This window comes from Dermacentor variabilis, chromosome 2 (assembly GCF_050947875.1).
Source record: "Dermacentor variabilis isolate Ectoservices chromosome 2, ASM5094787v1, whole genome shotgun sequence".
Classification (NCBI taxonomy): Eukaryota; Metazoa; Arthropoda; class Arachnida; order Ixodida; family Ixodidae; genus Dermacentor; species Dermacentor variabilis.
In genome coordinates, this window is record NC_134569.1 from 181780187 (window position 1) to 181852275 (window position 72089).

The 72089-nt window shown below is 47.4% G+C and overlaps 2 protein-coding genes across 6 annotated transcripts; both read right to left on the reverse strand.

Annotated features, from left to right (window-relative positions):
• Positions 1 to 9658: 9658 nt before the first annotated feature.
• On the reverse strand, positions 9659 to 43067 carry LOC142572983 (kelch-like protein 32). Of its 5 annotated transcripts, none has more exons than XM_075682467.1 (9): positions 42752 to 42825; positions 39912 to 40018; positions 36610 to 36808; positions 32007 to 32206; positions 26204 to 26314; positions 23789 to 23980; positions 19589 to 19711; positions 18877 to 19020; positions 9659 to 11138 (listed from the first exon to the last, which is right to left on the reverse strand). In XM_075682467.1, the coding sequence occupies exons 3-9, from the start codon at positions 36723 to 36725 to the stop codon at positions 11119 to 11121; spliced, it is 906 nt and encodes a 301-aa protein (XP_075538582.1). In that variant the 5' UTR covers positions 36726 to 36808; positions 39912 to 40018; positions 42752 to 42825; the 3' UTR covers positions 9659 to 11118. The 5 variants fall into 5 exon arrangements, with proteins under 5 accessions (XP_075538582.1, XP_075538581.1, XP_075538579.1 ...); XM_075682466.1 differs by having other exon boundaries at positions 39897 to 40018; XM_075682464.1 differs by lacking the exon at positions 39912 to 40018 and having other exon boundaries at positions 36610 to 36805; positions 42752 to 43067.
• Positions 43068 to 51424: 8357 nt separating this feature from the next.
• LOC142570579 (kelch-like protein 21) lies at positions 51425 to 54200 on the reverse strand. The gene is made up of 3 exons (XM_075678950.1): positions 53985 to 54200; positions 51634 to 51840; positions 51425 to 51442 (listed from the first exon to the last, which is right to left on the reverse strand). The coding sequence occupies exons 1-3, from the start codon at positions 54198 to 54200 to the stop codon at positions 51425 to 51427; spliced, it is 441 nt and encodes a 146-aa protein (XP_075535065.1).
• Between the last annotated feature and the right edge of the window lie 17889 nt (positions 54201 to 72089).

Genomic DNA, 72089 nt, shown 5'->3' on the forward strand with positions numbered 1-72089 from the left:
TACTGTCAGAAATGCTATGTCATGCTGATAAATGCGCATGCCGTTTATTACCTGCAAGTAGTGAGCTCGCAGTGTGTGGTAGTTGACTAGCTATCAATTAACATTAATACCAATTAACAGTGCTACACAAATTGACGTTGTGTTCATGGATTTTTCAAAAGCGTCTGACAAAGTTCCTCACAAAACACTACTCTATAAATTGCATAATGTTTTCAAAAATAATCTGCTAACTGAATGGACCACTGCGTGCCTAACCCACAGAAAACAGTTTGTTTCCTTTCGTAACAGCCTATCTGCATCGGTAACGGTGGATTCTGGAGTATCCCGCGGCACGGTGTTGTAAGCCGTGGGATATTGTAAGCCAAGCGAGCTGGCGATCGCTGGGAAACGGTATATAGGCCTAGCTGGCAGGCCGTCGGATCCGAAGCCGACGGCCCCTGCGACCCGTCCGCAGCTGGTAATAAAGCATCTATATTCGTCAACACAACCAACGTCTGCATATTTGTGTTGCTCATAATTGACAATACAATTAGTCTTCCCGATGCCGTTGGTAACGATGAGAAAACTCGTTAGCCATGTGAGCCACTTCGCAGAGACGATTTCAGCGGCGGCTGGGCTGACCGCTTGTGAGTCAAAATCACGCCAACGATTTACTATATCGCGCAACGTTTTATAACATGCGCACTTTTAAGGTCACTTTATGAGTTATTTCGTGTCAGAAACAAGTTTTAGCCGATTCTTGTGTCGCCGTCAGCGGCGAAAAGGTCAGTGTCACGAGCTGGGAGAAAAACAAAGACACCTGGACGATCGGAGCGGCGAGAAACTAGCTCACAGGTCCCGCACCGATGGCAGTGCAACCTCGTGACGTAGCGTTATCTCGGTGGTTTAAATTCCTTTCTTCACGTCGATGTCGCCAGGTGCTGCGTTTAGCGGTTGGCTGCGCGGACATACTTTAAAATTTATTTTAAATATGTTCTAAGCTGTATTCGCCGTTAATATATTGCAGAACGTGTGTGTGTGCCCACATAAATCGATCTCACACGTTAACTCGACTTCGAAATTTTGTGCCAGTAATCCTTTAAAATCGCGGAAACGGGTAACTGCTCGGCGCGGATTCCGGGCAGCAAACACGAGCGCTGAATTCGAAGTGCGTTGAGTTCCTGGACTTTATGACGCGAACGGGGGAACACGAAAGTTTCTGCTGAAAAGAAAGGCAATAAAACATGAAACAAACTGAGGCTCTGCGGATGGAGAATGTGCGCTAGGATTCAATGCCCAAATTAACAGCGGGGTACACGCACAGTTGCACATACCCGTCGACCCAAAGTGAAATCCAAGAGGGTCATGGAAGTGTGGCAGGTGCCTAGTTTCACGTACCCAGTAATCTAAGTTGGTATGAAGGAGGCTCATTGAACGGTGGCACGTAAGTTGTAGCACACGCTAAATAACGTAAGTTGGCGGAAATACGGCACATATGCAATGTCCGATTACTGTGATCCAAGTTGGCCCGACGATCGCTTTCGAATCTGGTTCCCTGATATTACACAGCAGCGGTATGCTGTGAACCACTGGACCATAGACTATCCAGTGATCCAAGTTGGCGGGAAAACGGTAGACACAGACAGAAAAACAGGCAGCCATACATACAGACAGCACGTGGAAAGTGCTTGAAGGGCCTTAAAAATGCTAATCACTGTCAGGCGCAAGTGTACAGGACGCCTTGCAAAGCTCGGATTATTTCTACTACTGCATTCGTGTTGTCAAAATCTACGACGCAATGACGCCAACGACAGGCACATATACCTCCACGGACTATGATGTGATAACCAGCTTCGTGACAAGATGCGATGAACGCTTCTTCTTTCGAATATGGGAGGTGGCGGGTTCAAACACCTTGCGGTGTATATTGTGAGCCCACTACCGGTGAAACCGTGATAACGTGCAGCTGTACTTCGCGTCTCTGAGTGGAGCGCGCAATTAGCCGCACGGCGAACTAGCCCTAGAGGTAGTTGGTTATAGTGGAGGCTGTTCGACACGGTGTCACTTTGATTCCGGCTGCGGAGTCGAATCTCGGCAGATCAACGTGCGTGGCTTTAATATGGGCAGGAGAGACTTGGGGTGGGAAAAGGTGTTAAGGGTTTGGTGCCGCGCAAACGAAAAGCGTCTCTGTTGAGGAAAAACACGCAACAACAAAATAATTTGGCTCGCTGGTTCTCCCAAGCCCCGCCAGCGACACACAGGCCAAGTTTGTACGCTAACATTTCAAACGCAGCCTGTTGTGGTGGTTCAGCAAATGAAGAACTGCACCCTGTTCTTTTAATGCGGTAACATTCTTATAGGGTGCTTACAGGTGCTATGTGTGCATGCGTGCACGCTTGTTACTTTTTTGTTTATTGCACTTCGGAGGCCACGGGCCGGTTTGACTGCGGCACAAAGGCTGGCCCCGCCAAACCGGCCCGTGACCTCCGAAGTGCACAAAACTAAAAAGTTGCAGTACGCGCCTCATTCATAACTTGTTCCAACGATGGCAATGCGTGTTGTCGCTAAAGTAATTCGATATAAACGCATTACCATCAACCGTCATATCACACAGCAGCGGGACGCGGTGAACCACTACACGATAGACTACCCAGTGATCCAAGTTGGCGGGAAGAGGACACATATGCAATGTCAGATACCTGTGATCCAAGTGGGCCAGACGATTGCTTTTGAATCCCATTCCCTCATATCACACAGCAGCGGGATCCTGTGGACCAATAGACCACAGACTTCCCAGTGATCCAAACTTGCAAGCATACCGCTGTACGCCTCATGCGACTACTGGTGTCGCACCCGCTGTTCTTCTTCATGGACGCCTACCTCGAACCAGACTTGACATTGTGCGATTTCCTGACAAATGTTTCAGCGCGGACCCTATATAGGCACTACAGCAGTTGCGAGAGCGCATCAATGACAAAGAAATGAAGTCGATGAGCAACATCGATGCAGAACGCGGTGCCAAGGAACCCAACTTCGTCGTTGGTGATTACTTGCGGGATAAATTACCTGCAGTTCATGGGATCTATCTGCGCAGTTTTCTGCGCCCAAGAAAATTATTGAAAAGCGCGGACCTGCTTTTAACCTCTTGGAAGATGGGCCTCTGTGGAATGCTTCCAAACTAGCGGCCGTTCACCGTGAAGCTATCAGCAAAATGAAATTCCGTACCTTGGCAGTCATGAACTGGTCACCGACATCCGATTATTCAGCTATTGCGGCTGTAAATCATCCGTCACAACCTGACACATCGAGCGTAGATAAATATGAAAATGCACCTGTGAACCCTCAACCAGCTGCTGCAGGGCCCACGCAGTAGGCTTCATTTAATTTGCCAGGATGTGAAGCGCGCGTGAAAAGAAGCGCCCGTAAGAAGAGAACACCGAAGAAGCTGCAGGAATATGTTAGGCAGTAATGGACAACCGTGCCTTTTTTTCCAAGAGGGGATATGCTATATAAGGCGTCGCTGCCTACTGCAACGCCATTAGAAGGCGCGTGTTTAGAGCCGCCTGGAAAGAAGAAAGAGATGATGGAATAAATTATCGGGAGAGCGCTCCATTGATATCGTACTGAGTACTATGCACAGATATAACAAGAACCACACTTAAATCACACGACACTTAAATAACACGAGGTTTCGGTTTGTCCCGGCAAATCTCCCTATGATTAAAGAGCGCTAAGCCGATGCTAAAGGTTTGGAGAGGCTGGACGCCCGTGCGAGAGGAGACGTCTCGACACCAGGCGCCTTTTTCACTAATGGGCATTCGCGTTTTTTAACCGAAGCCCTGCTTCATTTTATTGTGTCCGCGCCTGCCAATTACTGACAAAAAAATCGGGTTCTGGTTCCTTCACATTGCGGCGGCTTGATGGCCTGCGGCCCTCCGCTACTGCGCGATAGCACAAAGTGCTGAACTACTGGCGATTCAGGCGCCCCTTCGTCCCGACCGTCGGCAGCAGAGCAGCCGAACGCGGCACTAGAAATTTATCAAGTATGACAAGTACCAGCGCGAGAGCGAGGGTGCAGAGAAGGTTGACGTCACTAGGGCTGCTCTCGTCGTGTGCGAGCGAAGCGCGATAGCAGCGCCGTGGTGCGGCCCCGCAGTCGCTCCGGCCGCCTTAGCCGTGGTCCATTTTAACGCGACAGCGTTAAGGAGCTCGTGTCGCAAAAAAAAAACCGGTGTCGTCGGCGTAGGTGCCGGCGTTGGCAGTGAGCGAGAAATCCCGGCAGGCACTTCATGAATAAAAAGCAACTTGCAAGATGGGCTGGGTGGGAATCGAACCAGGGTCTCCGGAGCGTGAGACGGACACGCTGCCACGAGTTCGACGCTTCAAAGCGGTACAAAAGCGCCTCTAGTGAATGCGGTGTTGCCTTAGAAACGAGCCGTAGAAAGTTATACTGCGGTGTATATCAGTAATTATGAACATGTAACTTACAGAAGTCGCAGTTACACGAGTAGCGAAGTGCGTTTCCGCTACATTTCTTCTGCGCTTTCCGCACACGCAGAGCCATCTTGCGGCAAGCGCAGAAGACCCCCTCCTCTCGATGTACGGCACTGCCCCGACAGGTCGCGCGCCACGCGCGCATTGGGGCTGTGCGGGGACCGGTGCGAGGCGCGTCGCGGCCCGGACTCCCTCTCCCCTGACGACGCTTCGCCTTGCTCCCTCACGGGTTGCAGAATCAAGCGTCCTTCCTTTCTTTAGATCACTATCTGTCTATCTCTCTGCCCGTGCCGATCACGACGTTTGGCTGGCGTGCATTGTTTACCCCTCCGAGACACCGAGTTCTTTGGTTCGTTCCGCTTGCTCAGGCGCACGTTTCGTTGCCGCGCCGAACGCTGCGTTGCTCGACGCTCACCGCGTCCGATGCGGGGCACCTCGTAAGTGATCGCTGTGCCGTAGCCCATTGTCTTACACCCCTTGGCGGGTCGACGGGAACGCTGTCGCGTTTCACTCTTGAAGGCGAAGCTTAAGCGTCCTCCAATTTTTAATCTTCCCGCGACTGCAAAGGAACATGGCCCTGTCCATGTGTGTGCTCCAGGAGTATCCGCACGTCGTTGCGCCTTGATTGCGCCATGCTTCTCTCTGTAGAGAAAGCTGACAAAGATATGTTACTCCTAATTGTCAACTGTCTGTCTGTTTTTCTGTGCCAAGTCTCACTCTGCAACTTCAGTAACTTTCCCAGCTTTCCAGTCCGCCCTCAGTGCTTTTTCTGAGTGTCACGTTCTACAAACGTCCTAACAGCTGAAAAATTGCCGTTCGTGTTTGTGTATTATCGCAGAAATCGCCCACGGGAAAACCACACGAACAACCTTCATGTGTAGGCATGACACGCTTTTTTTTTCATCTGACGTAAGTGACGTAAGTTTACTGCTAAGCATTGCATTCGGGGTGACCGAAAAGTCGTGTTGTTGGCTTATTTTACCTGGTCTTTGATTGAGGAATAGGCCTTTCCGCGAATGTTGTCCATGTGCTGCTGCAAAAGCTGACTATCTTCTTTTCTCCCTTGCCACCGTTACTCTAGTTGTGGCCAAATGCAAAATAATGTGATAATGTATTTCACTTTTTAGTACAATTTTATTTTTTTCTGCCATGTCTTTTTCATTTTGTTCAGTAGTAATGAACATGTCACGCATTTCATATACTTTTGTGCAAGTTTGTAGGTAAGCTCTTGCTTTTTTTCGGTATAGCTGTCAATCACACAAGCTTAGCATTTTATTCTATTCTTTACGTATTTTGCGTGTCATTGTTTTTGCCATTACCAGTGAATTTTCCCTTTCTTTAGTTGTCATGACTATGTCATACACGTCGTCCAGTTATATTCAATATCTCAGTGAGTATCAGAAGCTCTTCTAATTTTGTCTTTAGGGCATTGTATAAATATCTTTTATATGTTTGTACATAAAACGGCCTTGCGTTTTCTTGGGCTTTATATCTTTTTTGTTATTTCACTGTCTGTGAACTTATGTGTTGTTTGGTAATCATGTACATGTCATGTATTTTTCACCTGTGTTTACTTTCTGAGCGTGTACCATACCAAGTTATGCGAAAATATTTGTTTTCGGAAACGGAAGTCAACAAAACGAGGCCAAAGAACTGTTTTATTGGAAGTAGAATTTATGTATGCTCTAGCATATGCTGGCATACTCAAATTATGGACAAGACTGCGTGCGTGCGTGCGTGTGTGCGTGCGTGCGTGCGTGCGTGCTAACGCATAAAGAACCCACGGCGCACCACGCGCCAGTTCACAAACAATGCCTGGGGTAGCGCACGCACGCGATAAAAAATACGTGCCGCCGACAGGCAAGAAGAAAGCAAAAGTGAAGGCGCACGGGGCATGGGGAAGGGTGGAGAGGGAGCGGGTCGTCATAATAAAAAAGAAAAAAACAAACCGCTAGGCTGAGCAGGTGCCATGCGCCTGCTGTTTCTGTTGCCATGACAACGTAAACAATCGTGTGCGCCGCCATTTTGCCAAAGTATCGCTCTCATGCTAGGGCCATAACTGAAGGGGACCTTAGCGCTAGCGTCGAAAGAGCGTCTGCTCAAAAACAGCCAATGGAAGCCATGAGGAGATTCACCCCTGGGGCTCAGTCTCGCTTTGGATGGCGCGCCGGCTGGGCCATCAGTGCGTCCGCTTCAGCGCAAGCCTCAGATGCTACACGGCAGACTTCGAAACCTCAAGCAAATGCAAAGTTGTCTGCGGAAACACCGGAGCAAAGAGGCCAGATAAGCACCTTATAGAGAATCTTACCAAGCGAGGAAGCACGCCAAGATCGAAGCTACTGCAACCGCCGCCGTCGTTCAGCGACTCGAACAACAAGGACATGAAACCATAGATTCAAGCAACGGCATCCACAACGAACATTTGACGAACCATAACCTTCGGCTCGCGGTAAGCTCGACTGCGACGGCGAGGCTTCATCGCGACTTCACGAACAACCCGTTAGGCAGCGTAACGTGTGTGAAAGACTGGTCTAACCTTAAAGAAGTACTGTGTATAGTTATTGCAAAACCAAGCCAAACAGACCTTTCACTCGTGATAACTAGGTTTACAAGAGTTAAACCTCAGCCATTTTTTTTTCACCTATTAAAGCTAGTCTTCTCAAAAGGTGGTTAAGCTATTCCAAGCCTACAACCTTTTCCTTGGGAAAATGAAACGCATTCGTGACAAAGGATTGTGTCGCTGTCGTATGATAACCACGGGAATTTTTCAAACCAATCCTGCTGGCAGCACCTGTTACTTTTGTTTCTAGGAAATGTGTAGCTTTGAGAAGGAAGCAAGCGAAGGCCGGATGGAACCGACTCGTCCTCATTCGGTTTGCTCCGCGGTGGACTCTCGCCCACAAGCATGTGGGTGCTGCCTGCCTTGCTGAAGTCCACTCTTCCGATTTGGTCAAGTGACCCCGACGTCGAAGGAGTCTCTACGATGAGGCAAAATTAAGCTTTTTTACTTTGGCCTGTGTGTTCATCCCGGCAGATCTGTAATGGCTCGATGCGCATACTGAGAGGCTACCTTTCTTTTAAAGTTGGGAGGCGCACATTATAGACTCAAAACTGAACACAATTGGCCCGCGGAACATTCTGTGGACAATGGCGATGACTGGTTGCAATCGGACTGTAGTTATTACAAGGTCAATGTACATATGGCAGCGAAATCGCCATAGAAGCCCTTACATCCTGCAATGGCGGTTTGTGGAGGCACGCCAGCGACATTTGCATTTCGCGTGGCCAACTGCTCGGTGTCAAAAAATCAACGCTTGCCGTTCGAGGCTCGTTGCGCCAAGTCATCTACTGCGCCAGCTTACATCACATCGCACATACAAAGCACACATCGGTACAAATGAAGGGTAAGTTAGAATATTAGCCACAACATTGCGTAACAATGTAACCTGAATAAGCCAATCTGTATGTATAGGCCTCATTCTATAAAAGCATGCATTACACTGGTGAGCCTTGAGAGCACGAATTCATAGCAATGGGTTCACCCAGATTTTGAACGAAGCTCCATATGCACAAAGCTTTAGTACCAGCACACATCTGTTATTTCGATGTTAAGATAAAATCAACATTACACTGAGATAATTCACAAAAACCACACTTTCATTTTAACACAGCACGCGTGCCACCTGCAGCTTGTTTTCTAGTGCTGAACACATAGCTAAGGCATACTTAGTGAAAAGGTAGTTAAAAATGAAGTTACTGATCATAGCTTATAAGGTTAGCGCCATATATACTGTCAGTATTTTTTATGGTTGCGCATAAGAGTTTTGACAAGATTGCGGCGTTAAATACGGTCATACAGTCTCGGCATCTCCCAGTGCACGTCGCTACGCGCATAGTTCAGAAAGCCTGCACAGTTTAGTACTTATAATTGTACGTGGATGGAAGAAACCAGCCTGTGACCTCAGATTATTCTATTTTAATGGCATTGTCCATACCTTTTCAAGTGTTTCCATTGGTGACGTATCGGATGTATAATTTTCGTCAACTGGTGTTTTGCATTTAGTCGCGCTTCAATCGCACCACCATAATTGATGTCGCTACTCTTTGGTTTAGAACTGCATTTCAGCCTCGCCTTCGCGACCATGTGACCTTGGTCCTTGTCCGTCGGCGATATCTATTGCAGTCGCAAGCTCAGCCAGAGTTGCTGCGAAAGTCAGGAGACAAGTTGCTTCCAATGGCTGTTATTGTAACACAGTTTTATTCGTACGTCCCTCCTCCCTCACCAGCGACCTTCAGTCCTCCCTTTTAATAATAAAGAATTCATTGAGTCATTCGACAAGCCCTAGCGTCACAGCATGTTTCTTGCGTAATATGGCTGTTTTGCTCGGACTGAGACTGAGGAGAAACGCATAAGCGTTTCACATACGGTTCTTTCACATAAGCGTTTTGGTTCTGGCAGAAAAAAACTTCCTATCTTGTGTTGAGAAGCCGGCATCGTGCCGCACATACGACTCGCGTGTGCCACGATCCCTTCGAATCTGAGGCGAAGCAGCGCGGATTCATGGGCTATAAAGCCTGACAGGGCTTTACATAATTTACTGGCAGCCTCAACCGTGTAAAGTCCTTTCAGGTTTTCTAGCCCCTTCTCTCAGATAATGCTGGTGGGTGAAATGGTTAAAAGCTATGACCGGTCTTCCCTCAGGCATGTCGGGGACCAAATTTGACGAGGACGGAATTCGGCGCCGCCAGCCCGGCCAAATCGTCTTCGCACACACCGCGTCGTGCTAGCTATGCTGCCATAAAGATATAACGCGCAAAAGAAAAAAATTGTCTGGTGTTAATACGAAGGCAATTAATTTTTGTAAACCAATCATCGTTAATTTACAAGCAGCCTCAACCATGTAAATATGATCGGTTAACAAAAGTTCATAGTCTTCATGAGCGTTTGCCTAATATTACCACCGAACAACTTTGTCCTGTTGCGCGTTATTTTTTATCAAAGTAAAAATAGCACGATGCGGAGTGTGCGAAGGTGACATGTCCGAGAAGACGGCGCCGAATTTCGTCGGTGCCAAATTTGGTCCCCGACATGCCTGAGGGAAGACCAACCATCCCTATTCGGCCAGTACACCCACCAGCATCATCTGAAACAAGGAGCACATAACGCAAAAGACACGGGGAGGGATGAACTGATGGCCAACATTTTGTTTATTCGACATGCCGGCAACAAACAGTAGGCAGCGCCATGCCAGGCAAGGAGGAGCACTGATGAATAACAGAGGGAGGTCGGGAGCTGAAGCCCCGTAAAAGAAAAAACTCCGGAGGGGCTCGAGCCCCCTTGAACCCCTCCCCCTCCCGGTTCCAGAGTCCCTGCTAACAATTGCTATCATATCAGACGGCGTGGGGCCAGTGTATGTCCTACAGCTCCCACTTTAAACTTATTTTGAAAAGCCAATGAGAAGATGACCGACACGGCCGGTATCATCAAGTACGATACATATAGTGTTACTTATCTCCAAAGAAAAAAATTTACGGCGGCTTAGCTCAGCTAACCCTCGCTATGCAAAGCGAAAGCTTGTTTTAGCCTGGTTAAGTCTTAGTTTTACTTGGTTAACCTTTGACTTAGCTGTAACTATTATACTTAGATATACAATCATCGTCAAGTCAGGTATGAAGGCTGTGCCAAGGCCGGTGGCGAGAGAGACGGGTAGACACGCATCGTTCGACGGTGTGACGCCAGTTGCGCCACAGGGAAAGCGCGAGTGCTAGGCATGCAAAGAGACACCCCCAACGTGCGCAGCGTTAAAGCACAAGCGGACAGGGCGCGAACGCGGTCGATACACTGATCTCGACGGTGCGACGGCTGTTGCACTCCGGACCCTCTCCAATGTAGCAGTTCGCCGGGCGATATCCGCGGGGTGGTCAGACGCCGCGTGACAACGACGGCTCAAAGCTTCCCTCTCCCGCGCAACGCTCAGAGAAGACGGCCCGGCCTCGCTCTCATTCATGGCAAAGCTCGCACTGACTAGGCGAGCGCGGCGCTCCTTTTAGCCAGGCGCGCGGCAAGTCACGTGGTCAGGCGGCGACCCAGCTGCGGATAGCGCAAGCGCCAAGCCAGTGACGGCGGCGGAGCTCGGCGCGGCGAGTCACGTGATGCGTTGCCAAGGCGACGGCGCAGCTGCGGTCAAATGAAGGCTAAATTGCTGGCGACGTCGAAACTTGGCTCGCCATGGTTAGTAAAGTTTAAAAATAAAAATACGCGAATATGCAAGGCTGCACATATGCATTGAAATGCCTCTTCGCGAGCGCGTCTTCAACTCGCTTTCATGCCGTTATCGAAGTCAGTGATTTTAGGAATTTAGAGGAAGGCAGGAATAACAGCGTGTGTGATAATAACGCCTGACATTTGTACGTTTTCACCACAGAGATCGCTTTTTGTGAAAAAAAACACATATTGGAATTGGTCGCCTTGTATTTACAACTGCGTCACCACAATTTCAGCCAAGCCCTTTCTTCACAATATATCTGTTGTGACTGGCCGCAAAAAATGTTTCAAATGGTAAATTACGTAAGCTTCAAAAGCTTCCCCGCACTCAACTGACAGGTGGGTGATGAAGCGCGCCTGTCCACTCTGTGTTGCTTGTGTCATGAAACCTCGAGAGTTCCTGCAAAGAAACGCAAACGAGAACCAAATCAGAACTTACATGGGAAAAACAACCATTCTGTTGGAACTCCAAGTGATTAATACTACGCCTTGTCATTCAGCATACTGCTAAACCTAGTTGGGCTGGCGCAATTCTCGGTTACGCTAAAATTAGTTTGCAGAGTAAAAGAAGTCGCAGTTTCGCCCCGAAGGTGAAGCATCGATTGCGGTAGCAATTAACTAGGCAGCTATACGAAGTAAGAATAGTAGTTTTATCGGTCGTATAAACTTGGAAACATTTGCTGACGAAGTGAGTTAACAAGCATGGTGTCAGCGCGCACAAGCAAACATGAACACGACATTCGACGAGCGTGGACACTCGCTCTCAAAACACTGGTGTAAGCAAGCGCGGCAGCAGCGCGGGCGAAGTGACCTTCGTGCGGTCTATCGCTTCAACGCGAGAGGCGAGAACACAGCGCGCACAGATGTATGAGCCATCTGGAGATCCCATTAAATGTACGGCGGCGCGAAGGCTGCGCAAAGGCTGCGCAAAGTACGCACTTGGCGGAATCGAAGCCGCTCTCTCCCGCGCTGCCTCCCCGCTTTCCTCCGTATATGGCGCGCGAGATTGAGCCGCGATCGTTGGTTCCCCTTGCGCCCGCTCGCATCCAGGCAGTTGCCCACCAGGAATTCGCAAACATGGGTCTTGCACCATCTGCTCGGCCCATCGCCCTGATACCCACCCGGCTTCTTCGACTCCGCCCCGTCCCGCATCTTATTACCCACCATATTATATGACCCATCTGAATGGCGCACTGCTGACGACAAGCCCATTCGTTCTCACTGCCGTCGAATCGGGCACATTTCTCGGCATATCGCAGTAGCTGGAGTTCCCCGACCCAGTCTACTTATACTGCTTACTCTCGCCCCTCAGGTGGCCCTTCTCGTCCCTATGCCGCACGCTCCGATAATGCCGCCACTGATTCTCCTGCGCCGAACTTCACCTATTCTCGTTCACCTTCACCCCAACGACGACAATCTCGCTCTCCCCAGCCCCGTCACTCCTTTTCGCCGACTCCCTTAGGATGCCGCTCCCAACCAGAAAACTAGACGATGCAGCACCTAGAGTTGACGCTGCATTGCTCCCTACGCCGCCAAATCCTCTACTGACGTTGCCCACTCATCTGAACCTTCTTGACGTGCGAGTCGACGGTGTTTCAGTATCTGCTCTTATAGACATTGGGGTGCATTTGTCGGTAATGAGCGCTGGCCTTCGTAACCGCCTGAAGAAAATCATCACGCCCGCCGCGACGCCTGTTGTCCGTGTCGCCGATGGCGGAACAGCCCCCGTAATTGGTATGTGTGCCGCCCGCGTCTCCTCCGCCGATCTCTCCACTACCGTACTGTTCACAGTCATCGCCCACTGTCCCCACGACATCATCCTCGGCTAAGAATTCCTCTCCGCACATTCTGCTCTCATCGATTGTTCCGCCAGTACTCTCCGCCTTGACCTGCCTGTTCTGTAGCCCGCTGAACCACACCCCAGTCGCCTTAGTTCCGTCGACTTCGTTCGCTTGCCACCTTCGGCACTGACTTACGTTGACTTAGTGTCATCCCCACCAGTGCCCGACGGTCACTACATCGCGGCTCCTATGCCAGACGTACTACTTACACACGGGATCACAGTACCTCATACCGTTTTATCTATTACGGCTAATTGCGTCTGCCTGCCAGTGGTCAATTTTGGCTTGACGACACAAGTGCTGCCACGCGGGATGTATCTGGCCCAGCTTTCTTCATTCAAGGATCACTCAGTAGCATCTACTGCAGTAGACGACAATTCAGCCGATCCTCCTCTACCATCGCAGTCGGAACTTGTACCATCGCCGAATTACAGAAAATGATTGCGCCCGACATGCCGTCCGAGCACTCTCGTGAGCTCTACCGCATTCTGTTTTCGTACCACCATATTTTTGACTTTAACGATCTTCCTTTGGCCCAAACTACAGCTATCAAACATCGCATTAATACCGGCGATGCCCCTCCTATTCATCACCGCCCGTATCGAGTGTGTCACCGGCTGAGCGTCAAGTTACTCACGCAGAAGTGCGCAAAATGCTTGCCAAGAACATTATGGAACCGTCATGTAGTCCATGGGCGTCACCTGTTGTACTGGTAAAAAAGAAGGATCGCGCATGGCGCTTTTGCGTGGAATATCGGCACCTTAACAGGTGCCAAAAAGGATGTGTATCCCGTACTTCGGATTGATGACGCCCTTGACTGCCTCCACGGTGCTCGCTACTTCTCCTCTATTGACCTTTGCTCCGGCTACTTGCAGATTGCCGTGGACGATCTCGACCGTGAGAAGACTGCTTTTGTAACACCCGATGGTCTTTATCAATTTAAAGTGATGCCGTTCAGTCTATGTAACGCTTCTGCCACTTTTGAACGCATGATGTACTCCCTTCTTCACGGTTTCAAATGGTCCACATGCCTGTGCTGCTTGAACGACGTTATCGTATTCTCCCCAACGTTCGCTACGCCCCTCGTGCGCCTCTCGGCAGTCCTGGACATTTTTCGTCGAGCCAGTCTGCAACACAACGCATGGAAGTGCCAATTCGGCCTTCGCCAGATTACCGTCCTTGGGCATCTCGTTGAGGCTAACAGAGTACAACCAGACCCAGGCAAGATCCATGCTGTTACGCACTTCCCTGTTCCGAAGTGTGTCAAGGATGTGCGCAGCTTCATCGGCCTTTGTTCGTACTTCCACCGTGTCGTGAAAGATTTCGCGGCCATAGCACGACCCCTAACCGAGCTTCTGAAAAAAGGCGCCCCTTTCTAGTGGGGCGATAACGAGGCCTCTGCATTGTCGCATCTAATCGACCTTCTCACAACGCCTCCCGTTCTGGCCCATTTCGATCCTTCTGCGCCTACCGAAGTCCGTACTGATGCCAGCGGTCACGGAATTGGCGCAGTACTGGCACAACGCCAGCGCGGCAACGACCGTGTTATCGCTTGCGCCAGCAGGCTCCTCTCACCCTCGGAGCTCAGCTATTCCATCACTGAGCGTGAGTTTCTGGCCTAGTTTGGGCGGTTGCGAAGTTCCGCCAATTTTTATATGGCCGACCCTTTTCCTTTGTCACAGACCATCACGCGCTTTGTTGATTATGCTCACTGAAAGATCCTACGGGAAGTCTTGATCGCTGGGCCTTACGCCTCCAAGACTATTCGTGTACTGTCACCTAGAAATGTGGCCGACTACACAAGGACGCTGACTGCCTGTCTAACTACCCGGTAGACGAGCCTGACGACGCCCACAGTAGTACCGCGAACGGCATTTTCTCTGTGTCTGCCTTCGCTAACATCGCCGATGAGCAGTAACGAGACCTATCGCTGAGAGCACTCATCGAGCGCCTGCGCTTTACACCTACTGACGCATCCGTTCGCCGATATATCCTCCGGGGCGGCATTCTGTACCGAAGGAACTTCCTCCCTGACAGATCTGATCTTCTTCTAGTCGTGCCAAAACATCTACGACAGACTGTGCTCTTTGAGATGCATGACACACCCACTGCAGGACATCTTGGGGTAACCCGCACGTGCGACTACGTCCGCCGCCGCTTCTATTGGCCTGGTCTCGCTCGCTCCGTCTGACGCTATGTTGCTGCCTGTGATCCCTGACAGCGTCAGAAAACACCTCAGGTGCTACCTGCCGGTCATCTCCAGCCGATCACCGCCCCTCTGGAACCGTTCTTTCGTGTTGGATTGGACCTCCTTGGTCCCTTTCCCACGTCATCCTCTGGGAACAAATGGGTAGCCGTCGCAACTGATTAAGCCACCCGATACGCTATCACGCGGGCTCTCCCTACCAGTTGCGCCACTGACGTCGCGGACTTTCTCTTGCGTGACATTGTCTTACTTCATGGCGCTCCGCGACAGCTGCTTACTGACCATGGTCGTAACTTCCTCTCGAAAGTTACTGCCGACATTCTGTGTTCCTGCTCCACTCAACACAAGCTGACTACCTCATACCATCCTCAAAACAATGGCCTGACAGAGCGGTTAAACTGTACTTTTACCGATATGCTGTCCAAGTACGTTTCCAAGGGCCACCAGAACTGGGACATTGCCCTTCCTTACGTCACATTTGCGTATAATTCTTCCCGGCACGACACCACCGGATTTTCTTCATTTTATCTACTGTACGGTCGCGAAGCGACCTTGCGCCTAGACACGGCACTTCCTCCTGCTGCGACCTCAACAAGCGATTATGCGCGCGACGCCATCGCCCTCGCCGACCATGCACGCCCGCTTGCCCGTGCTCGGCTGACGGCCTCGCAAACCACTCAGCAGCGTCAGTACAACGCCCGCCACCGTGACGTACACTTTTCGCCTGGTGCGCTCGTGCTCCTGCGGTCGCCCTCTCGTCACGTCGGGCTTTTAGAAAAGCTTCTTCCGCGATACACAGGACCCTACCACGTGCTGTGCCAAGTGACTCCTGTGACGTACGAAATTGCTCCTGTGAGTTCAACCTTGTCCTCTACGCTAGCACCTAGTGATCTCGTGCACGTCAGTAGGCTAAAAGCCTACTGCTGCACTGCTTCCGAGTCGGGCCTTTAGTCGCTCCGGGACGGCGCTTTTGTCGCCGGGCCTAGTGCTACGGGGAACAGTATTTCCAATTACGAAGAGGCGAGCAGTGAGAACACGACGACGACGATTGAAGGTACGCGAGGGCTGTTGCCCCTCGGCCAAGTGCGGCGTATTCCCTTGTAACTATACTTGTATATAGCTTTTTGTCTGCGTCTTCCTACGTAACACTGTATGTATATATATATATATATATATATATATCTATATATATATATATATATATATATATATATATATATATATATATATATATATATATATATATATATAGATATATATATCCATGCTAAATGACCTCATAGGACCAAATCCTACGATCATTTGCCGCTGGTGCATGCGCACCAGTGGAAAATTACACTGCAGGCGATGGGCCTGATCACTGGCGTTCCCATTAAAGAAACAAAGCTTTCGGTATATTAATGCTTATGCACTGTAGCTGATTAGATCTCGAGAAGGTGAGGTTGACACATACGGTACAATTTGTAAGAAGCGAACGTAATTTTATTTTAGATTGGTAGGTATTTCAAGATAGGAACCAAGTTGAAGCCGGACAGCATGGACAGCCTGCTTTTTTGCACAAGAAGGTGTAAATTTTAGCCTTTCGCTGCCATTCGCACAGTCCTATTTTTGTGGCATCGTTTCCGGGCGCAGTATTCTTATGTCACTGCGTGTTATTATTATTTTATTTAACAATACTCTAGGCCTTTGCACAGGCCCAAACAGGAAGTGGATTGTAATATATACACATGAGCATGGGAAAAACAGGAAAAAAAAACATAATATATAAAGCAAAAGAAAAACTGCCATACAACAGCACTGGTATTCAACACAAGACACTTTTTTTGTTTCACATGAATCAGGGAAAAAAACAATTGCAATATTAGTCGTATAATATTCTTGTAGTTATCGTGGATCTATAAAACACCACTATTCAGCACATTGCAATATTTACATTTGAAATCATAAGGCAGCATGCAAACGCACGTGCACTAGTATCCAATCACTCAACCAATGCATTACCTTTGAACTACGCACTCAAATACTTTCATGAACAGCCAAAATATGGCTCCAATTTTGCGACAAAGCCATCCACAGAATCTGATTCTATAATTTCCTGTGGCAACGAATTCCAGATTTCAATTGCCCATGGGAAATATGAATATCTAAACGTGTCGCACTGTGTCGGATACTGCCTGATGTGTTTGTTATGGCAGGTTCTATTAGAGTGTCGGTGTGGTGGTTGCGCGTAATCTCGCTTATCTATATTAATGTTGTCATTACATAGCATAAAAAGAAATTTCATGACAGCCACACGACGCCGACAAACAAGGGTAGGCAGTGCTGCCTGGCTTCTAAGAGCACTTACGCTTTCGTGTCGAGACTATTTATGGTATATAAATCGCAACGCTTTATTTTGAATACTTTCTAATTTCTGTGAGAGTCCTTTCTGGTGTGGGTTCCACACTATGCTACCATACTCAAGAATTGGCCTTACTAAAGTTTTATATGCTGTTAGTTTCACATAGGATGGTGCTGCAGTTAATTTTCTTCGCAAGAAACCGAGTGTTCGGAAGGCCTTCGTGCATGTATTATCCATATGGGTATTCCATTTTAACGCGCTTGTAAAGGTTATGCCTAAATATTTTACTGTGTCAGTTTGTATTAAATCGTTGCCCATTAATGTATTATTGAACCTAAAGATCGACTTTCTATGAGTTATGGTCATATACTGTGTTTTCTTAAGATTAATTTCCATTCCATTTAGAGCATATTTTCCATCTTTTTTTCATAAAAAAGGGAGGAACCTTTTATCTGGGATAGCCTGAAATATGGAGCGTGACCGCTTGATTATATAATTTATTTCGTACGCTGTGATTGCATTTCGTGTCAAAGTCAGAATATCAACTATTTACATTTCATCAGCTTTTGCTTGCTGCTCACAATACATTACTTTAGGCTTTTTTTATCTTCTGTAAGAAATTATTAACCAAGAGCGTGTTTTAAGAATTTGTAACCAATATTGTCTCCAACGTCAAGTGTAGACAAGACCATTAAAGATAATGCCCTGGGTTTGATTCTATCCGCTTCTTCATGTTACCTGTAGGCTTCGTTTTAGAAAGTGTTTGCTATATTTTATTGTCGCAATATTTTTATTGTAATGAGTTTTCATGTACCACATAAGCAACATTTCATTTATATTCTGGCGCATTGAGTGCTAAAACCGCCATATGATTCGAGGCACGCCATATTGGGGACCGGATTAATTTCCGCCACCAGGAGTTCTTTAACGTCCACCTAAATCTAAGTACATGGGTGTTTTTGCATTTGGCCCCCATTGAAATGTGGCCGTTGTGGCTGGTGATCGAACCCGCGTCTTAGAGCTTAGTAGCGCAGCAGCTTAACCGCTGAACTACCCGCATGGGTAAAGCAACATTTCAGTGCAAGTACATACCATATTTCCCGCCTGATCGCCCGCTATAAAGCGCGAGGCACCAATAATATTATTCATCATCAACAAATTCTCTCCAGCGTGCCCGGGCTGGGTCTGATCATGCGCACGCGTGCTTTGGCTAAAGTTAGCAATGTACAACCGGGCCCAGGCCGGGCCCGGGCTTGGCATCATGGACCTGGGCTGCGGCCCCATAAAGCGAGCCCGGGCCGAAAAACCAGCCCATGCAGTGCTCTAATTTTTTAGTGCTCTATATGCTTTACAATTTACAGCTGATCTCAAGGAATGAACCATTGAGAAAACGGGCTAGGTTTACAAACTTCCCAACCAAATCAGCAACAGCAGTAAACGAGTGGCCAATCGACGTGTTTTTTCGTACAGATTCAGTTCATTTGATTACTGTTACAGATTTCAGACCAAGGAAGATTAACTGTATGCCCTGCCATATGGTTCGTACGCTCCCACACGACACGCGTGAAACGGCTAAAATGGCGCTAACCAGTAGGAAAGCACATGACAAAGCACTCACAAGGAGAGTTGCGAACAGAATACTGCGTGTGAAATGTCACCATGCGACGTGGAATGCCACGGGACGGAAAGTATCATTGCAAAGAGCCTCGACAGCTTCAAGACTCCCCCCCCCCCCTCAGCAAAAGCTTACCCCTCACAGAAAGCTTCTTGCAGATGGCCCCACCCGACACGAGGCAAGCAGCCATGGCGCTCACGGGCTCACTCAGTGACGGCGCTGAGCTCCAGCTGCCGTCGCGCGGTGAATACCGCTCCACGTTGGATACAATAGTCTTGCCTGCGATATGAATACCCCCATTCTTAGAGAAGGTGGATGTGCACGTAAACCTTATTCGCGCATTAATTTAAAGAACCCAATGCACCACGGCACGGACTACCTTTAACATCACAATTCCTTCGCTTGGGTCAACCTATTATTTGACGTGCCGTGAAATAGCGCTCATCTATGGCGTTCTAGACTTTATTGCTCTTTCTAGTTTGTTTGTACGTTTGTTTGTGCAAGCTTCTCCGCTGCCAATCTCCGTGTCCTAATGAAAGCATGACTTCAGACTTCTGAAGTTATTTTCGGTCATGTTGCGCTCGTTACTAATACATCCTCATTGTACTGCTATCAAGACTCCTCAAATCGCAAGACGTACTGAAATCGCAGCTCAATACTACTGGATGTGGTGCCCGTGTCGCATCAACAATTCAACCAGGCACCGTTCAGTCCTAAAGGCAGCGCAGGCGCCACAAACGCAAAGCTAGACAAATACACGCAGTTCGTAGATCAGAAGTAAAACATCGTGTAGCCCCTTAGCAGTCAGTCGAACCACAGAAAATGTAAAGGTCATGCGTATACGCACCATCGTGGCCACCGATGACGTACAGCTCATCGTCGAGCTGTGCAAGGGCGAAGGTGCTCCGGGGTTTCTTCAGGTGAGCGATGCTGTACCACTTCAGTGGAAGCAGGGTCAGGCTGCGCACCACTGTGACAACAGTATAAGAACATGGCATGCGAGTTAACTGAGTCATGGGCATGGTCATCCAACTATCTTCAGTTTATTGCCACCCGAGAAGAGTGGCAGATATGGTAAAAAGAAATACTAAACTGGGCTCTCGGCACGCTTTCCAAAATAAAATTTAGATCCGAAAATCCAGGTGGTTTTTGTTCTTTATACTTTGTAGGCCGAAGAGCATTACAGAAAAGCTATACAGAGATTTTGCTTGTACAGCTTTTGCTGCCTGTGCCTTCCGCTTCCTAAAGTGTAAATAAAGTGAGTTCTCCATCGAAATTGATGCACCTAAGCCCGCGCCACCGGCATCTTCGAATGGGCTGTGTGATGTCAAGAAGTGGGCTGATGTTGATGCTCTTGAGTCGGTGCCCTTTTCAACCAGTTTACAAGAGATGTAGCCCGAAGCAAAGTCAAAAACTGAAAAAGAAATCAACAATTTATTTTCCTACTGTATTACAAGAAAGTAAGATAAACAATTATTTCTATTTTTCACTTCTCTTTTTTTTTCAGACCTGACTCCGTCGTAGCGCTCTGTATCCACGAGTGTTCAAAGCGGCGCTTCCTCACGTCGACTATTGAGCCGACTTCGCCTCAGGCTTACCATGCCTGCGCGTTAGCAGCATCCGTGTTACCTTCGTCCAGAAATCCTAGTGCCATCGGCAAGGAGGTGGTCTCAGTGGGAGTGCGTATGCTTGGACTTTCCGTGAGGATGTGTGCTATGGGCTCTTCCTCTGGTGCGCTGCACATGTGCTGCAAAGCGGGCATTGCGTCGAGACACCTGCCATGTAATGACGATGAGCAAAACGAGAACAAGGTGAACGCAGGAGCCAACGTTTCGGCAAGTGGATTTGTCTTCTTCAAGACGACATGTCCACTTGTCGAAACGTTGGCTCCTGCTTCCACCTTGTTCTCGTTTTGCTCATCGTCTTGAATTTCCATATCCCGCCTTCCCCGTGCCCGCCATGTAATGAGTCACTCAAAGCCGAGTGCGTAGTGCCCCACAGCGTGCCTCGCCGATAGGTGGCTGCATGTGGAATTGTCGTAGAATTCTTTGCCGATTTCATTTTGTTTTATGTACACTGCCAGCAAATGCTTCCTTCTCACCGCCTCCATTCATTCTGCCCACTCCCCTCGCGAGACCTGTTTGCCCAGCTCCGTCGCTGTCATTGCGCTTCGAGCGCCAGTCTGCACACCGTCTGCGCAAATAGTGGGGAGGTTGCAACGGCTGCCGAGAGGGCGTGTGTGCTTTGCCCATTTGGCGGGTGTGCTGGAAAACACGATGTGCCCCTCACATACATGACAAGGTTTTTCTCTTCCAGCCCCGCGACCCTCAATTCGTACAGTGTCTTTGCTGGTGCCTCCGGCGCTACGAATGTAAACCATCCCACGTCTTCCTCCATGCCTTCTGTTGTTTTGTACTTATGCACACCCAGAGACATGCCGTTTGCACCTCGTTGGGGCCGTTTCACGAAATCTGTCTTTTCTGAGGAGAAGCAAAGCTCTACATTTCCGAACGTCACGTCCGGCACAACCACCATCTACTAGAGGCCTCTTGCCACCTCGTATCAATTGAAGGCCCACTGGGCATGTCTGCAGAGAACATCTCCGTACAGCGCTGTATTCTTCCTGAGCGCCGCTATGGTCCGGTGTATCTAGGTACAAAATATTCAGATGCAAGTGCTTTTCATGCTGCACCGAATGCGCTCAAATTTTGCTAGCTCGCTGTGAGACGTGTACGATTTACCGTGCAATGCAAAAATTTAATATTGAAAAGCTGGTGTCATGGATTTTTTAAGAGTAATGCGTGCGGGAACTGGTGTGGCTTCCTTCATAAACAGAGCGGCGAACGCCCCCCCCCCCCCGCCCATTTTCTCTGTTATACCGTTCCACAAAAGTAATTTAACTTTCATTTAATCATGAAGATCTTCCCTTTAAGGCTAAAATATATTGCAGCGTCGTTTATTATTATAACGTACGCACGATAGTGTATACCTACGCCTGTATAGTGAAAGATTGATCTCACCATCAAGGCGCTAATGGCGTAGTTTTGTGACACTGCGTTGTGTGATATTGCGCTAGAAATGCTCGCCTCTCACAAATTTAATCATTAGAAAGAAAAGCTAGTTTCTTTTGTCATGACTCCCTCAGTGTCCCATACGTCTCATACGATTGCTCATTGCGATTAGAGTTCTGTGATGAGAGTGCAAGCTTACACGTGCAAGCGAACAAATGAACTGTTTTACATGAAAGCGATCATGAAATGAGTATGAGGCTAGAGTTCTCCTTGGAGGGGGGAAAACATTCCCTAAGTGAAAAATGTTTGCCTCGCTTTCTTTTCTTGGCTTTAACAGTAGCTGTCGAATACGTAATAACGCCATGCGGCCTCAGTTAATCGAATTCACCGGTTCACATTTGCGACCAATTTCATATGAAAAATTCAAAACACTCGCTCTATGACACGCGACATCGGGCGTATTGAGCATGGCTCATTTCCACGTCACGAAAATTTGACGTGTTATCACTGTGGCACACATTCGTGAGCCCAGCCAGCCCAAGCCACATCGTTAATTTGTCCTCTTTTATTTAAATGACGGGATAACGGGAACTACAATGACGCCCTGTGCTTCCCCGCAATATTATTGGCACTTGAGCTTCGGTAGAGCAGTTCACAAACCTAAACTGAATTTTGAACTTCCTTGTTCTTTAGTGTCCTGTTAAGATGGTTTCATTCGGCGGAGATATGCGCTCATTCATTCTCGGAACTCGAATGTAAACGATAAAGCTTGTCCGATCTCGTAAATAACTGACAATGGAGTGAACATTACCCAAGATAAGATGACACCCCAGCTGTCGGAGTGAGTCTGGCTCTATTTCAGGAGTGAGAGTATGCACAGGTGCTTACAAAGGTTTTATGTTCGCCCATATAAGAATAAGTGCTGCAGAGAGCGCCTGAAATGAAAATGATGCCAAGCAAGTGTGACATCTATTACGCACACTGTGTAATGAAACTCGTGTGTAAAGAGATTTTCGTAATTATGGCCCGTTCTGAGCGGAAATTATATCGTATACAATAAAGGTGTGCTGTATCTGCATCATTACGGTCACACCTTCCACATCTTGCATTCGTTTAATTGCTTTCTCACGACAAGGACAAGAAAGATGCCTTAATCAAGCGATCTCCTCGATATTGTGCTAACCACTGCGGCAGACATAAAAGTGATTACGGGTAGCAATTAGACAAGTAGTCATACAAAATAAAATAATGAATCTTCGAATCGAAACACTCGGACAATAGCTTCTAGTACGAGACCTGAAGACCGTCGTGTGAAGTCGTAAAATTTTTCAGCAGTGCAAGAAGCTCGCGCTGTCAACATTATGCCTTTGTATCGAGTGCACCCGTAAATCCGGAAATGTCGCGAGGAACGCAGCTGTAACAACTTTATAGACGTCTATGAGGCACGCTAATTTTGCCACCCATGATGTGGTGAGGGTTAGGCTACTGAGATCTCAGGTTACTAAAGACGCGAACATTTTTGTCCCATCCTGAAGACACCACATCGAGCAGCCACTTTTTCAGTACATAATAACGAGCTATCCGTCAGTTCTATTAGATTTGGCTTGACAGAAAGGCAATTGGACTTCGACCGAACATGTCTAGACCTCCAGCCGTTCATGTTCAGTAATAAAGGCACAAATCAGTAACATTTATCGTCTTCATTTGCCCAAGTAGCATGTTTCACATCTTCATGTTTCATGTATCGTGTTCCATTTTTCATATCAGTTTCATATACTATCGCGGCAGCCAACTCTCGCTATTTTCAGCAACTGCAAGACTTAATTGTTGTATCCGAGCATAAATTTCTTATTTCCGGATTATGTTGCAGTTATAAAACGGTGAGTGTTGCAGGGCTGTGTTTAGGTCTTCCAAACTCAATAAACGCATCCTTGCTGTTGCTATAACACTGGCTGCAGGATTACGCTGCCAGAGCTATGGTCGGTGGCAGCGGCACTTGATTCTGCCGAGTCCGGCGCTATTCGTGGACCCGTCACCTGATGTGAGGCGTCGGCGGCCGTCGAAACCACCTATGACGTAGACATACGCCCCCAGCACGATCATTCGGTGGCTACAGCGAGGGAATGGCAGTGAGTGAACGAGTGACCAGCTGTCCGTCTGCGGCGTGTACACCTCGATGCTCTCAAGGTAGCGGAGGCCGTTGAAGCCACCACTCACGAGAAGGCGACCTGCGTGTGGTGAGTGGAGGGCTTCATAAGAGAGCGCGGAGAACCTCAGAACAGAAACAGTTTTAAAGCGACTGTTTCTAGGTCCTGTCCGGTGCTCTCCAACTAACAAATAAACCCCTATTGGGGACCTAATGGCACACATGTGTAGCGGGGAATTTCGCCCATGTGTTTTGTTGGTCGGGTACCTGTAGTGCACATGCATTTATGCAGTGCTATTCACGCTGCGTTGCATTGTCCGAGTACTAGTGGAACTGCTTTGTTCAATTCTCTATATGTTTTCTATGTCATTGGCCAATAACATTATTTAGGAATGGCATAATGATGTTCCTCGTTCATGGCATCTTTGTTCCTGGATTTGTCACTCGGTCCAGCAATTGAGTTCCTCATGCTGCTATTTGATTTTTTAATCTCCCTTACTCATTGCTTCACCTAGGGGCCTGTAAGGAGCGTTAAATAAGTGAATAAATAAATGAACCAAATCAAACAAATAATTAACTTCATTAAATACGTAACGCGCAGACGTGGGCTGTGCCACAGGCTGTGAATAATGTTTTCCTGACATCTTTGGTGTTCATCCTTTTAGTCGCGACTGTGCATATCGTTGTCGTCTGGCCACGATAACGATTCGTACACGACAATGGCAGTATGAATCGTGCCGTAATGATAAGCTTCATTTAGCCAGGGGCAATTAAGTCTCACAAATTGCGTGACTGTGTTTGCATTGCACTGCCAGTGGTTTAATGGATCGGAAGCGATCCCAATTCCAATATTGTAGTGTTCCCCTATATTTCAAACGAGATATCTCATACAACGCAGTAACTTTTCAAGCGCATTCTTGCCGATAAATATTCGCAGGCGCTCACTTCCCACCGCTGTAAGTCCCTGCATCCTAGGTCACACAATGTTCTCATTGTAATAGGACACGCTATTAGCACAAGTGAAAATGAGCAGTGTGTGTAAATAAATCCTAGCAGACCATATATTTGTCGTTACCACCTGATTCTGCAAGAGCGACCATTTGGGTTCCTTTTATGACACTGAGTTTTCAGCGTACATTGTATTTAGACGCCATATTTCTTTTTTCGAATGATCACGTACAAGAACTGCTGTAACATCTCTATTGCTCTTTTCAGTCTTCGTTCGTTCCCGCTACCTAGTGAATGCTAACTTTACTCAGTGCGTGGGTGCCTGAAGCTACTCGTGTTATTGATTGAGCGAATGTGAAGGCCAAGTGTGAACTGTGTGCGGTGCACATTAAACCACGAGAGCAAATATGTAGTTCTCGGAAATAGCCAAAGTAGAATCACGGTGTTAAGGATGTTATCACACAGTGCATGTCAACAAGTGGTATTCCACATTCCATAGAGAGTGAAAGATTCCATGTAAAAATAAAACGTAATAAAAAGCGCAATGTAGTTTGCTTACGGCAGCGTCATTGGATACTGCTTGCAAAGGAAAACTAACAACCTTACATTTCCTTACGCGGATGTCGTTAAGTAGAATGGTTTGATCAACTAGCCCAACACAATATACTTCGACAGCACTAATACTTCGCGGCGTCATCCTTAGTGCAATTTCAGAGCCTTTCCTATTACTAAACGAACTCGTTCCAACTGGGATTTTTGGGCACATTCTTTATTTATTTATGGCACATTTATTTAGGAGTGGGCGAATACTGAAATTTGGAATACGGATTTACAAGTCACTGCTATAACTTCGCATTCAATTCTTGAAATGATTATTTCAAGTTATGGAATATTCGTTTCTGGATAGCTACACTTATGGCGAGTGTCGAGGGAAGAAACAGAATGCTTGTAGAAATTGATCTAAATTGTTCTGCTGCGCGAAAGCAACAGTTATCGCGGACAGGCACCGCTTTGTAAGTGAACGCGGGGTACAGATAAATTCGATCAAAAAAAAATTTAGCCTTTAGGCAGTCTATATGCACGACTTTGCTATTTCTATTTAAGCAAAACGATATATTACGCGGCCACTATTTATTTATTTACAGAATACCTACATCGCCATAAAGGCATTACGTAGGGGGGAACAAAATATAGGTGGTAAAAACAAAAAAAGTTATCTGCACAAATGTACTCAGACATTCAGAGAAAGGCATATAAGTGAAAACAAGCAGGTTTTTTAGGGGACAGAACCCGTACAATTGTTTTAGAGAAGTGATATCAGAGCATATAATAGAAGAATTGAGAGCGCGCTTATTACCTTTGATGACGCAGGCGGCGGCATCGCTACGCCTCCTGTGCATGCGAGACACCACGGTCCACTGCCTGGTCCGCGGACAGTAGCGCTCTACACTAGGCGTTCGCTCCACACCTGCGTATGCCATTGCGAACCACCGTACGTAAGCGCATCGGCTAAGCATAAAACAGCGTAATGGCAGCTTCCAAAGATTACCGATACTCGCTTTCCTTTCCGCGTATGCAAATTAGGCAGGGTGAATAAATTAGAAAATTTGCAAGCATAAGTTGGAGTCAGCTAACGCAACACAGGTGTAATTGGAGATTTCTGGGAGAGGCGTTCGTTTTGCTGTGGATATCAAAACAGGCGGCGGCGGCTGCTACTGCTGCTGATGCTGCTGCTGCGGCTCCTGCTGTTACTGCTGCTGATGATGATGATGGTTGCAAAAGTGCGTCGAAATTTCTCTTTCCACATACTTTCTTCAACTAGTCTGTTGCGCCATTGGTATAGCTTTAACCTGGAAGGAAACATAATGAAGTTACGTCCGCTCTAGAGCATTCTATAGAAGTCAACCTAGCAAAACTAAGAGTCCCAATTTCTTTTTTTTTTTTTGTCACGTCCGGGATCATGAAGTTTTGTATTAGCGGCACGTATGCGTAGTTTTACGATGGTCGAAAGTACGAAGACGCAAGACGTTGCTGTAGTTCAACGCACCTCCAGCAAAATGAAACAGCGGAACTCAGTGAAGATGCACTTACTCACGGGTGCTGTCTTTTTCCAATATCGAAAGTTCGAACGCATGGTTATACAAGATTTAGTCAAATGTGCCTAAGCCGCGGAAGCTAACATGCTTGGCCAACCAATATAGGCTTACTATACAACATTTGTTTAACGACGCAGAAAGTATAGCACCACACAGCGAACACGAGACACACAACCGCCCTTCCCAACTACTTAATGGTAAGGTGTCAAAAGAACGAATATCTTTCCGCGCATTCTCATACATTGAAATTCCAGACATCATGACGAGCTTTATTGCGACAGTGTCACGATATAAATATTTTCACCATAGTCAGTTCTTGAACGCGGTCAATGCTGACCGATTTAGGAAAGAAAATACGAAGTGCACACTCTCTGTCGCACACACACAAACAATGCTTTATATCGATCCAACTACATATAACTGGTAAAAAATTCTTATGAACCAATGCTAAGTAAGGAGTCTCTAAGTAGTCTGCAAACTACAGAATTAAGGCATGAAGTTCACACATCACAAAATGATTCGCTGTGGGGGCGCGGCCGGAATGGTGCAGACGACGAGTGGGCTGTTGCGGAGGTACCCTAGCTGGGTTTGGGAGGCGAGACTATGTGGAACGACGGGCATGAACGCAAGCCAGGAGGGACGGCCGGGCTGCGAGATGACGTGACACGCCGGGGAAGCCAGGAGAGAAGCTCGGGAGCATAGAAGCTGTGATCGGGGCTCCCCTGGACGCATCGCAGATGAACAGCAGCTTTAGACGTTGAGCCATAGGCTTAGGAACACCAGGCATAGACAAGAGCCCGGACCCATCGTCCCATGGGCTGCTTCTTCGGCCGCTGCTGCTGCCTTCTTCCCTCCGCTTCCTCCCTCACAATGGTGCCGCTCCCGCGTTCCACGCTCGCGCCACGAGGGTCACCGGCAACGCTTTTTAACGCGATAGCGTTAGGAACCTTGTGTCGCAGAAAACCCGGTGTCGTCGGCGTTGGCGGCGTTGGCCGTGCGCGATAAATCCCGGAAGGCACTTCACATATAAAAAACAACTTGCAAGATGGGCTGGGTGTAAATCGAACCAGGGTCTCCGGATTGTGAGACGGAGGCGCCACCACTGAGCCTCGAGTTCGATGATTCAAAGCGGGACAAAAGCGCCTCTAGTGAATGCGGTGTTGCCTTAGAAACGTGCCGTAGAAAATTATACTGCAGCGTATATCGGTAATTATGAGCATGTAAATTACAGAAGTCGCAGTTATACGAGTAGTGAAGTGCGTTTTCGCTACATTTCTTCTGCGCTCTGCGCACACGTACAGCCATCTTGCGACAAACACAGAAGACCCCCTCCTCGCAATGTGCGGCGCTGCCCCGACACGTGGCGCGCCACTCGCCCGCTTCTCCCCTTCGGGCCGTGCGGAGACCGGTGCGAGGATGCCCCAATACCCTTGCGTTTTATGCGTTTTCCCGCTCTCACCCCTTCCAACTTCCAGCGTGCGTCACTCGAACCCTCGCGTTTAGGCGACGCGGCACCTCTTTCCGCTCACAGCGCGATTCCTAGGTGCAGCGTTCGATGCGGGACGCCTCTGACGTGTTCGCTGCGCCGTAGCGCGTCTGATGGGAAAGCGTCCCCTGCGATGTGTGCCGAGCTGCTTCCGAGGAGTCACGCGTCTGCGTGGTGCTCCCAAGCGAGATAGAGGACGATCCCATCGAGGCGTCAGCCCCATAATCGCGTCCGCTTTCATGGCGCGTCGCGGCCCGGCTGTCCGTGCCGATCACGACGTTTGGCTCGCGTAGATCGTTTCTCCCTCCGAGACACAGAGTTCTTTGGTTCGTTCCGCTTGCTCAGGCACACGTTTCGTTGCCGCGCCGAACGCTGCGTTGCTCGGCGCTCACCGCGTGATTGGTGGTGCAAAGACCGATGCGGGGTGCCTCATAAGTAATCGCTGCGCCGACGCGCATTGTCTTACACCCCTTGGCGGGTCGATGGGTGTTACACCCCTTGGCGGTGCGAACGGGGTGCGATAACGCTATCGCGTTCCGCTCTTGAAGGCGAAGTTTAAGCGTCCTCCAATTTTCCATTTCCTTTTTATATCGCTATTGCACGGTCATGCTCGCGCCTTCATCGTCGTCATCGTCGACTTCGCCTTTTGCAACACAGCGCGTGCACCTCATGACAGTGTGATGTTATTGGGTACAGGACCACTCCAGAAACAGACAGAGGCAGCGTGCACGCAGAAGCACAAACACACCTCAGACTTTTATTGGACGTATTGGCCGACAGTTCCCCAATATACATTCTAGAAGACATGCGGCTATATATATATATATATATATATATATATATATATATATATATATATATATATATATATATATATATATATATATATATATATATATATATAGATGAGTCAAACGTAATCTGCCTACAGTTCATGCTGAAGCAGTTGTCGCCATGTCGGAGACGTGGAACCGGCGTCCGACAGCGGTGTCGGACAGCAGTGTCGGACTGCAGTGTCGGACAACAGGGTCGGACGACAGGGTCGGACAGCAGGGTCGGACGGCAGGGTCAGACCGCCTCGTGGAGCTCAGGTGGACCTGCGCCACAGACAATGCACCGGAGCCTCCACGTGCCTGGTTTCCCGCCGGTGGGGTTTGCGCTCGGGAGCACACAGCAGCAGCCACCGGGTCACGTTCACAGCTGGCGGAGTAGCCCTGTGGCAGCTCGCCCGAACGCTCGTTCAGCCAGGCTCAGGACCGCCAGCCCTCCTGGACCAGTTCTCCAGCGGAACAACTGAGCGAGGTAGCCTCTCAGCTGGTGACAGCGTTGATTCGGGTGCAGACATATTGACGCGGGCGGTGATGCTCCTATGGGCCGTACGCCCAGCGAGGAAGCTCTTTGCCCTCGAACGCCGAACCTCGCGCACTGCTCACGCCACGGGCCACACTATCTCGGGCCAGGCTTTTCGAGGTGCCACTGTCGACGCTCAGAAATTGGTGTCGATGATGATGATGAGGGCCCTTTTGCACATACCCGCTCACAGGTATTTGCCAAGAGTCGGTGTCCTCTTCCCCACCACCACGGTGCACTGTCTTCATATGTTTATTTCCCACTTCCGCGTACCATATATTATCACAGACAGATAGCAATCATATGGACACTCCAGGCGAAATTTCACCGTCATCGTGGTATTCCATATGAAGTCGCTGAGCGACAAGATAGCGCTCCCCACGCTGTATGCTGCGGGTGCGAGGGAAAGTGTGAGAGGGTGTGCCAAAGATAATGGCGCCCACTGTTGAAGGTCACGTGATGAACCGCGCGCTAGCTGAGGTATGGCGGCTAGAGGGGGCAGTACAAGCATCGGAGCGCCGGAGAGGCAACATTTGTTTAGGACAAGAATGAACACTACATGACGAGACCTAACGAATTACATATTACTTACTTGTAATCATTTACAATCCTGCCTGATTTTGTAATTTAACGCTCACTTTGTTTGCTCGGTAACACTCACTGTAATTCAATTACTTCTTTCAATAACCGATTACATGTAACCAGTGGACGAGACAAGCTGTGACAGGCGACGCAGCTTTGAGAACCTGAATTTGACGAACACGACGGTAGAACGGCCGAGTTGGTGTTCCGTAGGAGCCCTGGCGGAGGTAGACATGAACACATAGCACTTAATGACTATGGAAAGCAAAGCCGCTGTGAAAACGCCGGCGTTATGAGCCACAAAAGCAAGTGCATTCCCCATTCGTGCTGACTCTCGCTTCAACGCGAATCACGCTTGAGAACAAAGCGCACACGAAGCCATCAGCCATCTCGGGTGGGCTGGCATTCGAAGCCACGGCAGTTTACCTCGAACATAAGACGCGCGCGACCGCGCTCAGCCGCACCATGCGCAGCCGTTGCGGGAGAAGAAACGGCCTGCGCTACCCTGTCCCCCTCCCCCGGTCCTAGCGCGCGCTCACCTCCCCGCTCTCTGCCTTGTACGCGCTGAAAGTAAACATGCAAAGGCTAGGGTGAGCCGAGATGTGGGGCGGATTTATACGCGCTATCTTCCCGCTCGCATAGTGTTGAAGGTCGCATAATCTCGCTTCGAAGACGCGGTATAAAGTGATAAGCAGCACGAAGCTTTCGCGTACGGCTGCCGCCGCTCTTCATCCCATTAGCGTTGTAACAGCGCATGCGCACGGTCATCGAGTGAGATCTAATCATGTTTGCCGGTGGAAGCGCGCCACCACGCTTAGCATAATTTAATTAGTAAGCGAACATTTATTCCAATTTCTACTGCCAATCAAATTACGAACGTTACTTCTTGTAGTTGCCTAATACTTTGCTATTACTACCAATGCTTCGCCTCTCGGTCGGAACTGCAATATTTTTCTCTTTGCTATACTCATCAGGCGTACGCTAGATGTAAGCCTGATGAGCACAGCACAGCAAAACACATCACGATGTCTGGACTATCGGTGTATTGCGCATACGTGAAATAATATTTGCTCTTCTGACGCCTACCTTTCAATAAACAGGCGGCAGTGGTACTTGTGTATGTCGCTCCTGTGCATGGTCCGCTTTTGCTACTGTTACCAAGAACGCATAGCACACAGCACTAACTCGCCCAGCAACATATCCTTTTTTTTTTTTACTACGGCGTCATCTCCGCTTTCCGAGCATGAAATCACAAGCATGCTAACTACATAGGACTAATTCTCTCATAGAGGTGTGCCGCAAGTTAATCAGTTGCAGAGCTCTGAAGCGTCTCTATGTCTTTTTACCCGCCGTGGTTGCTGAGTGGCTAGGTGTTCGGCTGCTGAGCACGAGGTCGCGGGATCGAATCCCGGCCACGGCGACCGCATTTCATTGGGGGCGAAATGCGAAAACACCTGTGTACTTAGATTTAGATGCACGTTAAAGAACCCCAGGTGGTCGAAATTTCCGGAGTCTCCCACTACGGCGTGCCTCATAATCAGAAAGTGCTTTTGGCCCGTAAAACCCCATAATTTAATTTTTTATATCTTTGTTCTTGCCTCATATGTTCACGATTTCTTTACTGTCTAGAGTTCTATGTTGCTTACCAGTATGTCCGCCTATTGCATAGATGTACTCCCCCAGTGCCACGGCTGCAACGTAGGCGCGTGGGACGTTCATGGAGGACTCGCTCTTCCACTCGCACTTGTCCATGTCGTAGCTGATGGTGGAGCGCAAGTAGTTCCGCTCTTGCATGCCGCCCAACACAAAAATACGCCTCTTGTATACGGCCACTGCGTGGTAGGCTCTGAAACAGAGGGTATTTAACCTAAACGCACGCTTAGATTCGAGAAGGGGTGAAGTTGCGGGAAAATGTGTTGCTAGCATTCGTGTGATGGGACTACAACTGTGGAACCTGTCAAAATGCGTTGGATGCACTTGAATAGGGGAATTTATTGCGAGCTATTTCGCAAGCGTACAGCTACATGCCAATTTTCAAGCAAGCTTTCGTGCACGGAAAGATGATCTGTCGCACGACAACAAGATTCGCAGACTTCAAGCCCAGCGAAGCGACGTTCAGCGCAAAGCAGGAAACTGCATGGTTCTCAACATGTCCTCGTACAAACCAGACAAAACTGAGCTTTCGGTCCTCATCCTTGGCCTCAATTTCAACGCCGGAGCTGCAAGGGATAAAAAGAAGTTTGTATGTGCCGTGGAGAACGCCGTTAGTCAAGTTGATCCCGCGCACCGTGATGAGGCCCGCACTCGTGTTGTGTCTGTTCTCTCCAGACTGCGGGGCCCCCTTCTTCGGCCCTATCTTCAGAAGAGCGTCAAGCGGTGAAGAGGCTTAGCGGCAACTGCAAGGTCGTGATCCTTCCCGCAGACAAAGGGAACGCGACTGTTCTGTTGGACAAAGTCGACTACTCCCAGAAGATGTTGACGCTGTTAGAAGACACGAATACGTACGTTCAACTTGACCGGGATCCAACACCCAAGGTGCAAAGAGACTACCAGAAGCTTTTGGCCGATGTCTTTCGTGTGGTCCCCCCTGAACGCAAGTCAATGTATTTCACATTACTTTGTCATAATGGTTCGGCCCCTGCTCTTTATGGCCTCCCCAAGGTACACAAGCTAGGCGTTCCCATGCGTCCAATTGTAGATTTTACGCGTTCGCCCCTGCACAAGCTATCAGGATTTTTACATCATGTCATTTCGCCCCTTGTCGGACAACGTGCCACTCACATACGCAATTCCTACGACTTGATGGACAAAGTCCGTGACGTCGTACTGGATAAAAACGACATCTTGGTCTCTTTTGACGTGGAATCGCTTTTTACTAGTGTGCCAACGGAACTGGCCGTGGATGTATGCAGTACCGCTGTGGAGTCGGATGCAATTCTACCCGAGAGATCGCCCATTGATGCACCGGACCTGGCTCGGCTGTTACAGTTCTGTTTATCAAATACGTACTTTACGTTCCAAAAGTGTTTCTACCAACAGGTCCACGGAACGGCTATGGGAGCTTCTATATCGGTAACCGCCGCTAACTTGACAATAGAAGCACTTGAAAGTCGAGCACTCTCTTCGTTCAGCCCTGCTCCGAAGGCATTCTTTCGCTACGTGGACGACTGTTTTTGCATCATTCACAAAGAAGCAGTTCAGTCGTTCACTTCGCACCTAAACAGCATGGAAGCGGCGATCCAGTTCACGGTAGAAGAGGAAGTCGACGGCAAGCTTCCATTCCTTGATATGCTGATTGAAAGAAAGGGGCCTACTTTGTCGTTCGCAGTTTTCAGAAAGCCAACTCACACAGGACGCTACTTGCATTTCGGCTCCTTGCATCCTGCTTCTCACAAAAGGGCAGTGGTTTCGACGCTTCTACGACGCGCGGAGAAAATCTGCACGAGACAAGAAGACTACGCAGCCGACGTAAGCGTGGTACGGCGGGAACTATCAGCCTGGGGTTACCCGTGCTCTTTCTTGAATGCTGTCGAACGACAAATGGCACGTCCGCAGTTACCCTATGCTGCCTCTAGTCAAAAGCGCGCCGGAATACCATATATCTCGTCCACAAGTGAAGCTCTAAGCCATATTCTGCGTTCATACAATGTTCAAGTGGTACACATTCCAAACCAGAGACTACGGCAATCACTCGTCAATGTTAAGGACAAATTACCAAAAGAGAAATTCCCAGGTGTTGTGTACGTTGTCCCATGCGCGGATTGCGACTACGTGTACATTGGCGAAACTGGTGACTCTGAAAGGCGTCTTAAACAGCACAATTATGACGTCAAAAAAGAAAATGTGAAATACAGTGCTTTGGCTGAGCATGCCACTTCAAGCGGCCACGCAATCGACTTGGGAAGGCACATGTCCTTGCCAGGGAAAAAGGGCTATCTCGACGACGCCTTTATCTTGAGTCCCTCATGATTCAGACTACGCCACACACTCTGAACAGGAGCGATGGCAATCTGCCGTCAGTGTATGCGCGCTGCCTGCGTCACGTGTTCAAGACTATTTAAGCAAGCTGCTCGAGCACCTTTGTTTATTTTACCTGTGAACAAGGCTCCCGGGTGGGAGCCGAAACGTCTTCTTTTCTTTTAAATCTTTATTTGGTCGGCGAAGTGCCCCGGGTTTTTGTTTACCTTTTAATCATGTAATATTCACTATTGCACTACATACGTAAGCGTTTGTCTCACTTATCGACGTTATTAAAGAAGAAATGAAAGTCACAGGCACTCAATGCGCATGTAAGATCTCGCTATTTGTTTTGCTAAGAACTATAACGCAGTTCTTTCTTTCCTTTATCTGGCCACTTATTCAACATCGCCGCACTTACTGATGCAGCCGTTCGCGTGGTCTCAATAAAGCAAACGGCGCGAGACTTGGTTAACAATTGCTTACAAGTAACATAAGTCTCTAAGTTTAGGACCAAAGCTGGTCAGGAATTTTTTGTGAAAACTTTTCAATATGGAACTGCAGTTTTTTGGAATTCTAATGTTTTGTATTCCTACAAAACGATCCCATTCATCTGCAGTGACATAATGGGAACCATAAGTTGCGCATAGCTCCCTGGCCAGCTATCTGACAACTGGGGCGCTATAACGTTAAGCTACTTAAAACTGTTTCTATTTCAATTCTGCAATCAGCCCTCCACGATCGGTCAAACAATTTTTGGGCCAACCTCACTTGGCCTGTCTGTCACGCGACGTCACAAAATCGCGAATACTCACCGCGTCAAAGTGACGTGCACGTGTTAAACATGCTACACTAAGCCGAACAAAACTTAATTTTTCCCGAACAGTCGGAGACTTCCCCGTTCCAAGATGAATAGAAAATGGCTGCCCGCCAATCGCTCGGGCATTTGCTAGTGGAGCGTTCGGGTAGCATGGATTTATATGTACATATTATAAATTTTGCGTGGTAGTGTAACATTATCCAGCCCTTTTGGCACGTGCACGACATCACTCTGTCAGCTCTTCGACGCTGATAATCCGTTCTAGTAGCATTCTTGTGCTTCCGTTGCAATTTTCGACGAGCCACCGCAAGCTAAGAACGGGGAAGCGGACCATTTGCAGATGCCGGCACGTGCATCCTCTTCGTCCGGTTATCTACTTTCACTGAGCTGGCTCGGCCCCGCCGAAACTCTCTCCCATTCTGCGTGTCCCTTGTCTCTTCCCAGGCAATCATACAAGAAACGCCTGTGAAAGTAGGCAATGCCGTTAGCTTTGAAATCAAACAAAAGTTAGCTCCTAAAAATGAGGACGCGTTTGATCGGGCTCTTCAAAGAATGGTGCGGGTTACCGCCCAACGCTTGCGTTGGTGGTTACGTAAACTTGGCGTCAGTAGGTTGGAGTAAAAACAGGTTGGAATCGTATTACGTTATAGGGCCCCTGGCTACACGGTAACGAGGTTGCGCAATAACCAGATGTCGCGTCACTTCTTTTAGTGGTCATGTGACTGCGGCTTCTTGGCTTCTACCTAATGCGGCTTCTACCCTTTGCCCATCTACGTTTTGAGGAGGCCGCCGTCTACAGGTGAGGCACGCGTGTTTAGTGCAGCAGTCTACTAATGATTGCAAAGCACCTCCATGCGCAAGACTTACCAGCCCGGCAACATCACTAGAGTATGTAATGGACCAGCCGAGCCTCCACCTAGTGCAGTCATTATAGCATCAGCATCATTAAAAGGAACGCAATACCCCTTTTCATATGCTCTTTCATGCAGTAAAGCAACAAAGAAAGGCACCACATTCATTACCTGTTTCTTGAAAAATTTTCTGCTCGTTAATTTTGACAGCGCAGGAATGAAACCTTGGTGTACCAAGCGGAAACTTTGTGCCCTACCGGAAAGCTTTTTTGCGACGTAATTGCCTTTCATTGCAGTTCAAATGTTCAATTGTCACATTGACAAATATTTTGCCACTGAAAATGCTTAAATTACTTTCCTGTAATGGAAACAAAAGCAAACTCGTTCACTTAGCTCACGAAACTTAACCACTTACGTTAAGAAAATCTTTACCGTAAAATTTCGTTTTTTCCACGAGTGCGTTTTGCACGGCTGTCTTTATTAGCTCAGGCTTAAAGATTTGAACTACGGGGAGGTCTAACGTGGTGCGGGAAGGCAGCTAGAGCAGTTGGCAGTGTTTTATTTCGGGTTCAGTGTGGCCTTCACTGGCACGGCAGCATTCGCTAAGCGCACCCAGATTACCTTGGCTCGAAGATGGACTCGTTCTTGTGGTAAACCCACCGGTTGGCGCTTGGATCGAAGGCTACGATGTCAGACAACGGCTGCCCCATCCTCCAGCCGCCTACCACGAACAGCATGTTGTGCGGAAAGCGGGGAAGCCAGCGTTCAGGGTTATTCTTGCCGCATTTATTGCACTGGGGTTTCACCACGGGCAGGTCTTCTGCGGAGAGTTGGCGGTCAATTCTAAACGTGAACCAAGAACCATCGATAATGACTTCTATAGATAGTGTTTGCTGCGTTGAAATCAGCCAAGATTTCGCTGAGCAACATCTGATGTAACCTGACTCAACGACAAAACAAGTACAAGCACTCCACAGATCCACGAAAAGAGATGCCTGATACGTAGGCAATCCATCTCGTGACCTACTAGACCGCGGACTGCACTGATTCCAGCATCGACCTACTTTTTATTGCAACATTGGCGATCAGGCAACTTTCCTGTTAGACTACTTCCGTACTTCTCTATCCCACTTGGTGAAAAACCGACGGAGTGACGCGCCAAATAACCGGGAGTAAGGTAAAGAAAACTTAGTTTTAATCAAGAAACTGCTACACTGAAGGCGTAGATTTCTTCCAGTGTTGAAACCCAGCTATTGTTTGTTGTTTCTTTGCGAAATTTTGTACTGTGCAGGTCCGTTCACCGGCTAATTCTTAATAAGCATTTCAAATGGCTATATCGATTCGTTCAACGTGTATACCACATGCAGTTCGTAGTGTTGGTTCTCGGAAACCAACCGACCATCCATGGATTTAAGGATTAGATAGTCGCAAAGAGGGTTATTGTTTAAAAAAATAAATCAATATGGGCCCAGAGGTCGAGTGCATGAAACAGGGCACATGATTGCGCCTGTCATGTGCGCTGTATTTCCCGTCCTCTAATTTTTCTCGCTATACATCTACTTTGTCGTTATTAACCGAGTTGTCCAAGAAAACGTTTTCGCCTGAAAAAGCCTTGACTTCGTAAGGTAGAGGGCATATAATGCTGCTCTAGCGCCGTTGTCTACCCGTTACTTGAACTATGCATAGCAGTGACGAGAATATTGGTTTAGTCCACGGCTCCTGCGAGAAAGGAAAACGACCCGATCACCAAAGGAAGCTCAACGCAAGCGCATGACAGAACCGAGTTGCATTAACGATACCTGATAGACTCGTGTACGGGCCGCTCAATTTTCTTTTTCTTTTTTGCTTTCTTACAATTTTGGTAAGATACGATTCTTGCACGGGATCGAACCTTTTCCCCAAAATTGTGCCGGCGCACTTGTTGCTTGTGCATCCCGTGGATCCCCGGATGGGCCATTGCATCAGAGGTCATCGCGCAGCTCTCGCCATCTAGTAGCGGCATGCGGAAATAGGCAACGAGGGAAAATTCGCCGATGTGCGCGCGGCATCGGGGTGCCGAGCACGATTGCTTCTCCGTTGAAACTCTTTTTCCTTATTTTGGGCTACCAAGAGCGGCCCGTACACAGGTGCGGCCCTTACATGAGTCTATACGGTATACATCCCTGCTGGGACATCGGTCTTCGTCCACAACATCGCAGCTGCTCACCATTGTATTGGCCGTCGATACCATAAGAATGTCGAACGCGTGACAAAAATTATGGGTCGTTAAAAATTCTTTGCCAGCTCTAGTATTTAAAATGCCACTCCAGCACGCGGGACCTAATCTCCCCGGGAAGAACTCACCCATGCTGCGGTTGAAACATGCGGTTTAATATAAAACTTGGGGTGTTTCAGTCCATTCCAAGTAGCTGTGGCATCAATAAATAATTGAACTGGCGAATGCGTTGGCTAATCCGGCTCATTGTGTAAGAAATCTCATTGCTAGGTCCCAGTTCGACATACGGCGCATCTTAAGAAGCCTCAAGAGAGAAGTTTGTCCAACTTATGCAGAGAGAACCCACAGAAATCAACGCTTACATCACTTGACCCATATACTGAGTACCAAGCAAATCCTCAGTTTTCACGAAGCATTGATACCATCTTGCATCGTCTGACACTTCAAACTGCTTACACCAAGCAGCAACGACTATGCGCACGCATACCACACACCTGTCAGCTGTCCCGCACACACTATGCTTAGACAGTGCCCTAAACAAAACTCAGTATGCTTTATTCAAATCAGCTTCCACTTTGAAATGGGCTCGGTACATCCCGTTAAACTGCAGTGCGTCTCAAAGCTTTGAGCTCCTTCAACGCTCTTTAGAATATAGCTGTATGTGTGATGAGTACTGACTTGGCATCACTATGGGCGCATAAGGGCAATTTGTGTCTGCGTGAAAATACGTGTTTACGTCTGACATCCATGGATATTGTTTATACTGTAACTTGATACGAAGTGCTTTCTCCCTTGTGTCACTACGCATTTTCTTGTGTTTTCTTTAAGTATCATCTATCGCAGATATTTTATAATATATTTATATATATATGAGCGAAAAGGAGCAGCCGTCGACAGCATCCAACAACAAACACTGTTGTTGCTTTTTTTTTCATTTCGATAATACACTCTTCGATTCTGTCTTGGCCAGGAGGCTCTTTAGACTGACCCAAGTATTTCTGCGTCCAATTTTCCCCACGTCGTGCGTGGGGAAACTTCGAACACATGGACCGCAATCTACTTTCGCACTATCTGGAAGGGTGGGCACCTTCCGAACACTATGTTAGGTTTCCGGCCTAACCTCTCTACCCAGGACATTTTACTTCAGCTAAAACAGGTAGTCACTGACGGCCTCATCACAAGCGACAAGAGTGTCACTCTAGCACACGACGTTAAGGGGGCGTTCGACAAGGTTTCCAACGAAGCAGTGCTAAGCAGCCTACAACGTACCAACTGTGGACGGCGCAAGTGCGACTACGTCCGGGACTTCCTGACAGGTTGAACAGCGACCAACCCGGGGGACCTCAAGGCTGACAAGATCCAAATACTGCAGAAAGGAACATCCCAGGCATGGGTGATTTGATCTCCCAGTTGCTCTTCAATATAGCGATGAGGAGATTGCCGAACCTCGTCAGCGGTATCCGTCACGCAATCTACGCGGACGACTTGACCATGTGGGCGTGCACGAGATCGATGGGTGAACAACGAGACGACCTACAGGAAGCCATCGCCAGGATCGAGTGTTATCTACACCACTGTGGCCTCTCATGCGCCCCGGAAAAGTCGAAGCTCCTAATCCTCAAAAAGAGGACGAGAAGGCGGCCTGGCCAGGAGACACCAGACCCAACATTGACCCTGCAAAGAGTCAACATACCGAAGGTGGACATACTTTGTATCCTGGGCCTCACTTTCCAGAAGGACGGTGCCGGTCTCGCCGCCGTTAAAAAGCTGCAAGCGACCGTTACCCAAGTCGCGCGACTGGTTCGAAGACACGGCCTGAAAGAGGAGGACGCGATAAAATTTAATACAAACTCCGATAATAAGCAGATTCACTTACGGCACCCCGTACCTGGGCCCCAATAACAGCGAGAGGTACAAACTGAACACGCTCATACGAAAGACCTACAAACTGGTATTGGGGCTTCCCCCGACGACGTCGACGGAGTAGCTACTCAGCCTGGGCATCTATAATACCTGGGAAGAACTAGCAGAGGTCTACAAGACGAGTCAGATAGAGCGACTTAAGTTCACCAGCACGAGCAGGAACAGGCTAAGATTGGGCTACCCAGTTGAATACAAATCCAGAAAACCGTGGGTGCCTCTACCCCTGAGAGAGAAGATCACGGTAGCCAGCATCCCTAGAAACATGCTCTCGGTACACAACAGAGGAAGGAAACACGCGAGTGTACAATCTATACGTAAGGCCTACAAATGACCAAGAAGTGAAGTCAGATACACCTACGCTGCAAAGCAGAAGAACAGAGCAGCCCGCGCTTCCAGCGTGATCAACGGTCAGGGAGGAGAGGAAGCAGCCGCCTCGGTGGACACTTCAGACAGCGACTCCGCGGAAGAAACGGCGACATCCCTAGGGGCCACGACGGGGAAGTGAGATGAAGATCACATCACAGTCATCATGGACTCACAAACAGTGTGCAGAAATTACCAAAAGGGCCGCATTTCTAAACAAGCCCCGAGCATCCTCCAGAAACTCGAAAATCTTTAATGAATATACGTTGTCTAAGCCCTGGGACACGAGCCCCTGGCGGGTAATTTAGCGGCTCACGCAGCTGCCCGAGATCATATTCTCCGGGCTATCCCGCCGGGTTCACGATCCCCGGTATACCCACACGATGGCGTTTCGAAAATATACAGCGATATCCTGAGCCACTAGAGACTGGGTAGGAGAACCTGCCCACCTACGCATCCCAAGCTGACTAGAGAAGAGGCAGAAACAAACATCTTCAAGCATCTTTTAAACATCTTCTAAACAAGCATCTTCCACAAACAACATGCCGGCACATTGCCAGACGGCACCCTGCTACACGTCGTATATCCTGTGAGCTACACTTACAAAAGCGCCTGGCACAACCCATCGGCAGTGCACATAACTGGAACAACCGTCGAGCAGTGGGAGGCCCAGCTGACAAGCCCGCGCCATGAAGACCAGCATTGTCTGGTGAGCAATACCGATCTATCGGCTCAGGCCCACGGCATGCTGGACTAGGGACGACACTCACCTCGGATGACTCGACCGTCAGTTCATTTTTACAAATAAAGTTTATCTTCCTCCTCAATAGTACGAGATAGGGACGCAGATGAACAAACATGCTTTCTGTACAGATCAAATCCTGGCCTACGCAGTATGACTTAGAATCATCGCATTAGCAGGAATCTGCTGTGCCGTCCGAGATAATGACGGATATTGCTGATATTGCTGGATATATGCTGATCCAAAAGCAGTGCGCGTAACATCACCAGACTAACTAACCATTTGTTTACAAGATTCATTCCAACCTATCACCCCATACGTTACTATGACCTAATTCGTTATCATGACCCCATTATACAGACAGACAGACACACATCACTGCGTGGGCGCTCATGCCGTCCCATTTGTTCTTGTCACTGTTAGATTGCTCTTCGAGACAAATACACTTCAATTATTAAACAGTTCAAACAGTTTCAAGACAATTTTTTCTAAAGGCTATTTCGGCAATCCCCAATGTGGAAGTAAGTTCAAGAAAAGAATCGCGTCGTTCATTTATCCATGAACTCAGAAATGCGCTCGCGAAAAAAAATATGTTCCAAATATCTTCCCTTTCTGCACATCGCAGCATTTGTACTCCGTAGTGTATATGCAGCGCTCACAATGAAGCTATTTCTCGAGGCAAACTTTGATTTCCCTGTGGAAATACTTGTAAAACGCAGAAAAGCTTCTATAGCAAACTAGTTCAAACGACTTGAATGAAATCTGTTTCATTTGAAACAGACAGATAGATTCTAGTGTCTGTAGCAAGCAGAATTTTATTTAGCGCCTGAAATCTTTCAAAAACGTTTTGGAAACTAGGAAGCTTCAAGCATAATGAAGCACGAAGTTTACACCCCCCCCCCAACCGTAACTTCAAACTAAAAGCAGAAATTGCAATTGCATAAACTTCACCTGTTCGATCCGATATAAACTGGACAAAGTTGATATATAAATTACAAGCTAATGAAATTTTACAGTGTGTATGAGGGTTTCATAAAAGTCCTATTCACAATTTAGTGAGTTAATTCAGTAGGCTGTATATTTCATCAAATTTGCCCTTATACATTTATTATTATGCACAGTTTACAGAATTTTCATTTCGTTTAATTTTCTTCCTGATGTACAGAGCTGCAACTTCGTAGTTCAAGTTTTTTTTTTAATTTTGCAATTTTATACAACCTTGTGAGAAATTTGGCTACCCACAGTCACTAGATTGCTCCAGTTATCCGCTTCCTACTGTCACTAGGTTTAAACGCCTTCCTTAAAATTCGAAAAACAATGTGAAACTTGCTGGGGTGGTTGCCAAGAAAAATATTACTTTTAATTTTTTTTGCTTCCATGAATTTAGATAGGAGCTCATATGCTAAATCTTCCTCTTCAGTAGCAAATAAAAATGTCTAAATAACCGTTGAAAGAAGTTCAGATGGCCGAAGGCTGCAACAACCGAGCCGTCCATGCTGTCACAATACTAGTGGGCTCACCGGTGACTCCAACGTCGGCATCATCTTCCTCCATGTCTACGTCTGAGCCAACGTCAGCGGGAGCAGCGGAAGCGTCTGCATCTGCGACGGCAGCTGCGGCATCGTTTCGGACAACAGCTGCGGGGTCAGCGACGATCGGGGCCGCAACTCCGATCGCTGCCGCTTCTGCGACTGGCGCTCCCGGTTCTTGCGCAGAGAATTTTTCGAGCAGGAACGGGATAGGCGAGCACAAGCAGGGGCCACGTTCCAGGGCTTCCAATACGGCCTCACGATAAGCGGGGCTCATGGCCAATGCAGGACAGAAGTTTTGAAATGCTTCCAGGTCACTGGGTGCCAGACGCGACAACACCGTCAGCCTTGCACACAGCTGCTGAAGTCTTTCATTATTAACGATGCGCTCACGCGTATTCGGCAGTGGCACGTCGCATGTTGACACGCATTACCCACACCATTCGATACGGTTTTGTATCTGCTGCGGTAAAACGTTTCGTGCGGAAAGTTTATCACATATAAAAGAAATCGCGCATCGTAGTAATACAACGCGCTCATCAGTGTAGCGGAATAACGAATGTACGAAGAAGCGCACCAACGGGCGCACAGACTGACATATCCGACTCTTCCTGGAGCACTTCAACAATGTTGCAGTAAAGTTTTGTATATAATCCTGCAAGTCACGATTTTACCGCCGTATGTCATGGCAAAGTACCGCAAGACGCCTAGGATTCCAAAACTCAAGGGATTTGCAGGTCCTGTACTTTTTAAACTCTAAGATGTCAGAGCAACTAAAACAGCACAGGACCTCGAATTCGCCGCCATACAACAGGCCTGGTCACGAAACCAGAAGTTTCTGAACGATGGGCAAGAACATCGCGTTTGGAAACGAATACTAATTTCAGTGCAAGGCACACGTACGGAATCCCCCGTAGCTGCAGATAAAAATCCGCGCAATTCCTCGAGTAGTAGTTCCTGAGAAATAACGACCGACGGTTACGTACTTCAAATACTGGGTCTGGCTATGGGCTCAGCAATAAAGGGACGTTCAACTTTTATTATTATTATTATATTTGGAGTTTTACGTGCCAAAACCACTTTCTGATTATGAGGCACGCCGTAGTGGAGGACTCCGGAAATTTTGACCACCTGGGGTTCTTTAACGTGCACCTAAATCTAAGCACACGGGTGTTTTCGCATTTCGCCCCCATCGAAATGCGGCCGCCGTGGCCGGGATTCGATCCCGCGACCTCGTGCTCAGCAGCCCAACACCATAGCCACTGAGCAACCACGGCGGGTGGTTCAACTTTTGACGTGCCTTCGCGTGGAAAGCTTCCGTATTGAACCACACTTAACCGTATCCCCAATCGCTGTATACAAGGACGTCCAGTTATTGTTGACCAGCAATCGTGGCTCAGCGACTAGGGCACTGTGATGCTGAGCACGACGTCACAGGCTCAATTCCCAATCGTAGCGACCACATTTCTGTGAGGACAAAATGCAAGAACTATCGTCGACTTAGATTTGCACGCATCTTGACGAAACCCATGCGGTCAAAATTACTCTGAAGCCCTTCATTTACGGTGGCTCGCTCAGCCTCAGTGTCGCTTTGGAAGCCCCGAACCCCCCCCCCCCCCTCATTAATTAATAAGTATCCTTCCATTCTCAAAACTATCGTATCTCATGCACCCTTCGCAAGAAAAAGCGCACTTTGAATTATCTGTAAACACAATCTAAATACTAAAGGTTTGCTGTTTATTCATTATGAGCAGTTCGCTATTATTATTTGTACGCTATTATTATTTGTACGTGTATAGAATTGCAATACAATATAAATAAATTAAAAATTTAGGGTAAAGCTTCCCGAAGCTGTAGGGCCGGATATATAGAGCGATGTCTCATCACTAAATTGAAATCGGAGCTAACAAAAAATGTGAAGGGGGCGTCTTTAAGTGTACACGCTTGGTTGTGTGTCCGGTAGTTCTCTTAATTACTAAGGTTTCCCCCATAAAATTCTTCTGTCATAATGATATCGTCGGTAGGCTCAGTGTCGTCATCTATTCGTGCTCTTAGGTACGTAAGTACCATGGGTGTTTCTCAGTTATTTTTCGCTCCCACTTTCTTTTCTGATAGCAATGTATAATTACAATGTCAGTTAGGGTTATAGCATTTACCGTATACTATAGGACCGAAATTTGTTTGTTTCCTAGGAGATTCGGAAAATATGTGGCAGACATTCTGCGTTTGCGCGCATTCCTTCCTCCCGCCTCAAACAGGGTTCAGTAAGTTTCGATGCACGTTATGGGCATGGCAATCGTCAGAAAGAAAAAAAAGAAGGAGAAAATACGTCAAAGGCTATAACTCCTGAAAACTACTACAATTTGTGTTTCCTTTTTTTTTAAAGAGGCATTGCTTGTCTTGCGTGTTCTGCGTGTACCAGCCGGGTGGAGAATGGGCCTCCAAGAAAGCTGGGCGGGGGGGGGGGGGGGGGGGTGAGGGGGCATGTTTGCTGCACTTTGCTGTATATCACACGCCACGCAAGCGAATATTATCTGCGTACACAAGGTGTTTCCGCGACCGCTTTCAAAAGTTGTCAAAGGTTGCCTTCAGATAGCACAATTCTAGTTAATGAGGTGGTCTACTCGCAGCGGCGGACAGTAGTTGCGCGAAAAATTGAAATACATAATCGTCTAATTAACGAAAATTCACTAACTAAATTTATCACTAATTATTCTGGGGCCCATATTGGGACTCACAAATTCTAGCCGTGGAGTTCGCAAGGCGGATCCACTTGGAACGAATTCTCAGGATTACACCAGCTTGGAGATATTCCCGAAATTTGCGCAGAAAAGCATTGGCGTCCCAGTTACTTTCTTAACAAAACGTCGCTTTACGCATTCAAGCACAAAAGTAACTGGAAATGACGTGAATCAGCCTTGCGAACTCCATGGTTAGAATTTGTGAATTGCAATATGGCTCATAAGGTAATTAGATTAAAAGGTAATTAGTGAATTATTGTTAATGAGTCAATTAGGCATTTCAATTTTTTGCGCTAGTGTCCGCCACTTTGAGTAGAGCACCTCGTGAACAATAATTCAGCTATCTGCCACCGGCAACATTTAAGAATTTTTGAAAGCATTCGCTGAAACACCCTGTATACGAGAAAGGCATTCTTTACGCGCATCGGACGAGGCATTGCCTCGCGCTTCGATTGTAGTATCAAAGAGCGATCAGCTGTCGGCGCTACTTTTTTTCCGTTCAGCGCACTCAAACATTTTGCCATTTGCTCCTTCACGAAAACGCTCGCGCGGACACTTACGCTGGGCTGCAGAGGCCAACGCGAACGCATTCCAGTAGCTGTCGAAGCCCAGGCCGACGAACGATGAGAAAGTCGCCAACGGCATTCGCCCAGCGTGCAATAGCGTACAGCAAGGTCTGCTCTTGCCGGACGTTGAGCTCCGGCGACTCCAGCACTTCGCAGAGGTGCCGAGCAGGCATTTCTGGAAACTCCCTGCTGACGCGCCATATCTGCAGTCGACGCACATTCGCGCGAACGAAGAGGGATTGCTGCAAAACTGAGACAACTGTGACTGTTTACAGAGCACACCTGCAACATTAACTGCACACTAGCTTGACAACTCTCTCTTATATGTGGTATTATGAATAGGGTATCACGGCGTCCCCATAGTCTCACATTGTGATGATCAGGAATCCAACAGAGCCACAACTCCAAGTTAAGCGACAAGTCATTCCTGGGCTTCTCGCTTTCCTGGGCGAAATTGCGCCCAGGAAAACAAATGACATTTGCCGCCACTATATAGCGCTGAGCACATTCGTTGGTCGTCGAATTGTGTTTCTCAGGATTAACTGCGTCCGCTATTTAGCTGACTCATCGCATAATTTATCTTAATCGCTGGCATTCGTCTACATTTGCGAATATGCAGTGGTTTCTTGGGCACATGCACAATTTGATTAGAAGATTCTTTCTCTCTAGGATAGGCAGCAACATTTGCGAAATGCTAAACGCGGCGGGAGAGTCTTGGAGCGCGTGATAACTGGATGCCAGATGCCACACGAGAAAAAAGAATCACAACCGGTGAACATGAAAACGGTGTTCACATGACATTTTGTTCCAAGTAATTAATACCTATATTCTCACTAATTAGCTGGCCGCAAGAAAATGCGCGGTGCGTTGAGAAGCATGTGTAAAGATATTCTTTGGGTAAAGGCCGGACCATACCTACGTAATTTGATCTGTAAAATTTATTATTACGAAACTATTATGTGCCCCATTGAGCGAGAATTCGTCGTAGTCAGCGTGACCGGAAGATGGTACCAAAAATGGCCAACAGCGTGAAGAGTAAAAGCATGTCAAAAGATGCTTGAATGGACGCGAGGGAGGTTCCTGCAAACAGAGCAAATTAATGGCTTTGAGAAGAAAATGTGGTACATATCGGTCTGGGTGGCAATCGATACCGGGCTTCCTGTGTGCGAGACGAGCACACTTCGCCGACGCCACGGCTGCTCCAACGGGTCTGGCTGACTAAAGGTGTGCCTAGTGCGTGCGCTATTGCACGCGTCACGACGTAGCCATCTGGGTGACTAAACGTGTGGATTGGTGCGCGCGTAATCGGGCACGTGACGGCGCAGCCAATGGGGAGGAGGTGGCGCCGCGTCGTGGCTGTATGAGATGAGCACGTTCATGACGTTCCGAGGTCTACAAACGGTACAAAGCTTTCGCATTCCCACAAGTTAGCCGAATTAATTGTATCGGCCGAATTTTCTTTAATATACAGTTCCACGTAGTCTTTCTTTTCTAATATCCCTTAGAGAAAACATTGCGAATGGTCGGCTGAATTTTGTTATCCTTAGTGCCTCGTGGTTTATGTGCATTTCCTCAAACGAAGCGTTATATTATGGAGTACTATCATGGCCCATTAAGATTACCACGCAAGAAGGCATACGAAAGAGGCAACCGCGGCGCCGTGTATGTGTCTTTCGTGTGCCTTCTGGCGTCCTCGCCTATGTGCACTACAACAGTGCTCCAAGATGGCCCACGAATTTCCAGCGCTAATTATATTATGTATTCGTACATGCTACGCAGATTCTCCCGCGTAACTTGACTGAAGACTTCGAAAACGAAAGGCAATTCGGACTCGAGCCGAACCGAACACCAGCTTGTCAAGTGTCAACAACAGCTTGGAGTAACTCAGGCAGCGCTCGGCCAGTAGCACGCATTGGCGCCGTTATGCGACAAATGCCGGCGGCCCAGGTGCCTACAACCTGCGTACCACCCTGTCACTTCCCCGCGGCCACAATAGGGCTGTGGCCGTGTTTCTTCACCCATTGCACGCTTGAGAGCGCGGCACAGTAGCAGTGCGCAAGCGCCCCAACACGGGGCTTTTTCTTTTGTATTCGCGGGCTTCCTTTGGCACGCGGAAAAATAAGGAACTACGCGAGACACAGCGTGCAGATAATAATTTATTACGCGGTTTCTAAAGGTACTCTACAACTTTGCATATCACACATAAGGGCTTAAGCCACTAAGTAAGAAGTTGTGTACCTAAATATATTTGAACAATTAGTTATAGCAAATACAAAAAATAGCCTCAGCTACTCTAGGCTATTTCCAACGCTACACGTTCTGTTCTGTTCGCGTCCGAAGTGCATTTCATTTTTGAAGTCTTGACTCAAGTGACGAGAGGCATCCTGTATACGTACGCGCTCGTTTCTGCTACAATCTGCACTGTACAGATAAGTATTCTTGCCTGCTTACGCTTATCCGGTGCGATGCTGCGCTTAAGCCGTTTAGCCCGCCCATCCATCCATCCGTCCGTCCATCCGTCTGTCCGTCGTCTATCTATCTATCTATCCATCTATCTATCTATCTATCTATCTATCTATCTATCTATCTATCTATCTATCTATCTATCTATCTATCTATCTATCTATCTATCTATCTATCTATCTATCTATCTATCTATCTATCTATCTAATCTGATGCCCACCCGGCTCAATTTGTCTACCAGCTTGGACCACTAAGTATGCCCCCTTGCAGTGATTGCTTCGTGATCTTTCCATCGTCGTTATGAAAGTTTAATAAACGGAACTTCAGCAATACCGTATGTCGACACATTGCTATAATGCTCATCGCATTACCATCGACAGCCATTTTGAGATGAATTCTGTCGTAATTTTTTTCCCTGGTCCACTTGCAAGTTTGTTGGGGAATACATACAATTCAACTCAATTAAATTTTGTAACCTTCAGACTACTTCCCTCGCCTTCTTTGCGTGGCACTTGTAGAGCGTATAATCACATTTACATACCATCACCTTTCCGCTAGGGTGGGGAGGTCCGTGAAAGGAAAGCTATGTCATCACCGATCATTTCATCCATAGTCCGGGAAATGATTCATCCTTACTGTGATCTTTCTAGAAGAACATTTTATTTTCCATTTATAGGCACCGCCATCTCCAAACTGTTGGATGAATTTTTTACATTCGCGTGTAATTATGTCTGTCGAACATTATCGTCAAAAACCAAAAGAATTCATACTGCCATGTTCACAAACAGAAATTCATTGACCGTGCATTTTGTTGTTAGAGGTAAAAAAAAAAGTAGCGACTTCGTTAAGTGTCCCAAATGGCAGCATCGAAGCGCATCAAAAAAAAAAAAAAGAACTTGGAAGACGCTTAAACTTCACCTTTAAGAGTGGAGCGCGATAGCATTTAAAGAACCCTGACTGCTTCTCACGCTTACCGGCAACTGCAGCTTAAGTAACCATAATGTTTAGCGGTAAAAGCTAGCGGAGAAAGCTATGCGCAAAGGCTAGTTTTCTGGTAGAAACGCGGCCTCTTGCATGGGCCGATTCCGGAGGTAATGCGCAGCCGCGCCAAAAGAACTACATAATTTTCAGGCACCTGTTATTGCTTCGCACGTTTAATATTATAGCCTGAGAAGAATTTACACAAGAGGCATGCGCTGTCGGTGTTTTCTTTCACGACATTCGTTTGTGGGCTGCCCTTCTCAAAATTCAGAAAAATAATTTTATGAGCAACTTTAGTGATACAATGTTGTAGCCATATAACCCGCATATACCGCGTGTCATACATCAAAGCACGGTACATACATGTACCTAAATATATACGAAAATTTTCACTTATGGAACGCTATAGCGTTAAAAAGTCTATAAATTATTTGCCTTTACTTGGGGTATATTTACCCATACAACTTAATTTACAGCTGCTACACAACGATATAATTTTCGCTAACTTTTTTTTTACTACATATTGATCCACATACATTGTTTATTTTTTTTTCTGTAACAATAATTCGCGCCGCCTATCGTCTAACTACACTCACCGAAAAAAAAAGTTTACAGGCTTCTAGGTGTACCCTGTCCTGAAACATTAATCATAATGCGTCTTCTGCCACTTCCTTTCTGGAAAGCTTAGCGCTCCCTGCTGTCCTGTCGGTTATGCTGTGCCAGTCTGATAACGTGCAGCGCGCCGATCCTTACCGAGAATTGCGGGCCACGCAGCATCAAGTAAAAGAAGTGCACCAAAATGGATGACGATTATTCTTTGGGGACCACATGCGCCAGAAAAGGTGCCAACGTTTAGTAGGACGATGTTTAAATGTTATCGCTTCGCGCAAGGTGCTGCTACCTGTATCTGAAATTTCGAGCATGCTGTCACTGATTCTACTGCGAAGGAGTCGTATCTAAAGTTGTGTGCGCGGCATGAGCGGTGGCGTATATATTCTGAAATGAACGAGGCTATGCGCTCCACGGAGCGCGCCCCAGCCGCAAAGGGCTGGTATGGGTGGATGGATGGTTGGATGGATGGATGAATGTTATGAGCGTCCCCTTTAGAACGGGGCGGTGGGTCGCTCCACGAGGTTCTTGTTATTATACTGCCTAATGCCCTACCTAGGTTAAAAAATGAAAAAATGAAGAAACACCCCCCCCCCCCCCACGATGAATTTCCATAATCAAATTTTCTGACCCGCTATTGTGAACTTTGTTTTTGTACGTCTCCGGTTTTTGTCGTTTCCCTACTTTTATTCCACCAATCTTCCTATCGCCTCTTACTAATCTGTATGCGGACATGTTTACTTTCCCCCTGCTTTTGCCGAATCCAAGGGCTTCAAGGAGGCCAGTGGTGCCTAAGTCTACTGCTGGGCAGATATCTTCACGATGATGCAGCGCGCTCTAGAAAATGGCAATTCTCGCACTGGTGAACCTTATTTTCTTTTTCGCGTGTTAACATGGAAATTAAGGTTGGCGCAACGTTATGTTATGTTGAATTAGGTTATGTTAGGGTAAAAACAAGCTGCGGATAATTCGGTTAGAACGAAGCATTACAGAAGCTCCCGGATTGGGTGCGCGAATTGTAAAGGTTTAACATAGACTCGGACATCCCAGCGAGTGTGCGTTTCGATTGGCAAACTACTGTACGGATGCAATGACAAGCGTTACGCAGGATGTGCGTCGTGCACTCTGCCATTTCTAGGAGGGGCGCATTCCTTAGTGCGCATAGCAACGTCATTATGAAATACGCGCGAGCGCCATCGATCACGCTGGAATGTACGATGAGTCACGTATAAACGGCCGGAGCACTTGGCCTGCATATCAGCTTTCGATGACTCAGGACCGTGCTCGCCGCTATCGTTGGACTTTCAGTGTTGCTTGTTTTGCTGGGCACAAATTCGCCCAATAAAGAGCTGAGCTTTAATGCAGTTGTATTAATTTTGTCTTCTATTCTACACCGTTACTGCGATGTGACACATTGGCACCACCTTCACTGCAGCGCGACAATACCTCAGCTTAATAAAAAAGAAATTGTGAAAAAATTGATTGGTGAAAGTACTTTCGCTCTGCTGCTCACCTCATCGAAGTGTTCGAGTATGTATCCCAGCAGGTAGTCGCGAAAAGCTTGCCAGTAGTACTGCTTGCTGACCACGGCCAGGCTAAGGCAGTTCCCGATTTGAACGTTTTGCAGCACCATCTCCATGCATTTCTCTCGGCAGTGCTCTAGCAGCAGCATGTCGGCAGCCGCCATCACCTCCAGCACGTTATCGGTTGTAACGCATAGCTGCGCAGAAATCGCACATCACCGCGCCGTGGAACTGAGTTAAGGCATTTTTTTTCAAAATCTTTGATCACCACGGACTTCTTGACTATCGCTAAGGCCATTCAGACACACTTGAACCATGCTTTTTCTTTCTTTTTTTTTTCGCTATGCAGCGGCAGCTGGCGAAAGCAGTTCGCAAATAGATGTAAACGGTTAAGGACAGGTGACTGCGACAAGAACAAAGGACTTTAAAAAAAAGCTACAGAAATTAGAATTGTCGACTAATGCGTAAGCATTGTCTCGCTCCGCTGTAACTTTGTTTTTTGCTTAGTTTTGCTTACTTGCTTTTCCTAGTTTACGCGCGTCTGCCCATGGCCTTTCATGTGGCAAAGAATGCTTAGGCTTTAGTAGATAATTTTCAGATTTTCCCACCGCCTCCGGCCTCTTCAATGCGATCGTACCAATCGAGCCGGAACGACCGGCTCGAGCACGCCTCGACTGAGGACAGTGGCCGAAAGAGAGCACCCCCTGCCGCAGTATGGCGCAGGAAGCGTTGTGTGAGGAGAGCGCACCGCCGCGATGCCAAGCCTATGTTTTGCGCGCGTTGCTCGTCCGCGCAAGCTTTCGCCTGCCTTCTGAGTGCGCATTGGTAAGTCCCAATGAAAACGTGCCAACCGTCTGACCGCGTACTCTTGCCCGCGAGGTGCTCGTAACTCGAAGGACCCACCCAAATATCTCAAAGTGGCCAACACACAAATTTCAACTTCGCCCACCCTCAAGTTTAAGTTGGCCTACCTCCAAGTTTTAGTTAGTCTGCCCCCAAATTTATGTTGACCCACCCACAAATTTCAAGTTGGCGCACCGTCAAATTTAAAGTTTGCCCACCCACAAATTGCGAGTTGGCCCACCCACAAATTTCACTTGGTCCACCCCTACTATAAGCTTCCCCATGCATATTCTAAGGAGCCCTTTGTATCTCTATCGGTATTCTTGTTATGTTGTTTTACTTTAAATGGTTCCTTATTGCTTAAAAGCTAGCACCCATGTACATTTGCCCTATCATAACGATTATGTGTTTTTTGCAAATCACGCATTTTTGTGCAGATACAAGGCATTACACTTTCCGCGTCACAGAGCTAGGGAGCCCTCCAATGTATGCTTACGCGTTAAAAGAGACAGACGCAAGCGCCGACTCGCAAAGGAAGGTTGTTTTCGAGATATGACGTGAATGTGTTGGTATCCCCGATACTGTAATAAAAGAAAAGAGCACGGCCTTCTATGCCGTTGAAACAAATGCGTGCTGTCTCGTATTTAGGTCTGTCAAGCGTCTGGTATTTCACGTGGTCTTGCTTATTAATTAGTTTAAAATCATTGTGTGACTAACTTTCGTAATATTACATTTATGGAAGACACGTCTACACTATACAAGTTACTGCACATTTGAACACATCAGTTTGAAATGTTTGCGACCCGCTATTCATTCCTTGGCTCATTTTGCCGCGTTTAAAATAAAGTCCACGAAATACTCGTATAGTATACGACGTGTCTACGCGCTCTCGCGCATCGGTGACAGTTTATTCACAACGAGCTCAGTGCGCAGGCATTGCCTCCAGGGCAGCGCGCTCCCGAGCGCATCACGTTTAAGCAACTTGTAAAAAAGGCGGCATGTGTCACTGACGCATGATGTAAAAAAACGAACGCGGCCATGACAAGGGTTAACATGCACCTGAAACCAACTTTAATACCGGGTAGCGTTCTTCATGTTCATTATGTTCATTTACTTATTATGTGGGAATTTCTATTATCTTCCCTGCCGTTGCTGAAGCATGTTTTTTTTTTCGTCAGGGTCGATTTTGTGGTAATTTCACTAAACTTACGTTCGTTTATTTTTTTTTCTGCGACTTTAAATGCGCTTGCAGCGTTATTTCTCGCCCTACTATGGCGGTTCTCCATTTTTATCGCTTTCCGTTTTTACATGCAACTTATCAGTGGCTATGCTAACTCCCATGCAGGTTTCCTTTGTTCACGTAAGAGCAAAATTTATGCGCTCTGTTCAACTCTGCACATGATTGCATTCGCTGCTCTTCAATGAGGCCCCCTTCTCTCCTTGCCCCCGCCCCACATTTATTATGAGCGAACGAGCTCGAGAAACAAAGTGTCAACACCTGATTCGTGTATTCGTGAGCGAGCAAGGCATTGAGCACCGATCCCTTGACTCCTCCCAGCAGCACGTCGGTATGGCCGCCGCATAGCAGGCCTCGGAAGTAGGGGCTGGCCGCGCACAGAAGGGCCCTGTGTGCCCGGAATGCGCCACCGTCCTCGGTGCGCAACACGCAGTCCTCTGTTCCGGGCAGCAGGAAAGGACCCCAGCCCGAGGACATCGCCCCTGCGGACCCGCGAACCCCAGGGTTGGACCGCCGCTCGGGCTCGCGCCGGCGAACGTCGGCGGCGATGACAGTGGTGCTGGCCTCGGTGGCGCTCGTGGTGAAGCGTCGGTATCTTTATGGATTTACAGCTTGCAGGAGGAAAACGAAACACTTCAGAGGCAGACAGAAAAGGGCAGCCCTTGCCCTTGTTTCCCCAACAACGGCTCAAAGCTGCTCCCACGTGCCTCGATCTTATGAGATATGTAGTCAGTTATGGGGCTACAATCTGAATATATAATTATTCGGTTAGAGTCAAGTTTCTTGTCGCTTACGGTTAGCACTTACATTCTACGGCACGAGATTACCTAGTTAACCCTCTATTGCATGACGTCCAATATTTAGCACATACTGGTTGCCATTTTTATTGCGTGTGTGAGATGCCCGGTTGAGAATATGATACCGTCAGAGTAATTCTCATAGTTAATCGCACTTATTATGGGGAAGTGCTGCAATCTCTTGAGCGATACGCAAAACAGAGGTGAAGTAGATTTCGGGAAGTGATGTGAAACTCGGAAGGGGCAAACAAAAGCAATCGGTATTTTTTTCTTTGAACATTTTCACAGCAGAAACATAGAAAAATTATTTTGGCATATTTTATGGTCTCATCAATGCAAGTCCGGTATTAGTTTCCTCAATTTCGTCCGCAACTACAGCAGAGAACCTGAAATCGGTGTGTGCCTTATTTGGCACAGTATGAACCTGAAAGACAAAAAAATGGTAACGTGCTGCCATCTGTTCAATAGCCCGAAGCTGCAGATCACTCTATCACAAGACAGAATTTTGTCGCTCGGTACGGTGAGGACGAATCGTCTGCCAAACTGTCGCCTGAAAAGCGAGAAGGAACTGAAATATAAAGGACGTGGTGCTTCAGAGGAACTCACAAGCACGACAGATGACGTGGCATTATCTATCGTGTGTGCGTTGGTACGATAACCGCGCCGTGACATTTCTGTCGAGCTTTGTTGGGAGAGACCCAGCCCAAAAAAAGAAAAAAAAAGAGAAAAAGCGCTGGTTTGGGTGCGGCAAGGAGTTTCGCGAGATTGATTGCCACAGCGTAGTAAAGGTCTACAACAGACCTCCTGGTGAACTCACTGCTTGGACTTGACCGCATACATATCAGGTCGAAGAAATGGCGCTTTCCAATTTTTACGCATATGCTAGACTTATCGGTAGTAGCAGCATGGCTATTGTACAGGAGCAGCTTGGGAAGAAACAAGCACTACCTCTGGCTCAATTCAAAACAGAAATTGCAGAATGCCTTACCTTGCATGACAAGTGCATACCCAACAAGCGACCAGGAAGGCCTTCTAGTCAAAACATCGGATTCCAGGTTCAAGGCAAAAAAGCACGTGGACCAGCTGCCGCAATGCCACGCAAAGACATCCGATCTGACTAAGTCGGCCACTGGCCAGAATTTGATGAGAGGAAACAAAGATATAAGTGGCCATCTTGCACAAAGAAGTCGTCGGCATGATGCAGGAAGTGCAGCATTCATCTGTGCCTGAACGCAGCAAACAACTGTTTTATTTCATTCCAGACATTGCGCTAAAAAGACCACCATCCGTGAAGCTTTCTTTTTCGCCCATGGCAGCAAGACCTCTCGGCCATCTTCATGGCGTGGCATATTTGGCACAAAGCTGTATCTTTATTAATACAGTCGTTATAACTCTGAAACTTTTTGTATATGTGTTTGTTCATTCAATCAATAATAAAAGCTGAAAAAAAATAATTTTTAGAATGAATTTTTCATAATTCATGCAATAGAGGGTTAACAAACAGTTTTAAAGCGAAGCTTTCTTTGCCACCCATCCTGGGGTTTCGACTAGGGCGGTCGGTCGGTTGTTTGGAAGCTGGTCGGGTTTTCACCGACTAGATTCTTGCACACTATTAAGAGAGAGAGAGAGAGAGAGATTCGTGCTCGGCAGTGCGATTCGAACCTCGTCCCCTAGGCGCAGCATCCCCGTGATCTAACCATTAGGCCGCAATTTTTTTTACGTGGTATTTATCTCAAGCACGCATGAGTGCTGCCGGCAACAAACAGATACATTGGCTAGAAAGCTCTTCTAGCTGCACCGCGACAAAGATAACCTCCCCCCCCCCCATGCACGGAGCGCCATATAGTTTCTCTTCATTTTCGAAACGCGCTGCTCAGGTCGCGCTGCCCATCATCTCTCCTGTCCACGTTGTTGTCTTTCCGTCCTTATACGTCTCAGTGATGCGACAATCTTCACATACCCGCCGCGGTGTTTTAGCAGCTATCGTGTTGCTCTGCTAAGCACGAGGTCAAGGAATCGATTCCCGGCCGTGGAGGACGCATATCGTTGGGGGCGAAATGCAAAAAAGCCCCTGTCCCGTGCAATTAGTTATTTAAGTGTTGCGCTGAAAACGTTTCCCCGTAAGCCTCACATCCACCATGCGTTAACTGACGGCCTTAATACTCTTCGTACTCAAGGTCACTAAGTTATAATTTTCACCAATGCTGCGACTGAGTGCCGCAAAAAAGCGCAGCGAGTGACTACAATTGTTTGCAGCAACGAGGAAAGGACTGCAGGCCGTGAGGTGGACAGCGAGACACGGATGACAGCGTAGTGTTCTATTTATTAACGCGACAGCGTTAAGGAGCTCGTGTCGCAGAAAAGCCGGTGTCGTCGGTGTCGGCGTCGGCGGCGTTGGCCATGAGCGATAAATCCCAGCAGGCACTTCATGAATAAAAAACAACTTGCAAGATGGGCTGGGTAGGAATCGAACCAGGGTCTCCGGAGTGTGAGATGGAGACGTTACCACTGAGCCACGAGTTTTTTTTTCTTTATTGCCAACTTGGCACAATACAGTGAAAAAACAACATCATAACATCACATTAAAAATGCTAGCTTGTGTCTGGCTAGCATAAGTGGGTAAAAAAACGCTTTACGGTCAGGAGTTCGTCCAGATAAACACACCAATTTCGATGCTTCAAAGCGGTACAAAAGCGCCTCTAGTGAACGCGGTGTTGCCTTAGAAACGAGCTGTTTCTAAGGCTCAGGCGTGCGTCGCTTGCACAGGCGCACATTTCGTTGTCGCGCCGAACGCTGCGTTGCTCGACGCTCACCGCGTCCGATGCGGGGCGCGTAGTTGCTGCGCCGTAGCCCATTGTCTTACACCCCTTGGCGGGTCGACGGGAACGCTGTCGCGTTCCACTCTTGAAGGCGAAGCTTAAGCGTCCTCCAATTTTCATTCATTCATTCATTCATTCATTCATTCATTCATTCATTCATTCAATAATGCGAACTGTAGTTCTCGAAAGTAGACCGGCTTTTCCGGCCAGGTATCTCACCGCTTTGGTGGCCGATCCCGAAGGCAGCACCATCTAACACACAGTCTCAAATAGTGGCTTATATATAGGACTGCATTTGAAGTGCACAGCAGTTGTCAAACAGCAAGACGGCGCCCAATGTGATCTTCAAACCCGGATAGAGCGCCAAACAAACGATATGCAATCGCGTATTGCTTGAATATCGGCTTTCGGATTTCAGGCATAGCGCCCCTGGGCTCTTCTGCAAGTGCGCATTGACGTCAGCAAATAACGCAAATTGTGATTGCGCCCACCTAACCGATGAATCGACCAGTGAAACCACCAATGATGCCACCCGCCAATGCACGGTCGAATCAGTGAGCCGATGGACAAGGAACAATTACGTCGAGTGATGTACAATATATGATTGTACATGTAAACAATATAACAATAGAAAATTGTAAAATAGCACATAATCACCACCAAAAAATTCAGTGTTATATAAACATTTCATCATCACATGCGGTGCACGTTTCGCTTGAGAAAATTACCACGGCTGGTGAGCAATTCGACTACCAAACAACAATTCTTCGCATCACGTACCTCTGAACGGGAGTTGTGGCTACGAAAATTATTTATTTAGTTATTTTGTTAGTTTTGTACTCTGAAGACACTTAAAGCCTTAGGGAAGGAAGTGGGTACAATGCTGCTAAGTATAATGGAAAAGCAGCAACAATACAAACAAATTTGTCAGTTTCCCCCGAAGGCGAAGTATTGGAAGTGATAGCAAGGTTTATCGTTACGCTAAATGCGTGTCACAACGCTAGCGTGATGAGGAGCTGCCTGCCGTGCTGCTGACCAGAGAGTTTTCTACGATAATTACTAGAGTTTACTGTGGTGCTGCGATCGTTAAGCGACCATGGTTACATTGATTTGTCTTATCTACGTGCTTGTAGCTTCACGCGTTCTCGTGGCTTCGTTTATCACGCTTTATCTGCATTAATTAGCATAAACTTCAAAGCAAATAAATACTTTGTTTTAAAATGCAGAAGGCAATTAGACTCTGCGAACGTGCACAACTGCTTCAAATTGCAATGTTTAAGCTTGTACGCGGGTCCGTGGCGTAATAGTTTCAATGTCGTGCTTCTGTACTGGAGGATGTATGTTCGAATGCTGCCGTGGGAAAATTTTATTAGGGGTTATTTAATTACTTATAATGCACTACTTTGCTGAAAATGATCAGTTTGCAAATTCTGAAGCCGTTTAAAGTCAGAACGACGAAGTTTAGGCAAATCCATTTACTAACCATGATTCTCATGCTGGCAGAGGCTCCCTGCGATCAGCTCCCTGAGGCAGTAGCGCACGCAGTTACATCTGCTGATTGTACGCGACTATGCTCCAGGCATCATGCTTCGGTGACGGACGAGATCAGAAAGAAGGAAAATCCTCGGCATTCGTCAGCGTCCAAAGAAAGCATTGCCAACGTTTAAATCTGACGTCTACTGTACGTTCCCTTTGTATGCACCACGGGGTGGTGTGAACGCCGCTGCCCTGCTCGGCAGCAACACTAAGGTCTGTGCACACGACGCTCCTCCGAGTAGACGAAGCCAGCCAGCTAGCCCGACTCCGGTAGATCCGACTTATCGCAGCCTGACTGTGCGTTCAGTTGGCTTCGTCTCTTTTGGAGCCAAAAGCACTGCGCGCCTCTGGCGGCCATCTTAACCATCACGCATGGGCCGCGCATGCGCCTTCAATAGCACGACAGCCCGACAACACCGATGCAATCGCCGGCGGCGCAAATGCGCCTCGAGCTCCCGCCTAATTGCTGCCGGAAAACTACTACGATACGATTGACAGCCAACCTCTGAATGAATGCTTCCTCCGCATAAATGTGCCTCTAATGAGCACCCTCGCCCTTTGTCAGGCTCCCTTCTCCTGTATGCATTTGTCAAACCCCATTTCCCCCTTCTCCCTTCTTCGCCGCGAGTGTGACGCCGCGGTCAAATGATCAGCGTCAAACTCGGCGGGCAGCGTCGAGGTGAGCGTGGTTACGGTATGAGCTTATCGACCCGGCGGACGGGGAAAGAAGGTGGGGGGAAGAGAGGCCGTAGGCGCGCCCATCGGAACGTGGACCGCCGTTCCAGGAGCCAGGCTTGGCTCACACGCGCGCGTGTCACTCACGGGTGCGGACGTCAGCTGCAGCCCTTCATCGGCCAGCCCGAGCGTCACAACCCACAACGCCTCGGCTTGCCAACACGTCTTTGTGAAAAAAGGTGAGCGGTACGCGAACTTTCGGCAGTGCATTCGGCGCGGCACGCGACTAACGGTTGCTGTCGTCGAAGTTGGTCCTTTTGTCAAAATTTCGCACGTCGGGTGCATTCATGTACACTGCGAGGTGAACGCACGCTGCTTCGATCGGTCGCATTTGTCGAAGCTGTCGGTCTGGCGGCGGGGCTCTGCTGTTACTGGTGGCACGAGGATGCTCCTTTTCCGTAGTATCTTCTACACTGTTTGACTCCCATATTAATGCACAAGTATAATTGCACTTTTCGGTAAAGCCGCGCTCGGTCACATCATTATAGTACAGATTGCCTGGAAGATTGTTGAGAACTTGCCTGTCATTTTATTTCGCGTAAGCAAGTAGAAAGGTCGACACTATTTTCGTGATACGCTGATTCACACCTTATTGGCTATAATTATACCTCTTCGGTAATTTTGGGTAATTCTAATTTGTAATTTCGACCCAGTAGTTTCCTACGAAGAGTGAAAAGATTCGCTACACAACCGATCTGAGAAAATAAAAGACGTATGCTTATCCAACCAACATATTACGATCTGTGTGACGCGAAGCTTTCGTGAAGCCGGTAATTAAATGCTATAGATTTGCCAATTCCATTCCTGCGTCTCTGCTGTAAATTAGCGCGCCATGTTTCTGCTCTCGCGCGCCCGTGCTAAGCAGTGTGACAACTCTTATATTGGCCTATATGTCATCATGTATTATTAGAACTAAATGTACCGGCCATTTTTTGGTCGATCCCTTGTTGTGAGCATGTGTCATACTGTGGAAATCATAATGATTATCAGCACGCAGCGTTCATCCGAAAAAGCTAGTGGGCGTTGGCCGGATATGTACAACCGGCTCCCAATCTCCTGTCGTGGGTATATTTGTTCGCTTGTTTGTTTTTCGCCCCCAAAAGTGGCTCATGCTCGCTATGAGGGATCGGCCAAGAATCGGGTGATTTAGGAAAAAGATTATCCGAGTCTAAGACGCAGTTTTGAATAGCTGAAAAGAATGAAGGCAATCGTCCTGATCCAATTATTCACCTCACAGCAGCTGCGCTAAAATGCCTATGATAATTTCCCAGAGAAGAGGCTCCCAATGAGAGAATATCGGGAATTCTTATATTCCAGCAGCATTAAATTTTCCTTCTAAAGTGTGTTTTCTTAATGACGAAAAACGACGACATGGCAGGAAGAAGTGTTCTATTGTTTCGTCATCAGCACAGTATGAGCACAAGGAAGAGGGCACCAGACCAGATCGATGCAAATAATAGTTTAGGTATTCGACAGCGAAATTTGATAAACATAACTTCAATTTATCTATTACTAAGCAGAAGATTCTGCTTCAGGGGAATAGGAGGTGTCGGTCACCTGTCGCGCCGATCATATCAAAGAGCTAGCTGGCATGTGCACTCTAAAAGCATACGTGCAATTGTGGCCTAATTAATTCTTGAAACATGCTGCTCAGGTCACGGTCGGCAATGAATAGGAACCCTATGGCACTCCGTGTATGTGTCTTCGTCGTCATGCGACTGGAAGAGACTACTCCTTAGCTCGTTTATCTGTCCATGTTTCCCGCAAGAGTCATGTGCGACAACTAAACACCACGCGAGAAAGAAAGAAATTCAGGCTGATGTGTTCAAATAAAAAAAGCATATCAAACAGCTTGTGGAAGACACGCATGTTCAACCGCAATGAATGAATGTATTCTGGGGTTTTCGGTGCCAAAACAACGATTTTATTATGAGGTATGCCGTAGCGCGAGGACTCTGGATTAATTTTGACCACCAGTGGATCTTGCGTCACCAATGCGCGGGGCACGAGCGCTTACACCGAAATAAGGCGCCTGTTGTTTCTTCTAAATTTCAGTTTGTGCAAGTGACTGGTCACTTGAAGGACATGCGCGGCCTCAGAGAGTTTCAGCCAGAATAGTACCACCTCGGTCGCCAATTTCTTTATATCAACGGGAGAAAATATGCTTGTAGTTTTACTGTGTTGCAAAGCGTACAGATTGTGCTTTCTAGACTACGAACATGCGAGAGCGCGACCAGCGGCCGACTGACCGACCAAGGCAAAACTACGCGCTTGTAGACAAATAAAACTTTGCTTTACAACATGTCGTGCTTACACTCGCTAAGCTAGCAGTGTGCGATGTTATGGGACTAATTGTCGGTATAAATTGGTGCGAAATCACCGCATAAGTGTCAATAACACAGGTTAGGCTTGATGAAACAAGTCACAAGTCGTGGTCACGGAAAATATGATGCACTTTGAGCGCTGCCAAAGTGAAACTTTAATATGTTTTACCTGTTTCCAGCTGCAGTTTTTAAATTAGTTTTGAATTCACCTTGACAGCATTATTGAAGACCGCTTTAATGTCAACAAATCCTTACAATTCCATAAATAAAGGCTCCTGCTTTTCCACTTACTTTTCCTTGCACCTACTTTTGTTTGCTTCTTATGGTTGCTACATTATATCGAGCCGCTCGATTGCCAATTTTTCACTCGATCTACACAGGCGCGTGTTAAGACGTGAACGACATTTATTATAACTGGTTAATTTCGAGCTCTAATTACCCACTTTTGGATTAATTATGTCGTTTCCAGAGATTCGGATGAGGTCAATTCTCAATTTGGCCAGAGTCTGGTCCATTGAGTTATATCGATACCATCGCCCAGATTGCATGCAGCCAACAGGCTTTGCTCGTACGGCTGCGAGCTTTGAAACTTGACCTCAACTTATCCTGCATGAGTCTCTGATGCTCAGTCTTCTATCTGAGATTCTACGAGCTGAAGCAACACTTCTTTGTCACCTTTGTCTCGGCTCCACCTTAACGAATGCCCCTTCAATGCGCCATGAAATGGCCAAAAGACCTGCACGTGGCAACTGCGGAGGAGGAGGAGACAATCAGGCATTTAATTTTTGACGTTTCTGATTAAAATGTTCTAAAAATTTCGCAGATTTCGGCTATTCCTCCTACTCTCAACACATTTGCCGTTACAGCTGCAGGCTCTTGCGGTTCAATTTCGCCACAATCTTCTCAATATAGAAGGTCTTTGCGATGCGCAAGACGTGAGCTTCGACTGCGACAGCACCGCCTGCTGTTGCGCTCGAATTACACGCTTAAACACAATGTCCCTCAGAGTCAGTGTGGAACACAAGCACCCTCCAAAATTGACGATTGCGAACGTTGCGAGATAGCGCAGTGGTTGTCACGCCCGACTCTCAAGTATGCACTGCCGTAGGAATATTTGATGGCCAGATTTCGTCGCATCTTGGTATCTAAATATATTGGAAGTAGTGATGAACAGGATACAGGAGCTCCTTCTTTAACTAGCGATGAAGTTAGAAGAGCCTTGCAAGACATGTCCTGGGGAAAATCGGCAGGAGAAGATAGAGTAACAGTCGATTTAATCAAAGATGGTGGAGATATTTTGCTTGAAAAGCTTGCGGACCTTTACAGGCAATGTCTCACGACTTCAAGTATACCAGAGATCTGGAAGAACGCCAACATTGTGCTAATCCACTAGAATGTAGACGATAAAGAATTGAAGAAATATAGCTCCATTAGCTTGCCTTCAGCATACATTGTGTAAACTATTCGCCAAGATAATTTCCGAGAGAATCCGGCAAAATTTGACTTCAATCAAACAACAGAACTGGCCGGCTTCAGGAAGGGATATTCTGTAATGGATCACGTTCATGTCAGGAATCAGGTAACTGAGAAACTTTCGGAGTGCAGTCAACCTCTCTATATAACTTTCATAAATTACGAAAAGACATTTGATTTAGTAGCGATGCCAGCTGTCATGGAGGAATTGCGTTATCAGGGAGTACTGCAGGCATACATGCATATCTTTGGCAAGATTTACGAAGACACCACAGCTATCCGAATTCCCAACACGAAAATCCTGAAAATCTCGTCAAGTCTACACAACCTCATTGCCTGCGTTGCTTAACAATAAATTACTATTTTTGTAATAGGCTATGCTGTATTATTATGCGTTACAGCATCAGTAGCCAAGGAAACGAGCTTTTTTGGCGAAGAACGTTCATAGCATGTATACTAGCGAAGGCAAGTACGTATTCATCGAAGCAAGTTTTTCTTTCTGCAAGAACAGCGCCTATGCCGACGCTACTTGCATCCCTGTGTATTTCTGTCGGTGCGCTTGGGTCAAAACGTCGGGAGGGATGGGGGTTAGGAGGAGGAGGTTAGAAAACAACAGAGCGTCGCGAATGTGGAATCGCAAACTCGCAACCAGGCCAAAAGGTCGTGGTTACCCGCGACAAGCTGCGTCAAAGGCGCTATTATGGTGGCGAAGTTGCGGATAAAACGACGAAATTAATAACATAATCCAAAGAACATGCGGAGTTCTTTTGTGGCCTGCGGTCGCGGAAATTCGGCGGCGGCTTGAAGTTGGGTTGGATCTAGGAGCACACCATCTTTCGAAACAAAGTGGTCAAGGATGACTAGGTGCCGGGCGGCGAAGCGGCACTTCTTTAGGTTGAGCGGGAGTCCAGCATCGGCGAGGCCATTGAGCACGAGTTTGAGTCGAAGCCGGTGAGAAAGAAAGTTCGGGGAAAAGATAAGAATGTCATCGAGATAACCAAGGCATGTCTGCCATTTGAGGCCCCGGAGGATGTTATCGATCATTCTTTCAAACGTGGTAGGCGCGTTACACAGGCCAAAGGACATCACGATTAATTCATATAACCCGTCAGGCGTAACGAACGCCATTTTCGGGCGATCGACCTCAGCAAGCGGGACTTGCCAATAACTGGATCGTACGTCTAAGGACGAAAAGAATTCAGCGCCTTGGAGGCACTCCAGTGCGTCCTTGATACGCGGGAGGAGATAGACATATTTCTGGGTTATCTTCTTGAGTCGTCGATAGTACCAAAAAAACGAATTGCCCTATTTTTTCTTTTTGACCAGCACTTACAGAGAAACCCAGGGACTGTGTGATGGCTGCATCCCGCCACGTTGTAGCATGTCTCCTACGTGCTCATAGATGACACGGCGCTCCGTCGCGGACACACGGTATGGACGTTGGCGCAGAGGTACGTGACTGCCGGTGTCGATGTGATGGATGACTGTGGAGGTACGTCCTAAACATTGTTGTTGGAGGGCAAAAGAAGATCGAAATCGCTTAAGGAGGTCGCCAATCTACGTGGGCTGACACGGACTGATGTTGGGATCAATAGGCAGAGCAAACATTCTATCACATGCAGGCACAGGCGCAGAAACAGGAAGAGCCATGGCGCCAACTTGATGAGGAGTCGAGTCATCAGGCACATCGTAGGCAGAGTTTTTGTCGAATTCGTCAGCAAAACTGAGGCACCCGCCATGATGTAAGCTTCATGGACACGAAAACGGATTCGAAACGTGAAGTGTGCTGGAGCCCTGGCGAAAGGAAAGGAGGGCAAAGGGAAGCAAGAAGTGATGAAGGCGTTAGGCAAGTTGAGTGGGCGTGAAGAGTACTGTGGAATAGTAGGAAGCAGCACAGGAAAGGGGCACAAACGCGGAAGAGAAAGGAGGGATATCAGTGTCGATGGCAACGAACACTCTAGCAGAAGGTAGAGGCAAATCTTCAGAAAGACTACCGCAAAATGGGGTCAGCGCAAGTTCTACACGGGCACAATCAACAACTGCATGATGAGATGAGAGGAAATCCCATCCTAGAATGATGTCACGAGAGCAGCGAGGAAGAACAACAAACTCAATATGGTATAAACGGTCTTGTATGGCGGCACGGACGGTGCATGTTCTCAAAGTCTCAATTGGCTCAGTGCTTGCTGCATGTCGTGAAATGGCAGAAAAAGGCGTCGCGACTTTTCGGAGCGTACGGTGAAGCTGGTCGGCAATCACGGACACTGCGGCATCCGTGTCGACATGCGCGTGAATGGCATTATCTTCTGCATAAACTTCAATAACCGTCGCAGAGAGTAAACGAGGGCTTGAGCAGTTCGAAGAGATCGCAGTTCATGCCTCCGGAACTTCACCTTTTAGTTTTCCTCCACAGCGGGAGGGCGGTGGACGATGGAGGACAGGGAACGTCGACGGGGAGGTGGAGACCGACAATTTTTGAAGCTTTGGGGAACAAAACAACAGGTAGCGAAGAGCGGAACTGGTGGAGCATAGCGGTACCAGGAGTCAGGCACATTCCCTTGTAGTCTCGCAATATCGGGAGGATACCAGCCCCGCCGGAGGCAGAACCGTGCTACGTGGCAAGCAAAGGCACACGCGAAGGAGTTCGGTCAGTTCTCTTGGGCACGCCATGGATTGGGAACAGGAGGCCTAGGTTGGGGTGCCCAATGCTAAGACGGGAGTAGAGGCTGCGGAGGCGCGCAGAAGCCGCTTCTGGGCAAGCAGTTCGCAACTGCAGAAAGCGAGACGTAGAAGCCGCTTGTGGGCGTGTAGTGCGCAACTTCAGGCGCAGGTTTTGGCCTGGCGAAGACGGTAGCGTACGAGAGCGGAAGCGGCGCTGCAGGTGGTTGATTCGCGAGAGGTATTGAGTCGGTGACTTGTTCATGTATGACCCGTTGGAGCTCTGGGGACAAAGAAGACTCAGCCGACTGGGTAGCATGCACCAGTGACCGTTGGCGCGCGACTTCCTCGCGAACGAATTGTTTGATTTGATCGAGGAACGGGGAGTGGGCGTGAGCAGCACTGGAACTGTCGGTTAGGGCCCAAACCGTGTCGTCCGGTGCGGCAGCTCGGCGCGTAGTAAGGCGTTGTTTGTGGAGCTCAGCGTAGCTCTGGCACAGGGTAATGACCTCGTCAACCGTTTGACGATTTTTCGCCAAGAGCATTTGGAAGGCGTCATCCTCTGTGCCCTTCATGAAATTATCTTTTCAGTGTCAGGCATTGTGGGATTAATGCGCTGGCAAAGGTCAACTACGTCTTCAATGTAGCTGGTGAAGTTTTCACTCTTTTGTGGAGCGCGACCACGCAAGCGTTGTTCAGGGCGAAGCTTGCGCACCGCAGTGCGACTGAAGACTTCTTTGAAACAATTCGCAAAAGGATGTCCAGATGGAAATGGTGGATTCATGATTCCGGAACCAGAAATTAGCGACTCCATAAAGATAGAAGATGACCTTACTCAGTTTAGCTGTGTCATTCCATTTGTTATGCGCACTTACGCGGTCGTATCATGAGAGCCAATCCTCGACGTCATAGTCGTCGCTGCCGCTGAAGACTGGAGGATGTCGTTGGCGTAGAGCACCGGAACAGACAATGCTTGGAAACGATCGAGCTGCGCGGTGGCCTGAGGCATAGCAGAAACGGTAGGAAGCGTCCGACTGTGAAGTTCCAGGTTTGTAAAGGGCCCCGCGCCTCCATCATGTTTTTTTTTCTCGCTAACAGATCACAATTTGTTGCTGAAAACGACCATATTTCTTCTTTTTGCGAAGTTCATTCCGGTGTTCCGCAAGGTTGTGTCTTAGGCCACCTGTTGTTTCTCGTTTATATTAATGACCCCTCATGAGTTATATCATCTAACATTTATCTCCTTGCTGATGAATGTGTTATTTTTCGGGAAATTACTAACGATGACGACATTGACGTATTACAATGCGACCGTCAAACTGTATCTAACTGCATGGTGTGCAAAATGATTAATAAACCTCAAATTAAAAAGTGCAAAGTCATGCGTATATCTAGAACTTCCGCTAGCTCACCTCTTTACTGCTTTAATAACATTTCCCTGCATTGTGCTAACTCTTACAATTACCTGGAAGTTCACATCACAGATAATCTAACTTGGTCGCTACGTACCGCGTACATTATTAACAATGCTAACCGTATGTCTGGCTATGGACGTCGTAACTTTTCCAATCTTCTATGTGGCTAAACACTGCAGCTTTATGAGATAGTAATATGCTTTAAACTGGACTATGCTACAGCCATGTGGGACCCCAGCTATGACAACCTAGTAAGTTCAATCGAACTTGTCCAGAGCAATTCCGTTCGTTTTATATTGTCTAATTATAACAGAACTGCGAGCATGTCCACCATGAGAACTTCCCCAGCATTTCCTTCTTTTAACATCTCGCAGAAAAATTTCTCGTTTACCACTGTTTCACAAGTTGCATCACCATTGTTTCCTTCATGACCAAGTACTCCTTCGCCCACAGCACATATCCCGACGCATCGATAATCATCACAATATAGGTATGCCATTATGCGACACAAAGACCTTCTTTAACTCATGTTTGCTTCGTACGACAGAGGAGCGAGATGCACTTCAACTTCACTTTGTTACTATTATTGATAACCACATGTTCCACCATGCATTAGCTAGCATTATATAATTAGGTTATGTGATGTATTAGCTAACATTGTATAATTATGAGCTTTGTTTTGTGTGAATTAACTGTACTGACTCCTTTTTGTTCAATTATTTCTTGTGTAACAATCCACTCCTTTCTGTAATGCCGAAATAAATAAATAAATAAATAAATAAATGCCGAAGATCATCCGCCGTCGGCAACTACGCATCAACATCCTACTCGACGACGTAGCAATGAGTCCCGAATTTGGTAGCCGTGACGTCATTAGATCACGTACGCAGGTTCTTTAGCCACGTGCTTGGTCTTCTAGGATCACGTGTTACATGACGCCATCAGGAAAAGAAAGGATGCTCCACATCCACCCGCCTTGCCTCTGAGTGACGCTGGCTAACTCTCCTAGGGCTAGATCTAGTAAACATAAATACCCAAGTTAGTGGACGGTTTGATGGTCGTTGCCGTAGCACAATTGGTAGTGCAACGCACGCGTAATGCGGAGGTTGTGGGTTCGGTTCCGACCGGCGACATGTTATCTTTTCTTTCATTTTCCCTTCTTTTTCTACATTTTAATTTCAACTACAGCTAGTTTCTCCGGTATTTTCCTTGGCTTCATTGTCTGTTGGCTTTATATGGTGGAAAGCTACAGCTCAAGAACCGACGGAGACAAAGGAGGCGCACAAGTCCACAGATACAGCGCTGACTTTCAACAAAAATGATGATTTTGCCAAGTGTACGTTCGCTTTAAAACTAGCTGCGCACCGGCAAAATAAAAACATTTCTTGAAAGTCAGCGCCGTGTCTGCGTACTTTGTGTACCTCCTCTGTCTCCGTCGTTTCTCGCGCTGTAGCCTTCCACTATGGTCAACCAGCAAGCCTAACTAGTTACTCTGCGACTTTATATGGTCATATCTACCAATACGTAAGATGTATGTGTGTGTCACGCAGCGGGGAAATTCGGCGGGTTGTGTGCTGATGAAACGTAAGACATTGGGTGCAGTCCTAGATAAAGTGATGACATGTAAGCCAGGAAGAAACACTGTGATGCTACAGTCTTTTAATTCATTTGGCGCATGATATTCGTTTATGCATAATGTCATTGCTTAAGTCATTGGGGACTTCAACTGCGTATGCATGGCAAGCGGCCAAACCAGCTCCACCCCTTATGGGGATGCCAGTGTAGTAGGCCTAATTAATCTCATCAGTCAGCATTGTTTGAAAGAAGTTGGTGAATGTTGTGGGTTTGCGACTCATATTCGCGTTACCCATTCTTAAGGCCAAAGGCACGCGCAGTTGGACCGAGCCTATTTTATCTGCAGCTTTAGTACCGTATATCGCAGAATATCTGCTTCAACCACTATATTTTAGCGATCATTGCTTCGTATTATTTCTTGTCGGAAAAAGAAAAGATAAAAGGCGCAGATTTTTTTGCTAAAATTGGCAACTAAACGATAACCTTTTAAATTACTATGTTTTTCAAGCTATGACATAGACGCAATTTCAAAATTTTACAAAGAGTATTATAGAAAGGTTGGGGAACACAGGAAGCTGTTTAAGAAAGAAGACAAAATGAGGGCCATTCAAAAATAAGCTGCCATAAAGCACGAGCAAGGAATTGTACAAAATGCGCTCCAAGCCAACCTAAAAGCTTGCATTTCATGAGTTTAGACACCCTGGAACGTTTAAGCTGCCTTAAGTGAAATTAAAGTGCCTTAATGCAGAAATTAGAAATTTCAGAAAAGGAGAAGTACGAAGGTGCTGTAGTCAGAACTCGGTCCGAGCGCTTCATGGGTAAATAGCTTCCTTCTAAGCGTGGATTAGGATTGGAAAAAAAATTGACGGTAACTTTAGCATACGCCAAAGATGGCGAAGGCGAAAGTGAGCGCGCTCAAGAGAGATTCGTTAAATTGCTCGACATTCTCATTCGAATGCGTTGTTAATTGTTTTCTACCACCGTAGGTCGTGGGTTTGAGTGCCCTAATTGACGCAACATTAATTATCTGTGCATTAATTCACTTCACTCTAATTAACACAGATGATCGTGGTTTCGAGTGTCTTAATTAACTCTATTTTAATTAACTTCGACTTTTTCTGGCATGACAAGCGGCATCGGAGTCAGCTGTGGAATAAAACGATGACCAACCCGTGATCAGTGGCACGAGCGCGTGTATGCGCGAGGCGAGCTCACGTGACTTTCTGTACCGCACGCAGCGTTTACCAAACCATCGGGAAGCCGCCGCGGTTGCTCAGTTGCACGAGGTCGCGGAATCAAATCCAGGCCACGGCGGCCGCTTTTCGATGGAGGCGACATGCGAAAACACCCGTGTACTTAGGTTTAGGTGCACATTAAAGAACCCCAGTTGGTCGAAATTTCTGGAGTCCCCGCCACGGCGTGCGTCATAATCAGAAAGTAGTTTTGGCGCGTAAAACCGCATAATTTAAGACCATCGGCGTTATGAGCCACTTAAGGCTTTCGCCTTAAAGGTCACGCGCACCTGAACGAAATAGCAAAAGTAGAGAGGAGAAACGCTGTTCTTACAGAAAAGTAAGGCATACAAAGAGCGTTTTACGAATACTACAGCGCATTATATTCGTAAACTGAAGTCGGCGTAGACGCTTTCAAAAACAAATGTCTATCTCTAATGCCGCGAATAAGCGTAGAAACAAAAGAAAATTTGAAACTGCCGATCTTAATGGAAGAAATGAAGAAAGCTATTAGTGATCTGAATCCTGGGAAGTATTCGGGCCCAGATGGGCCTACAGCTTCATTCTACAGGGTGTCCCAGCTAAGTTTAGCCAGAAGCCAGAGTTTAAAAATATGCAAATGCCACGTAGCTGGACAGAACAAAGGTAATGTCGCTTGCCGTCGCTTGGACACACTCAAACTATATTTTTTTATTTCGCCTAATTAGATAATTAGTCTAAATCAATTATTCAACTTCTCAAATATTATAATTAGACTAAAAGTGTCAGTGAGAAAATTGCAGAGCGACATGAGAAATCATGAGCCATTCCACTCTGTAAAGGTTGCTAACAAGCGAAGCTCTTTAGCATACGACACGGAGGTGACACATCATCTTGAACAAAGGTACGAGCTCGTTTATTGTGTTGATTTGTGGTCATCGCGAAGAAAGGTACGCCCACTTACTTATTGTCTTGATCAGCGGTCATTACTTCCCTCGTAAGTGCAATCACATTAATCGATGCACGTACGCCGCTGGGTGGCTGGTTGGGCCGGATCGGTGAGGCATCGCAAAGGATGTCTGCAACACGGAACGCGTAAGCTGCTACCTTTTCGGTACCTACACATTCCCATTGAAATCACTGACAGCGACAACAGGGATGGTGTAATCCCGCAGCTAATTCATACAATGAATGAATAAAATTTATTGATAGGAAAGACAGAGAGGTCGACCTGAGCTAGTGCGGTCTAGTCTGAAATACAAAATTCATACAAAGTGAGTAATGAACTTTACGGGACTATGAACCATTGCATTTTTTGCTTCCTTACGGGGGTATGAGCCATTCTCACGGCGGTATGAGCCATTGATGATGACAGTTTTGGACATGCTGTTCTGTATGTTGTATGCGTGATGAGAACGCAGACACCCCATAAATGGACGATATTGTGCGATGCCAAATGAGCGCTACAGGCGCTAAAATACTTTTCAAAGAAAGGACCATACTATCTGCTCGTGCTGGAAATCGTCGAACTTTATCACAGTGCCGAGTTAAGTGGCCACGTGATCACCTTTCAATGGATGCCTAGCCATTGTGGTGTTTTTGATAATGAACTCGCTGACAGTGAGGCAAGATTGGCCTCCTCTTCCTCTTATGAAGTACGGATTGCCTACTCGCGACCTGACACCAACTCCATGATCAAGGCACTCATGCAGGACCTTACAAAGGCTTGCAGAGCCCACTCTGATAACATTCACAGACGTCTACATATGATTGACCCAGGCGGTAAATTCTGTTTGCCCCCGAAGCTTACACGGAGCAAAACA

Coding starts and splice junctions, on each gene's coding strand:
- LOC142572983 (XM_075682463.1), bottom strand. CDS start 43,037: ATGAGCCCCGCTTATCGTGAGGCCGTATTGGAAGCCCTGGAACGTGGC. Junction 36,809..42,751: donor TGCCGACGTTGGAGTCACCG/GTGAGCCCACTA, acceptor AACTCTCCGCAG/AAGACCTGCCCGTGGTGAAA. Junction 23,981..26,203: donor CGCCGCCTGCGTCATCAAAG/GTAATAAGCGCG, acceptor CACCACACGCAG/GTCGCCTTCTCGTGAGTGGT.
- LOC142570579 (XM_075678950.1), bottom strand. CDS start 54,200: ATGTCCTCGGGCTGGGGTCCTTTCCTGCTGCCCGGAACAGAGGACTGC. Junction 51,841..53,984: donor CTCACGAATACACGAATCAG/GTGTTGACACTT, acceptor ATTTCTGCGCAG/CTATGCGTTACAACCGATAA.